This window comes from Ruditapes philippinarum, unplaced genomic scaffold (genome assembly GCF_026571515.1).
Source record: "Ruditapes philippinarum isolate M1 unplaced genomic scaffold, ASM2657151v2 ctg2169_1_1_1_1, whole genome shotgun sequence".
In the NCBI taxonomy this organism is placed as follows: domain Eukaryota; kingdom Metazoa; phylum Mollusca; class Bivalvia; order Venerida; family Veneridae; genus Ruditapes; species Ruditapes philippinarum.
Genome location: NW_026863053.1, coordinates 5,183 through 77,271, shown reverse-complemented (window position 1 = coordinate 77,271; position 72,089 = coordinate 5,183). Strand labels below are relative to the sequence as shown.

The 72,089-nt window shown below is 32.6% G+C and overlaps 2 protein-coding genes and 2 pseudogenes across 2 annotated transcripts; 1 reads left to right on the top strand and 3 right to left on the bottom strand.

Annotated features, from left to right (window-relative positions):
• Nucleotides 1-3,945: 3,945 nt before the first annotated feature.
• LOC132720997 (kelch-like protein 10) lies at nucleotides 3,946-8,267 on the bottom strand. The gene is made up of 2 exons (XM_060705242.1): nucleotides 8,111-8,267; nucleotides 3,946-5,721 (listed from the first exon to the last, which is right to left on the bottom strand). Exon 2 carries the CDS (start codon nucleotides 5,696-5,698, stop codon nucleotides 3,977-3,979), a length of 1,722 nt encoding a protein of 573 aa, XP_060561225.1. The 5' UTR covers nucleotides 5,699-5,721; nucleotides 8,111-8,267; the 3' UTR covers nucleotides 3,946-3,976.
• A 4,124-nt stretch (nucleotides 8,268-12,391) lies between these two features.
• Nucleotides 12,392-26,253, bottom strand: LOC132720996 (uncharacterized; annotated as a pseudogene).
• A 10,678-nt stretch (nucleotides 26,254-36,931) lies between these two features.
• On the top strand, nucleotides 36,932-56,493 carry LOC132720995 (uncharacterized). Its single transcript, XM_060705240.1, has 2 exons — nucleotides 36,932-37,069; nucleotides 55,880-56,493. The coding sequence occupies exon 2, from the start codon at nucleotides 55,882-55,884 to the stop codon at nucleotides 56,491-56,493; it is 612 nt and encodes a 203-aa protein (XP_060561223.1). The 5' UTR covers nucleotides 36,932-37,069; nucleotides 55,880-55,881.
• Nucleotides 56,494-59,299: 2,806 nt separating this feature from the next.
• LOC132720994 (uncharacterized) lies at nucleotides 59,300-70,992 on the bottom strand (annotated as a pseudogene).
• Nucleotides 70,993-72,089: the final 1,097 nt, after the last annotated feature.

Genomic DNA, 72,089 nt, shown 5'->3' with positions numbered 1-72,089 from the left:
TAAGATGATAACTAGCCCTATTCCGACTGTTCATTTTAAATGAAAAAAAATTAGAGTAGCGACAAAAAAAGAGTGTTTTGTCATTAATTTTTTAACCTATTCACAATATAAAATCTAAACCAGTCAAACAGAAAACTAGAAGTTGGACGGACGTGTATTTTAAATTGTTTGATGTGAGATACATTATGCTTATGTTAAATATGAAATACATTTATTTCAGGTGTGTAATAACAGCGTTCTGTGTGAGGTTTCGATTGCGACGAGATAATTGGTTTGCCGCCCTAAATTTATTTCGTATTAGAAATGAAAAAAAATCTTCTCATAAAGTATCTGATGGTTACAGCCACTAAGAGTGTTACAATAGAATTTAATCACGTTCGATGGTCGCTGATCAATTATTGACCTCTCTTTATTTTCATTAAAATTGCTCAACTTCATTCCAGGGTAATGACAACTCACTGATCATCAAACACATTTTGTTTTTATCATGGAATGTTAAAGAAGAATATTAAATAAGTTAAGGTGTCTCTATCACAATAAACGACATTTACTCTCACTGTATTACTTTACTACTTTTCATTTATTATCATAAATCTAAAAAAAATGTAAACTGAGTCTTTTGTGCTACAACGTTTGTTCATGTACCATGACATTGTACGTTTTGTATATTAAATTTGCTTTACAAATGTCTGTTGAAACGTCTATGCCCTAAATATATACGTCAATAAATTGTCTATCATTTATTATAATACCAAACTGTCATTTAAACCCTTATAATGTTAATCGTCGTCATCAGAATCATTATCATCAATGAATACATTATTCTTTTTTAACACATCATTACTGTCATTATATTAATGATATCATCACAATTGTCTTCATTGATATCAGCATCTACATCACCAAAGGTGAATAACTTATTTAGCATAACTTTTTTTAAAAACACACCTTATTATCGTCATTATCTTAGTAATTTGTTATTCTAGTAATTATTATTTTTGGAGATGCGTTCCATGTTGAATCGTTATCATTACAATAATGTCATTATCCTCTGCTTTTAGTCATCTACGGTTCCATAGTTTTTCGTCAATTCAGAGTCGTCATAAACATCATCCACATTATTGCTAGTCTTATTTAAGATATCGTTATTATCATCTGGTTGTTTGAAATCGTCATCAGTAATATTATTCCATCTTTTAAGAAAGAGATCCCGTGAATTACATCGAACCCTGTCCACCTTGTTGTTGTTGCTGATAATGATTTTGATGAAGATGATGATGAAGATGATGATAAGGATGATGATGATGACAATGATTATTTTAGTGCAGAGAACAAGACAGTTTTCATATCTTAATGAAATGTTTTAGACTTATGTAAACCGTTCATTTAAGACATACACAGATACAGTATGCCTGTTTATTTTTATGCCTATAATTATATGGGCTCTATCAGTCCAGAAAAGAACCACATGATAGCAAACTAGGATAGATTTGGCGGGAGCTGTATACGGCGTGACATACCTCCTTATAATTTTCTCATTTGGTAAATGAGAAATATATAGGTTATTGGTCAGTTTAAGAGGTATATATTACTTTAATCTTCTTTTTGATCTGTTACACTCTTAGAAATCCAGTATAAAGTGAATACTCTAAATAGATAATATTTTACTCTTCTATAATCATAATCCGACGGTTTTCATTTCTTTATTAACGAAATGTTAAAAAAAGTTGACGCATATAACTGGCAGTTATCCTATTGAGGTCAATACCACTTAAAGTATCAGCAAGACGTCTTAAAAACCTTGTTATTTATGTAAAGCTTGTTCATTTATATAAATATTATATCGACATTTTAAAGCAATTTATTTTATACTCTGAGATAAAGTATTTTCTCTCTCTCTAAAATTAGTCATAATTACGAGTATATATGTTGCCATCCATGAATTATGGTGGACACAGAAAATGACCAGTTTACCAAATACTTAACCATAGTGACCCTACAGACTGTAGTTTCCTTGACCAGTATTTTAGAAAATATTTTTTTCCAAATATTTCAGATTGAATTTTTGTCTTAACTTTGATTCGTGTCATCTATGTCATCTTCTACAGATGTATAGAGAAAATAATAAGGTGCTTCTTTGGACGAGTGGTTACGAATACCGACGTCGAGTGGTTACGAATACCGACGGCGAATGGTTACGAATACCGACGTCGAATGGTTAATACCGACGTCGAGTGGTTACGAATACCGACGTCGAATGGTTACGAATACCGACGTCAAGTGGTTACGAATACCGACGTCGAGTGGTTACAAATACCGACGTCGCGTGGTTACGAATTCCGACATCGAGTGGTTACGAATACCGACGTTGAGTGGTTACGAATTCCGACATCGAGTGGTTACGAATACCGACGTCGAGTGGTTACGAATTCCGACGTCGAGTGGTTACGAATTCCGACATCGAGTGGTTACGAATACCGACGTCGAGTGGTTACGAATTCCGACATCGAGTGGTTACGAATACCGACGTCGAGTGGTTACGAATACCGACGTGGTCTAATTGAAATGCCACTTTCACCCCACTATGTAAGCATATGCAATTTCTATCGCCTAAAAATGCAATAAATACTTGAGGCCCCCAAAAAACTAACCAGACGGTCATTGAAAAGAAAAGAAGAAAACAAGTAGAAAAATATCATATAGATCTTAGTTTAGGTAGAGTGGTATAGTTCAAGGACACAACGATAACATTTAATGAACTTTGTACTTTATTGGTTTTATGAGATGTTTACAATTTGAATTTGAAATATTTATCAATACACGTACACCGTTTCCAAATTTATAGAAAGTTAAGGATAAGGCACTAAATTCAATGTCAAAGTGTTAGAGTATTATTACTGGAAATGTTCTGATTTTATGTGACTAGATATTGACCCAATCATGGTGATAATATCAAAAGTGTGCGAGTGTTACGGTGGGTAACACTTTTTGAACCAGCGGTCATGAGTTCAATTTGTGCTAATCCTACTTTAATATCAAGAGATTTTCATATAAGACGCTACTTTAAAAGTACACATTAAACAATCATATAATCTATCAGTAGTATAGAATAGAACAAAAAGAAGAAAGACATGATGGCGACACGTGAATAGTCACGTGGTTAGACTACGAGTAACCGGCGGCGAGAGTAATTTAAGTCAAAACTTAAATTTAAGTCAAAACTTATTTCCTCACATCTAGCCAAAATCCTGCTCATCATAATACTTCACTTTTATGGATTGAATTTCAACAATTTGAGATCCGAATCTCTTTCTTACAAGGCTTTTTCATTCCACTATAACAAAAATTTAACAACACCAAATGTTTACTGTTGTCGTACAACATTACAAAACGACGCATAAATAAAGATCATGTGAATGTTTATTTCTTTTCAGATATACATGTAATTTCTAAAAAAAAGACCACTTTAAACAACATATACAATTATACAAACGTATGCTAATTTATACATTCATACAATTACATACCAAATAGATAGAAAATACCAAATGTTAAAACTAAGGAACACATTCAATAATGCTAAAACATACCGGTATATTAAAAAATCAACAACACATAATACATGTTGTTAAAAATAAATAAAAAATCTGAGGTAATATTATTTAAATTACTTTTTATATAAAATAAATCACAGATATCAATGGATTTAAAGAGTCATTGCCCTACACTACATGGTAAAAAAACACAGTATGTAAGATTTATACAAAAACACAAAACTAAAAATATACAATGATCGTGTTTGCCATGTACAATAAACAAGTTCAACAACTATATTTGTATACATATCATATGTCAGTGTTTTACAACAAATACTCAATGGGGCTTAACATACCAACACTCTTGACTGCTTTCTGTGCTTTGTAGTTAAACTTTTATGCACTGAGCATCAATGTCACGTGGTCTGCACAAACTTCGTTTAGAATTTTTCATTAAAGGGGATCACGCAGCACTTCTTTTCGTAGTTTATTATACAGCTTGCAAGTACTGAGAAGCTGATATTTAGTTTATTTTTCTCGATCCAGACGTCTTTGTCAGCGTTATATCTGTATTGTGGTATACGTGTTGTTGTTGTTGTTGTTTCACTATCATCATCGCATAATACCCCACCCACCACATATATCCTGTCTTGTTTGACAAACATTCCAAATCTTTTTCTCTTGACAGGTTGTTGTGTACAAAGCCTACCGTATCCCTTACTCGGATTAAAGCGGATCATGTGACCTTGATCGGTTGCTATATAGATTCGATCATTTAAGACCACTGATTGACCTCCTTCAAACGCTGTTGGCAAATCTTCTAGACGCTTGATCTCGTGGGTGTTGATGTCATAACACTGGGCAGTCGCCACGGGCCCGGCCGGTGTTGTCCCGCCGAAAATATATATTTTATTTTGGTAAACTTGACATACTGCAGACGTAACCTGTGTAACAAGCGACGCTCGTTCAGTCCATTTGTTTGTTTTTATACAATACTCCTCAATACAGGACACTTCACGCCCTCCGAGTGCAAATACAGAATTTGACCCAGTGGTGACCATCATGTGATGTGACCTGCCATGTATAAGCTTTGCACACTTTTCCCAACGTCCCAGTATTATGTCATATTTCATCACTAACTGCTCATTTTTCATCACTCCTCCGCTTACGATAATAAATGGTGTCCCTTTCACATCAAAACTAGTGCAAGCAAAACCTTCACCGAAATTTTGCAATTTATTAACGTCACGGTGGTAAACGTTACGTTTTTGAGACGTGTCTATTACAAGTACCTTTATTTTCTGTGTGTCTGTTTTCCCACTAACGACAGTGTCCGTAAAAACAATGTAGTATTGAGGAGGGTCGGAATCATCAGGGTTTGACACGACACTCTGAGACCTTTGGTATCCTGTTGCCGACTCCATTTTCACTTCATTTTCACAATTACAGCCTTCGAAACATGATATTATTTTTGTCTGATTGTTCACACGACAAAATGTTATGCAATGATCTCGTAGTTGTTTGAGATGTAACAATGAAGATACATGGTAAAAATGATGAATATTTTCCATTGTTAATTGGGCATGCGCGAGATTACCGGAAGATAAATACGTTGCTATTTCCGTCTTGGCATCTGGAGAAATATCTTGAACGTACGCGAGGACTCCGCACATATCTGCCTTGAGATGAGGTTCTGCATTTGGTTCTTCATCCACACTTAAAATTGTTCTTGATATTTGTTTCAACAACTTACATCTTGAAGAGCAATGATCCCCGGTTTCACCTCGGTAACAGGCACCCTCGTCAAACATATCATGGTCACCTGGCTGTGATGCCATTTCTACAGTCTCCGAAACTGGTTGAGATTCGTTACCCTTAATAACTTCATCCTCAACATCATCAAACGCTTGAATATCTAATGCCATATCGCTTTTCGAGCTTTCAATCGATGCACATCGACTGAAAGATTGCAATTCTAAAGAAGTCGTACTACTGAAAGATTGCATCTCTACAGATGTTGATCTGCTGATAGACTCAATACTGTCAATGTATTTAAAACTGTCTCCAAGTTCTTCTACTGACTTTAAACGTTTTGTAATAAAATCATGTTTTGCCTCTTCTCCACATGATGACAGCCGTCGCTTTCCTTCGTAACTTTCCATTTTGTAAACAGTGTCACTATCTCCTATAAATGTAACAAATAAAACAGTTTAATATATTTAAACCACTCTTAAAATCACACGCCTAACCAAAATCTTGTTTCAAACTGCGTATAAATTGTCCGCATGAGTATGTATAAATCGATGTTACTTGATCAACGGATAGTTAATTTATGAGATAAAAGAGATGATGTGTCAATATATAGATCTACCATATATCATCATTCAATATTTAAATATCTATTTTGAAATAACAGCTCCACTATTTTAAAAACATAGTCATAAATCTGAAAATTTCCGTATCTTTTTATGCGTTTTAGATGTTTTTATAAACTGATGGAAACTATTGAAGAGTACAAGCTTAAAAAAATGTTATCAGTATTTTGAAATGTACAAACCTTGATAGAAAATAGATAAATCAATTTTATAATACTAATATTTGATTACGAATTAGGTTAGAAGTGACACGTATATCATTTTAATAAATCTCACAGTCAAAAATTACACCAATTTAAGTTGATTTAAAGTTTCGTTTACTTAAAACATTTATATGATATATGAACAGCAGATATCATAAGAGAGTTAGTATGTACCCAGTCTAGCACAATAAATGAGGAACATATTTATTAAGATATTATTTTACGTGACTAGAGTGCTTCTTAACCTTTTACACGAATAAACATTTTGATTGAAATACTTACGATTCTATAGTTAAAAAACAACAGTAAACTTATATATTCTGATGTACTAGTATACATTTCACAACCACCAATAAAGCCACTCATATACACAAATGCAAACCCACCCAAAATCCCGAAAAAAAAACCAGACAAAAAATGAACAAACAGACGTGCTCGTGAAAAAAGACTTGATATAAACTTATGTATGTCAAGTTTGCTTTAAAATCGATATCTGAACACGTATAAACTAATACAGTATTTGAAATATTAAATATTTTATTGCTAATACCTTTTATATCTTATACCGGATTAGTGGTTATTAAGTTAATGTAATATTTGTATTTTGGTAATGGTACTAACATAAAACAGTTGCAGACAATGTATAACATACTTTTGTCTGCATTAAGACATAGAGGATATTTGTTTGTTTGTGTGTAAGATGAAATTTTATTTCATCGAGTGGGCTTTAAACAGTATTCTCACGAGTGGCGTAGCCACGAGTGAGAATACTGTTTTTAAAGTTCACGAGATGAAATAAAATTACATCTTACACAACAAACAGACAAATTTTCTTTTTATTTTATGCTTAAAAACAAGTTAAAACGAAATTTCCGTAATTTTAACGTTAATATTAAAATCTGTTTCCCCCATTGAGAGCCCCATTTAGACGGAATTTCTCATTTAAAACAAGAAGTCTTGAGCTGAAAAAAAAGTCCGCCAATCAAGGTTAAATGACGGTGATATTTATTCATTTTATCAAAAAATATGAATGATCGCTTGTTTTAATAATAAAAAGAAACAAATCTTGTAGGAGAAAAAGTCCAACCATCCATCCATATTTCTGTTACTTACTGCGAATTTATATTAGACCTGGCTTTGTAAAATGTAAGCGGCAGCCATTTTTTAAAGTTGTGTATTTCATGGGAGGAAAATAATTGTGTAAGATTCAGAAGGATATGTTTTGGATTTGTTAGTCATACACCATTTTAAAAGAAAGAAAACTTATTTGAGGATTGTAACAGACAAAAAATAACTGTTGACAGAAGTGAAAACATTCAGAAAAGGAGCTAGGAAATTGGAAAACTTGGAAGCTTGTTAAGGAACGCTGGGTATTTTTTACTTATTTTACGAGTGATGGCTGTCAATGCTTTTCAATTTTTCATAAAGCATACGGCAGTTATTGCTCGTAGGATACTTTAATATGCCCAAATGTCATCAAGAGCAGTTTTGCATGGGGAAGGAATGTATTTTTCAGACTGTAAAAACGAAACAAAAAACATTTAGAGACGAAATTTTGTGATAGGAATAGAAGTAAGTTTTCTCTCTTTACTACTTTTGACATTTAAGTTATTTATCTATTTCAGCTTTGCTATTTCTTTAAATAGCCTGACATTGTCAGAATTGTCAGTAAAAATAAAATTGAGGTACTACATGGGGAAAATCTGAAAAAAAGTAGTTTCGTCATTGAAAAAAGTGAAATTATATTTTGATAATTTTCACTGTGAAATTATCAAATATAATTTTCACGGATAAATCAGTAATCCACTGAAAAGCATAAAATAAAAGAAGTTTACTATATCTACAGGTATTATTAATCTGAACACTATACATATTGTGTAAAGTCAGATGCAACTTAAAATTTTGTAAAACTTTAAAGCTTTGAATGAGCAACTTAAATATTAACTGTAAATCGGTTATGTACATGTTAAATCCATAAAATTTATAGTATACATACATTTGTAAAACAAAGCTATAGTCCTGTAATCTCCGAAAGTTTCCTTTGTTGCTACACAATACTAAATTAACAAAATCACAATATTTGTTATGATTTTTCTCTACGAACGGTGTACGTGTATTTATACGCAGTTAAAAGCGTCCGTCAACTTTCCACTTCACGTCACATGAATATTTTTAGATATGTAAAGTTTTATCTATAGTGCACGAAAAAAGTTTTTTTTTTCAAAATTTCAAAATATATTATGTATAAATTTTATAGAATAGATTTTTATAGGCTTGATTTATTTGGTGAAAAATTTAGTTTAAAGTAAACAATGGACGACGGGTAGCCACTAACCAACAACTTTGAAAAAAATGACCAAAAGTTGACACTTGACAAATGGTAACTTATAGTTCATTTATTTGACGAATGTATCCAATAATATAACGAAGATAGACCAACACTTGTGAACAATGGTTTAAGTGAATGTTGTATCATAGTTTGGGGACCTTTCTGTTGAAAAAGTGTCAGAGTTAAATCGTATGCATATACATGCACAGTGCGGTAACTGGAGTGCAGGTATCAGTTACCCGCACTCCAGATCATGCCCGTTGATTGGCTCATTGTTGCAGGGGTTTACATATTGTAACGGCAGAGAAAGGGAAAGCGGCAGAAATATCATATTCAGATGCTCGATCATTGGTTACTTTTTCCCGGGGTTTAAAATTGTGACAACAGGGAAAGTGTTTTTATGTTTGACTATGATACAAAAGAGAAAGAACACCAAAACACTCGGCATTCTGATTTATACTCGGGGGCTACGCCCCCTCGTACAAATCAGATAGCCTCGTGTTTCGGTGCTCTTTCTATTACAAGACTCATAATTTGACAATAAGGTGTTCAAAAATTATGATTCTACGATTATACAATATAGCTTGAATTGTTCAATTTGTAATATCCGAATATTTTATTCTGGTTAGTATAGCTAAAAATGTTTATACATCTATAATGAGTAAACAGGCTTTCCCAAATTTGATGAATCTTTAAATTTCCCCAGATTAAAAATAGAATAAGATGCTTTTGTTAGATATTTAAATCATTTGTAAGCGACACTCCCGAGGAAATATTGTTTGTTCGTGCATGAAATTATTGTTTTCTATGCATTTAAGGTCACTCACCTGGTTAACAGCCGCACAAATATTTGAAAACATTTTAGATATTACATATTAAGGTGATCAAGTGTTATGTTTACATATCTGTCAGGTCAATCAAGCAAATATTTTTAAAAGAATATTAACAATGTATGCAGCCAAAGGCAGAGTGGGGTTCTATGTACCTACAGAACATTTCCCTACAATATTACTTTCGAAGGGAAGTAAACGATCCGATACGATTTATAAACTGGTTGTATATTACTTCCCTTGATTTTTCACTTTTTCCAATTCTCCACGACCGGCCATGGTTGATAATGAGTAATCCATTACAAGTAGCTCAACAACAGTATATGGCATCCCTGTCTGGTCCGCTGCAGGGACATTTGTTGGTCGTACTTGCTTAGACATTTAAAAAATACTTGTTTTATGCAAATTTTGCATTAAGCGGTCAGTCAGATAGAGAAAGTTCCAAGTACCACACAAGGTTCGAACTTAGAATTGTTGGTATATAAATCCAATACCCTATCACAACTATGACTAATACATATGTGACATGTCTGGCATCAACACGATCCCATAGATATTCTGACAGCACCTGGGGTGTAATCATGTCAGCTTTTTTTATACAAAATGTATACCTATAATTACATACCTGTAATTGCATGAAAAGGGAGTATGTGACTAGTGATAAGTAAAAACTTTGTAAAATGTACATTTTATTTTATTAATTTACATTTATATAATTTTGTATATGGCACAAATAATGTAATATAGTTTAATTATTTATATTTATTGCTGTTAGCACCAGACATTTACATGAATACCGATTGACACCATGTGTTTCTTCCATATTGGTAACAAAAATTAGTAAATAAATATGAGCTGCGTCATGACAAAACTAACATAGTGCGTTTGCGACCAGCATGGATCCAGACCTGCGCATCCGCGCAGTCTGATCAGGATCATGCTGTTCGCTATCAGTTTCTCTATTTGCTATAGGGTTTGGAGGCGAACAGCATGGATCCTGATCAGACTGCGCGGATGCGCAGGCTGGTCTGATCCATGCTGGTCGCAAACACACTATGTTGGTTTTGCCATGACGCGGCTCATAAAGTATATATAGTATGTATAAAACACAACGAACCAACTGCTCGTAAGTTATACACATTCTAGGCCATGAACTTCCAAATTTTCATTTTTACACATTGTTTTCCATCAAAAATGATAAAGGTGATATTTTTCAACACACATAAATTAAGTGTATACACTATATTAAGTTTATAATTATTTATAATATACAATACTACCTATTTTAAAACTCGATAAGCAATATTTTTCACAAATGGAATGATTCTAAACAATATGTCTATTCTCAAAGTTGAGCTAAACAGATAGTTTATTAAACTTTTATACTTTTTAAAGGTTTTAATATGTAAATAGCAAAATGTAATTGATGTCAAAATCTGTCTTTTTAATTGAAGAAAAACAACAACCGAAAATGCTAGCAAATAATGCCTTTCTTGATCTTTAGAATAACAAAAACAATATACAAGTACGAAAAATATAAACAATAAAAATAGTGTGATATAAAAAGTGACAAAAAAGTTATGCTCTTCTTAGTATCATATTTCACAAACTATCTAGATATATTACCCTTTAATTTTAACCAGACAAAATATATCTAAATGTCATAATAATTTACCCCAAATATCACTTCTCTTAAATGACTAGAATACTCAATATTTTATTCAATTTCTTCTCGTCGACATTGAAATATAAAAGCACCGACTAAATATTCAATCAAATAAAAAAAGTATAGTAACATGAGAAACAATCGTATATATACAGCACAAAACCGACTTATTTTGTAAATAATTTCTAGAGTTTAACATTTAACACGAAACGTGCATATTTTAGTTAATTTTAAATGATTACTTAGTTTACTGAATAAGGAAACATGCTTCTCGAAGTTACGTTATGCAAAACAGATGTCTACTTTAATGGATATTGTGGATTTAAGTTAGCATAATAATGATAAAGCAATACCATCTTGATGTTAAATATAGAAAAAATAGTCCTGATAGAAACTTTATAAGATTGTCCGACATGACAAAACTGAAAATGTCGCATGTCCGGTTTGATTGAGCCTGTTCATAAACTGTTACAATGTGCCTATAAAAATCAAATATGTTGTTAGTCCCTTTGCCTGGCAGCTCGAAGATACATCGTACATGATGGTGTATCTTATACTAGAGTGGCAGATTAAAAACGTACCTATTTTTTTAATCAAGGTTTTACTGATGTTTGGGATTTTCCAGACTCCGTAAATACTAAAAATAATTATGTGTATCGATATTTAAGCAAAGGGTAAATGACTTTTTTTTTTTTACAAAGTTGGCCTCATGTTAAAGAGAACAGTTCTGTTTTGTATCTGTAACATCATGTTAAAGATTTACATAATTATGAAAATTATCTCGATACAATACTAGTACCCAATACTTTAAGAAAATATCTTACAAGAATTAGAATATCTTCGCATTCATTGCATGTGCAAACTGGTAGATATATGAATAGAACTGGTAGAAATGAAATAATATTAAATTGTTTATATTGTAATGTACATGACGTAGAAGATGAATACCATTTTATTTTAATTTCTCCTTGTTATTTTGATAAAAGAAAAAATATAAAAAGATACTAGTACACTAGACCTAGCATGTTTAAATTCATTGACATACCAAATATGACAATATAATTATACTTGGTTGTAAGAGATGAAACTTCCTATATAGTAGATACAACTTAAATATATTTAAAATACATCCTCTATATGATTTAAAAAGGAAATGTTTAGATTTGATCTTGTGATTTATGTTAGTATGTACTGTAAAATTGTTTATATTTGTATGACAATGTATAATTATACAAGTCAAAAATACAGTATATGTTCTGTTCAATAAGTAACGAAATATAAAATTTTAACTTTTAATATCTTATTTTAAATTGTTGCTATGTTTAACTTGCTTTTTCCCAGAGACATAGTACTTTTCGAAAGCGTTTTTTATTAATACTATTTTGTTTTAAATTTTTTATACTATTTAGTAAAAATATTTAAGTCTCTTTTTTTTACCAATTAAAAAAAAGAAATATGTAAGAAAAATATCAATATAAAATACCGAAATAAACACGGTTTTAGTCAAAGTAAAATATAAGAACAACATACATATACATTGTATATATAACAATCAAGCCGAGTATTATAAGAAAGAGTGCTGTTACATACATTCTGGCATCATGCCAAATTTCTGTTTGTTTATTTACAGCTACACATGTTAACAACGATAATGAAAGTCATTTTTACAAATATTAGATTAAAAAATAGCAAAGAACTAGTGTTGAACAATTAAAGTATAAATATTAAATAACTTGCCAATAAAACATTTTGACTTTACATTCTATTAAATTTTCCATGTCAGAAATATGCAGTAAAAGAAATTGATATTACAGTATATGCCAACGTTTTATTTCATATACTATAATAATTGTAGAGTATAAGTGCGAAAATACGTTATGATAATAGTGTTATACTTTAGACGCTCGTGACAGAGTTTCTACATTGGTCTGTAGTTGTGAATCACTCCACGGCTCTGCGTATTTTAAAGATGTATTTTCATGGTCCTTTATTTCTTCATAAATGTTACTTTGCTGTGAATCAGCGGCGTAATGGTATGTCTGTGATGTAGATGAGTATTCCCCGACCGTCGGCAATGGTCGGTTGGCTAAAGTGGAACCAGAAAATGGTTCCTCGTATGCCTGATTGTCCCTCACGGTGGACGAAAGTCTTGAAATATCAGTACAAGCGTACGGATGAACCTCAGCTCGTGCATTGTCTCTTTCAACTTTACCAGGCTCTGGGAGGCAGAATTTTAATTTCTGCCAAAAGAACCTTTCACCGAAATGGATAGATTTCCCCTTTTTGATAATTGTTTGTACGACTGGATCGAGTTTTGTTTTGGCGTTTTTAACCCCAACACACACGATGTTTTTTAAACAAATCTATTTTAAAACAGATTCAAATAAAATTTTTAAAGGAATGCTGCCCGGGCCCTAAATTTTTTAAACCAGTAAATAACCTGTTCTATGACTTTGATTTGACATCTGGTCTATATTTTTGGTACCGATGTTCCAGACGGACAATCACGGTGTTGTAGTTGCAGAAGATATTTTGGTTGTCCGCGTTCAAGTCTTAGCGCCAAATCTCTTATGACATAAAGCTCATCACGTGGATGATAAGCAATAAATGCATCATAGAAACGCATCTTATCATATAATAGTTCAATGTCGCCTGCTTTATATTTAAATTTTGTAATCAACCAACATTTCAAAAACTCTCGTCTGCACAGAACAATCAGTACAGCAATGAAAAGAAGAGTCGCGCCAATAATGGCTGGAATGAATATTTTCATAGTATCTTTCCAAATCTTACCGTTTATATTTTCAAGAACGACCCCATTTTCTTTACTATTTTCCGACATTTTGTCTCGTGTCGTATCAGAACTAGGTTTTACAAAGCTTATGTCAGGCGACTCCAAATCATTCGCGGATGCGACTGTCATTTTCACCGTTGTTGTCTGAAGCTCACAATTCCCCCTATAATCTTGCAAATCTGTATTTTGATTAAGCCCATTTAACGAATACTGAGAACACTTAATTTTAGAGAAGTCGCTGTTGATCCAGGCTGTCGTACTGATAAACGCTCTCGGCTGCTCACGCGCGGAGAAAAACAAAATGCAGTTACAGATCCACGGGTTTGAATAAAGCTCTATGTCTTCAACACTAAATACAAGAGACGAGACATAATCTGTCATATACTGCAGAAAATTGTCATGAAGACTTAACTTTGTTAATGTTGAAATATGATTAAATACACCATCTTGGATGACAGATATATAATTATTATCCAAGTATATCTTTTCTAAATTATCTAGCCCAACAAACATTCCTTCCCAAAATTCTTGATATTAAATTTTCTTAGTTTCAGTGTTTTCAAATTTTTGGCCGTCCAAAAGAAAATTCCCTTTGATATTTTAAAATTTTTATTTTGTTGTTTTAAAAAAAAAATTTTTTTTAAGTTTGGGGCATGCCGATAAAAATGTGGCTTTCCAGATGGGCTAATCAATACCGTATAGTCAAGTTTGTTTTCGATTTTTTTGGGAAAGAATTTATAATTGTAGTTGATTTTTTTTTATTTTGAAATTTTTTGTAATTTTGTCTTTAAAAAATCGGGCCCCCTTTTTAAAAACTCACAATTATCCGGACTCGATTAATTAAATCACAAGGCCCCTAAAATTTAAAAACATTTTCTGCTGAATACAAACATTTTATTTTTTACACAAAAAATCGGTCTTTTGGTTTCAGATTTTCAGGGGATTTTGGGGAAAACCTAAGCGCCCCTGCACCGCGTTGGGGTTTTTTAAAAACACAATATTTGGGCCCCTAGTTCTGGTTTCCCCTTTTTTTTTAAACCCAAAAAGATTAAAAGTCACAAAACAAATGGATTTTTTATTTTTCCGGGAAAACCCGTCTGTGCGTAAAGGGGCCTGTTTAAAAATTTCAACGATTCTTTTTGGAAAATGTTGAAATGTGATTTTTACCCTAGATCAATTTATCCGGAAAGTTTTTAAAAACCAAAAAATGATAAGGTTGATATTTTTTATTCTTTATTTCCCATAGATCTAAAATAACAAGGTTTTTTTGGAAATGTAGTTCCCTTTTAATTGGGCCCCAAATTTTATTGCTATGGGTTCAAATTTTGTAATTTTTTAGATTTTTAGAAAAATTGTTCCGACATCTTTAAGGGGCCCGTTTTGGAATATAATTTTCTTTTAAAATTTTAAGCCAAAAAATAAGGAAGGATGAAAGAACCTAATGAAATTGTTCGATAAATCAAGAATTTCCAATGATTTACATGACAAGAAAAGAGAATCTGGAAGTTTCGTGATATGATTATCTGACAGGTTTATTATTCGGATATTGTTTTGAGCTTTGAACATTTTCTCCGGAATTTGATCGATGCTATTATGACTCGCGTCAAGGACTTGTAACGACCACAGTTTGTCCAAGGCAGGTAATTCCAGCAAATTATTGTATGAAATATTCAAATGAACTAACTGAATCACTGGAATAAGTACATTTTGATTTATACTGTAAATATTGTTATTTTGAAGTTCGAGTGTTGTAAGAGAAAGTAGTCCGTAAAGAGTGTCGTCATCGAGCGTATGAATATTATTGCCGTCAAGTTTTAGAGTTCTCAGACTTTGCTGGTTTTCGAAAACCTTTACCGGAAATGATGTAATCCGATTCCTCGCAAGATTTAAGTAGTTTAGTCTTGGTAATTCCGTTATAGTTGTTTGATTGAGGAATGTAAGTTTGTTGTCACTAATATCCAAGTACAGCAGAGTTTTGACGTCTGCTAGTTCCAGCCACACGGAATCATCAAGTAGATTATCTTGAACTTCAAGTTGAAGCAGACGACTTGATTGCTTAAAGAGACCGGGTGGAATTTGTTTAATAACATTAGAGAACAACTGAATTTCTTGAATATTGATGTTCGACTCAAATAAGGTATCCGGAAGTACAGATATTTTGTTGTTGGATAAAGATAAAATCCGTAAATTTTCAAAGTTCACAAATGGATTATCACCAGATGACATTTTGATGTCGTTATCAGAAGCAGCAAAGATTTCAACGTCTGGGAAACGTTTCCCAATATATTCCATTTCTTTCAGTTTTTGAAAATAGTTATTGGATATATCGATAACTTGCAGATTTTTTAGTTGTTCATCACCGTTACAAGTAATTCCTGCGTTTTCAAAAGTAACTAGAGAATTAGCAGATAAGTTCAATACTCGTAGTTCACTTAAGAAACAAAGATTTGGTACTTTTAGAATATGACTTCCGGTTAGGACTAAAGTGTTTAATTTTGTCACTTTCTCGAACGCATCTTGGTGAAAATGTAGATGATAACTGGATGCGGAGTTGATGATAACGGCTTGCAGATCAGGAAGGCCAGTAAATGCATGTCGATGAACATAGGAGATTTGACATTTGTTGAATAGTATAGACCTCATGAACGGCAGGTAAGAAAACATGTTTTTATCCAGTTCATCCGGTATCGTCGAATCACATGCTAAATTTAACTTAAAGTTCTCTTGCACCACTGACAATGAATGTGGAGTGACGTCATTCATGGCCCAAACGAAACATTTTATGTCCAGAATTCTATCGTCTGCTTTCTGCACGTGGTTACAGTCACATGACCTCGGACACGGAATACTGAGCGTTGTAGCAGACGACACTATGTTGAAGCTGACAACTACCAAAAACAGGCGAATCATCATCAACCACCTGAAAGTACAAAGAGATATAAGAATGAAAGAAAAAAATACAAATGGTGTACTTGTTAATTTTATTTTGAATATTCTTCCTTACATGTTGGTATAATAAATGATACATGTGTTATAACTTATATGCACGGTTTTCACGTATATAAGTACATGTATTTTCCTTTATCAAAATATTCCCTTTTTCACTTTATTATCTAATGATGATAGAAAATACAAATTTATAAATGGAATGCTGTTTATGTTCATTAAAAAGTTATACATGCCATATATTTGTTTCGTAAAATTCAATGCATTTATTAGCATTTTAATTAACTATAACAGTTCAAACATTATGTTTTTCAATATTTCAAAATCAATATATGCATATTACTTACAATCGTTAAAATGTGCATATTAAACAGTCTAGAGTTTATAACCAGATGTTACATTACTTTAATTTCAAAAAAGGTCATGTCGGTTAATAGCCCTCATCATTGACAATAGATCATATAGAAAAAAATCTTTTGTAAATTATGAGGTACTATTAATTGTTGAGTTCAGTATTGAATTCTATTTTACGGAGTACACAGCTGTATTGGACTAGGCGCTAGCCACGTCTAATATAAGTTTGCAGCTGTGTACGAGTCCAATAGAATCAGTATTGTTCTCAACCACGTTTAATGATAATCTTTATTTCACATCATCATTTTTTGACAGTTTGACTTAAATTACAATACGGATTTGATATTGATATAATGGACTCTCAAAAAATGAGAACGAAAACAAATGGGGTGCAATATGGATATAGTATGAATCTTTTGGACATTAGAGAGGAAACGAGGCTATATAGGGTGTGATATGGATTCTGAAATTTGAAAACGAGGCTAAATTGGTAAGATTGAATCCAATTATGATTTCTATCGGAACATCACGTGGTACAAAATTAATGCTGAAAGCGCATCGGTAATATTCTATAAGGTGTGAAATAAAAGTTTTTATTGAATTTTGCAGTTCAATACAAAAAGTGGACTTTCCCCTGTCGTAGTTAACGTGCAAGTTTTAACACTTAATACTGAAAATAAGTAAGCCGCAAAGGCATATAGAGCTAAAATTCTTATAATATTGCCGGAAATTATCGTACATTATGTGTAATAAAGGGTATTACATGCACTATAACGTGTGAGACAATAGGCTATCATTATAGCCAAGATAACATTTCTGTCGGTAATTTACAACCGTGATGAGATGGTGTTAACATTTATAATAATTATATTATTAAAACTTGTCTAACATTTTGTATCACAATAGTTTGGCTTGAAAGTAGAGAATAACACTGAATAAATGATGATATGTCTAGGTGATGCATTTATTATGCAATTATAATCTCGTATGTTTTCAATGTGAAAGCCTAAACTTCTGAAGCTAATGTTTTATATTACAAAAGTTGTTTCAACATCTTGTTGGAAAACAGAATAGGGCGAATAAAAACACATTATAACTAATAAACCAGAACAGAATGGAACAGAGCAAGACAGAACAGAACAGAGAAGAACAGAGCAAATCAGAAAAGAAAAGAAAAGAGCAAAACAGGAAATCAGAGCAAACAGAAAAGAAAAGAGCAAAACAGAAAAACAGAGCAAACAGAAAAAAAGAGCAAAACAGAAAAACAAAGCAAGACAGAAAAGAACAAAGCAAAACAGAAAAACAGAGCAAACAGAAAAGAACATAAGAAACATAGGAAAACAAAACAGAATAGAACAGTACAAGACAGAATATATTAGTGCAGCAATAACAGAACAGAATATAACAGAACAGAATATAACATAATAGAATAATATAATATAACAGAAGACAATATTACAGAATAAAATAGAATACAATATTTCGTTTTATTCAATCAATATATCACAACCGTTAAAACTTTTATTTTGCAAATATGATAATTTACATATTGTATAAACTATGTACCATTTCCCAACTAGAAAAACGTATGTTACTGTTTGTCATTAGACTCGGAACACATGTGCTCTCTTTGATGCACGATATATGCATTGTATTCCAAAAGTGTGATATTAGATAGATTTTACGCTATCTTTTATATTTTTATCGACATCTTTGATAAATATATCCTCTACAATCGTATAAATTCCTGCCGGAGCTCGTATTATGACACTGTCGTAGAAACAATGGCGCCGCTGTCACCAAGCGCGTGAATTTTGCTTTGTAAATTTAATAAAGACAAATCGGAGAGACAAAAAGCAGACGACAGACCCTAGAGTGTTTGCATTAATCCCACAACATGATGCGAAGTTTTGGTAAAAATACAAAACAGCTTTCTGTGTGTGCCAACGTTTATACCACATATTTAGTTTTTTTTTTAAAATCCACTTGCACTTACTTTATTTTCTTATTTATATAGTTCTTTGTACGATACTTCAGGTAAAGAAAATAGAATAAAAAACAATGGGAATAAAAAAGTATTCTGTAAATGTCCTCATATTTGACAGAAAAGAAGTTAACATGAATATTTTCCGAATTTTTCGAAGTTGATCATATATGAAAAAGGCTTAAAACAGAACAAATAGTTTCTGCTCAGACTTTAATACCGTTCGTTTAAGCACTAGTGTGTGTGACCATTAAGTTTTAACACTTAACATGCTAAATTTCTAAAATGGACTTGTCCATCTTACAATTTTAAAACTATACATTGTCAATTTAGGGTGGCGAGGCTATAAGATTATACAGGCTGGTCTGGGCAAAGGCATGCTACATTTTGACCCAGCAGAGTAAGGGTTAAAATGAATTTGTATTGACTTGAATTTGAAACATTAAATGAAATTCATTCAGCAGGGAATTTTAATGGCTTGTTTGTTTTACCGCACCACACAGTAAAGATCATATGGCACCGAAACAGAAAAGATGATTTTGGCTAACCTCGAGTGTTACATATTTCAAAGCAACACCAGGGGTCAAAATCATCCCGCTTGCTGGAGCTTCAAGATGCATAGACTCCAGTTATTCGAACCCATTTAGTCGCCTCTTACGATCACGCAGGAATAAAGATGGCTGCAATGCTTATGCCTCTAGCATTAAAGGCAACCCCTCAGTCACAAGGGGGTCTGGGCATTTTAATGACAAAATAATACACGTGAGCAACCATTGGTACAACGCTGTGTCAGATGATTATCTGATGAGTTTATTTGGTATGTGCAAGTTCACAATGGTCAATTGTTTATAATGCGTGGCTGTGTCTGAAAAAACTAGACCGCTTCACTTAACTAAAAGAATGTGAAACAATTTAAGGAGACATTATTTAAACAGGATTCATATTTTTTTGATATAGTATAACGAGGATCGGAAAGATATTTCCTGTTCAGCCTCTAGTAGATACAATGTCTGCTTTGAAGTACATACTTAATAAAGGCGTAATGCGACAAAATTCTCAATATTATATATACAATTATAGATATCTTAACATATTTCTATTGTCTATAAATATCTGATTTTTTTACGAAAACATGGGAACTTAAACACATTGTATAACAAATTTTCACACCAACAAGTGAAACTTACTATATTTACATTTATCAAAAACTTATTTACTTTGCAACGAATAATAATTAAAGAAAAATAGCAGAATATATTGGACTTCTTATCATAAATGCTGTAAATAGACGCTATTCAGCAAGAGAGAAGGAAGATATGTACACATATAAATTGATAAAAAACACTTCTATTTAGTCTATCTCTGTCCCTGGAGATTGTCTATTTTGTTTGGATACGGAATCAATGGAGGATTCTCGTGTATGTAATAAATCAAACTTGTATCAAAAATATTAGTTTAGATCAGAACAAACTCCCCAATGCAGTTAATATTCATGAAAATAATTGAACAGTTTTGTGGAACACGAAAATTGCCTGGTTACAGAGAGGAGAGTATGTGTTTTATTTTCCCCGGAAAGGAGATACTATCAACAACAGAGTCATAAAAACACAGAAACGTTTAAAGTTAGGATAATTATCTTCATTTCCAGTTGATATTTGTAATAAAATGGCGTATTAAGTTAGGCCAGATCTTTTCGACGCCTTTTTTTTAAAATGCCCTTAATGCCACAGAAATGCTTTCATTTATATTTCTTAAATGCTTTTTATTTCTGGTGTTCTTTTATAGTTTAATATTTAAATGTACTAAAACTCATGTTTGCCCATTCTAAAGAAATGAAAAAAATGTTCGTTTCTGAGACATAATGTGCCTTAAAGTATTCGATGCTTTTTATTTCACAATTTGCTAGCATATGGTACATGGTATTTAACGTTTTCTTGCTTAAATAATTTTAGCACTTTCTGAACAATATTTCTGGTAAAAAAACGTTTTGATTACACTACATGTTTAAAATATTGTTTTAGAATTACATTTTTTACTAAATATCTAACAAGAATTATGCGATCCATATTGCTCTCCAAATATTTTGAAGTAGAATCCATTTAAAGTAAAATTGTGCCTATTTGTCTTGATCTTACAAGAGTATATTACGTCCATTTGGACATAGATTACGTCAATTATTTCCTCAAAGAAATTTCAAATCTAATTTAGAATAAAAGTTTTATTGATTTAATATCAGAAAAATCTCATAAGTGTATGCTATATGCGGCTGAAAGTGGCCATTATGTCTGAAGAAATTCCTGGAAGTCCTCCCAAAGACGTCTATTAACGTTCTCTTTCAATAACATTTAAATGAGATATCGAGAGAGAAGCCATTCATTTGTTTGTTTTGATATTGTATCAATCACTTTATCTCGTGCAATACTTGGCACGGCGAGCACGTTACTCCACGTGCGCGATTTTCCCTCCTATAACTATGTAACATTTAGAGCGTACAGTCACACCTGTTTGCAGAGATTATTTTAGATATATCGTTATCATAATGTCGTAATAACGTCAATCAGATTGTATTAAAAAAGATAAATCATGAATCAAAACATTAGCATTTAGAGCTATTTCAGCTATATTATTTTATAACAAGAGCTGCCAGTAAGACAACACGCTCGACTATGATCAGTGCTTGATAGTATAAAAGTGGATCTGTGCCCGTCATATTAGGTAATCACAGTAAGGAAGTTTTAAAAGATTCCCTTAAGAAATCGCATGCAAAACGTTAACCAAAGTGTGATATCGACACAGACCCTGGGGTTGAGTACATTATAGTTCTCCTTATTCTAGTTTTTGTGATCTTATTTCGGTACTTAATTCATTGGTTGTATTATATCTCATCTGTATGCATTTTTTTTAATCTGTACTGACGATCAATGGCTAAAATATTTTAAAATTAGTATAGAAAAGTATAATTAAATGCCCTAAGATGTATGAATACAGTGATCATCGCTTATCTACCATAAATGTAAAATTTGACGAAAGAAGGTTTTCCAGTCGCGCTTTGCTACAATAATGCATAGTTAATATTAAAGTAAGTGCACTTTTAAAACTTAATATTTATCTTTTTTTTAGAAATATCTTATCTATCTAGGGGTATGTAGCTTTAACATGGGTTGTTGGCAGAACATTATCGTTCTTACATAATCTGTTAACATGTTAGGGCTAGCATTAATACAGTTTCCCAGAATCTTGCTCATTAACGTATAATTACGACCACATTCCTACCACTCTAGATATACGAGGAAACCAGTGGATTATGTAGTAAACTTCATCATAAATAATACATAAATGTTTAATATATACCATAATCAAACGAGACAGGCGTTAATCAAAAGAAACCGGCACCGGTTCATACTACTGATAAACCTCTGGCTTTGTGATAGTTCTAACTACACCAGGTTCAAGAGGTACTTGAATTTTTTTACAGAGAAAAACAAAGTAAACAAAATGAAAGAAATTGCCAACAAATTGAATAATGTTACTGCTGCGTGACTACATGAAGCCGAGACTGTTTTCCTCTAGTTCAGTATTAACACACTCCCATCATGTTATAAATTTAAGTTTTTTTTAATGTTATGTATTTGTGTATATTGTTGATTGTTTGAAGTTAATACGATGAACATGGGACATTTAATTCAGAAAAGTTATTTCTCTTTTACCATCTTTATTTTCAAATGCAACATTTTTACGCGAGAATGTACCCCGTGACTGTATGTAGTCAGAAAGTAATTATTCTTGGTATATTTTAATTAGACATATCAAACCCCACCAATCAGTCCTTTATTTATAAGATAGAAGCCTTCCGCTGCACCTGGTCTTTTTTCTCTTTATTTTCATGTTCACAGAAACGCGGTCAATGCCATAATAAAAATATTACACATAATGAGGTTACAAGATATAAGATAATCATAGGTATACTAAGATAATGGTAGTAATCACAAGATCTGTGTGTTATGTCTTCTACATGACTTACATTGTATAGCTGCCAAGAAATGCACAGGCTTCTCGTGTTTTAGATCATAACCGGATACAAACAGACACCCTGAGGCAATTGTTTCTTACAATTTAAAGTTCATATATTTTTCCTCTTTCATCTTCGTTAAGAAAGAAACTGATTTTATTATCGAAGTTTATAAAAGAAGATTTTAAATTGCGTAAAAATACCCTTGAAACTGTAACTGTTTCATAAATGAATTTGTATTGTTATTACTATTTTGTATTGTATGTCTTTGCCATACTTCATTTGTTTTCTTTGTAAATGGCCGAAGGCACTTGAAACTTGAAACAATTATACTGATTTTTACCTATTTGCACTTAATAAGTTATATATATAAGAAAGTACTAGAATAAAAATAAATTTGAAATTAAAGTTGAGGTTGAGGATATAAACAAAGGTGTCGTGCTCTAAACTTTTGTTGTAGGAAATATATTTTAAGTGAAAATTAACGCATCTGTAAAACATAATACAATATTAAATGAACATATTTCATTTGTAGAATAAACTATATTATTACGGAGTGCAATGATTGTGTTAATTAACAATAAAAGAGGTATGATAAGATCGGTATATTTTGATATATGACACAGCTGATTTTGTTGTTTGTGTCGGCAAGATGTCGTGTAACACCTGAAACAGCTGTCAAACTCCGACACGCATGACAACTTCGCTATTAACGGTACATTTTATAAAATGTGAAAATCAATTTTGCATTAATGATTGAGGTTTTACTGTTTGTGAATTGGATCAAATTAAACATCAATAAGATATTTTCTATACAAGATGATTGTAATGTCAGACCTTTGTGGCCGAGTGGTTACGGATTCAGACTTGAAATCTCTTGAGCACGAATCTTGTCAGGGTTTTTGAAGGTCATTTATACGGGGACTTGTAAAGTTTTATTCAGGTGCTGAAACATCTCCGCATCCCAGTCCCTTCTTATGATGATAATAATGTTGCCTTAAGATGCAGTTGTTACTTCTAAAACAGGATTTAAAACCAAACAAGAATAATAAAAAAAACCTAAAAATATACAAAAAAATGAAGAAAAAAAAACCCAACAAAAACAACGGCGCACACTAACACTTTCGTCCTTAACATTTATTTCATTATTCCGTTTTACAGGGTAGTTCCCGACAAGTTTGTGTGCATGTATATACATGAATATTAAATGTAAATACCATGGACAAAGAACTTTCAGTCTTTAAGGTTGACATTGTTCCACATATTGAATCATAAATGTCAACACTAATAACATGGTATTTTCCATGAGTATTATTTAAATAAAAGACTATTACCGCATTTTATCCATAATATATTACATGTGCTAATTACCTCTTTCAGTTCCGTATTTTATAATTGGAAATTATGTTTTAAGTGAAAAGTAAATGTTGACAGAATGTGAGGACATTCAAGCATGAGTCACTAGTAAATCAAATACATTTCAGCGAGCTCATCAACAGAAAAAAATTGATTTAGTGTAACTTTTCCTCGTGAATCAACCTGTAAAGTTTTGTATTACATTACTGTATAAGTTTCAGAAGACTTTTTTCCTTCATTTTTAACTTAACTTTTTTCACTAAAAGTTTGCAATTTTAATATAATAAATTATATATCTTATAGCACATGCTGGAGGTAACACCTGATGGGTGGTATGTTTTAAGATAAAAATCTTAAACAGAAATTATTAACGTATTAACGTGTGTTTTGCTGGCTTACCTGCTATATAATGATGTTGTCACTTCCATTTTGCTCCAAACTTGCCAGATATCATCAAGAACATGAGTTATCTTTGCATCGTTGGAAACATATATCCGTTCAAAATAATGCACTTTAGAAACTGATCATTATTTCATTATTATTTCCAAGCAAACTTTCACTGTTTTTCATCAATTTCATTTATCGTCTGCTTCAACTAACAAAGTTCGTCTGCTGTGAGTTACTGTTTTGTAGCGATAGCGCGTGCAACGTTTTCAATACAGTTGCAAGCGTCTTTGAGTTTGCGCGTGACTCAATAACAGCGTCTCATGCCTCTATGATGATTTTCAATTCGCGGATCAAAGGAGTTGAAACGTTCATTAATCAATTCAATCTGAACGACTTGTTTCAAATGAAACTTTCTTTATGTTTAATGGTTAAATCCATAATGATATTCCAACCCAACTTCTGTCGTAAAATACGTCCAGAAACGATCATGAGCTATTCTCTTGTTTGAAAAAACATAAAATATCAATAAAAATGAAACACATTGCTTTTAACTTTGTGAGTTACACTGTTTCAAATTAACAGCTCCTTTACTTTGTTTTCAGAACGTTTTCTCCTAAACTATTATGTACATAGAGCATTCTGTTTCAAAAGCACTTTAGTTCCACAAAAAGACAGCGAGTCGTCTGCTAATATTTACCTAGTCTACAGACCTGGGCTGAGGAAAAACGATTTTATCCCAAATCTACTCACTTGACGCTGTTGACGTGCGTCTTCGCCCAAAATGAACACTTTGAACGTAGTATCTATCAATGTGTCACTTCTCAAGAGGCTGTTCATTTAATGACCTGAAAATGTCGGAAAACATTGAAGACATAATTATTTTGTATTATCAAGAAACTCATACAACATAAAAAGTAAAAACACTTAAACCTATTATTAAGTATAAAAAGTTGAAGATAATACACAAGATAATGTTTATCTAAAATGGTAACATTTTAATCACAACAAAAACTTTTCAAAGCGGAAAAGAAAATATCTTTGCAGTGACAATAGAATTCAAGGGATTGTCTGTAACATTTTGCAAAATAAAAGAAACAGAGACAGTTCAATATTTTGCCGCAGGTTTAATTCTTCAAAAGTATCTTGTAAGATTTCGTAAGTCTTCTTCTAATATTACCCGTACATAATGTCATTGTTCTAAATATCGCAGACGACAGAAAAAACTAACGCAATTTAAACGAGTGATAAACCGATTTTCCACGCGATGAAACTCTGCAAAAAGAGCTTTTTAATGTTAAAGATCCATCAACATTATTGCCATATTTGATACTAAAATCACATTTCACGCTATAATTTCAGCCATTATCTTTTTTAATATTTTCCCACAATCCAGTTCATGCTGAGCACTTCCTGTCATTTTCGAAGCAGACGACATTTTTTCTTCTTTACTGACAGCATCATCACGAAATATTCAAGAAATCAGGAGTGATACTTTGCAAGAACTTAAGCCGTGGCATTTTATCGATTTGAAAGAATATTTGAATTGATGAAACAAAAGGTTTCACATCTCAATTTCGCCAAGTTAGTCAATTACACATAATGAGAAAGATTATGGCGTTAGATGACGGTATTGGTTGAACATATTTAGTTAAAGGTTAAGCGCAGCTAGTCATTTACAAGAGGCAAGTTTTAGACCACTTTTGTTGTGTGAAAACTGGAAATATCTGTGGCAAGGGCTGGCAAATGCACGTGTGAACTTTCGATGCACGTGTGGTCTTTTTCGAAGAACTAAAATGCACGTTTTAGCAACGTTAAACATATACATGTATAACTGACATTTTACAATCTGATGTAACTAATATAATAAGCTATATATCTAATAATCATGATAATGCTATATTATCTTACAGATATGACATATACACTTATGTCTTGCTGTTGGTCAATTTCGATGCAATAATGTTCTAATATGGTGTTGAATTTGGCACTAAATTTAATCTATTTCTACGGTCAAACTTTAATATATTGATAAAATAAATGACGAAATTAATATTAAATTACCTAACGGTCAACTCTTTACAATGGGTATAATGGCCGTTTAAACAGCTTAATAGTTTTCAAAGGCACGTGCGCCTTAACATCGGTCAAGAGTTTAATTAAATATCACTACAGACATTTACAATTCTAACGTCGTAAATAAAGAAAACTGTGTACCCTTTTCTGTGTGAAAGACCTTTTTTTTGGATATATTATACAAAATCGCAATAAATACCAAAATGCCATGCATCAAAATAGAAACTATGATACAAGTGAATATATCATATATAAAAAACAACACTGTTCGAAAATATGTGTGTACAATGTAACATGTAGTGTTTCCTGACTTCCATAATCATTTTTGTTGGTTTTATTTGCATTCATATTTAGGAAAACTTGATAGTTTTTGTTTTGTTACATGGAATCAATAAGAAAGATAGAAAAAAACTCTGACAGGTTGGTGGAGGTAAAGATAAAGTAATAAGAAAAGTGGCTGAGGTAAAGATAAAGTCAAGATAAAGTTACATTATAAAGTGTGATGTTTGTCAAAAAAAGTGGACGTGTATTTAGAAAAGTGGCTGAGGGCAGAGGTCATGATGAAGTAATAAGTAGAGTGACTCGGGTAAAGATAAAGTAACGAGAAGGGTAATTGAGGTAAAGATGAAATAATCAGATGAGCAGTGGAGGTCAAAATAAAATAATAATTAAATCGTTGAGATCAAAATAAGGTTATAAGAAGGTTGAGTCATGTGAAGGTAATAAGAAGACGATGTAGGTCAAGATGGGGAGGGGGAAAGATGGTGGGGATCAAGATAAAGAATAAGTGATTACTTCTCTATAATGACCCTATAGATAATATACTTGTGTGACCCTAACCATTAGATACAAAATATAAGTACATCCTAGACTAGATAAACACTTATAGCTTTTCCTGAATAACAGATTATATTGAGGCAAACACAAAACAAAACCGCTTTATCTAACGATATTTTTTATGAAAAGTTATTATTCGTACATGTAACATTGCATTTTTCATAATGCATTTCCGTCATATCACGCCTGTAATTTGCATAAATCCCCCTTAGTTACCACTACCGGTCATGCTAGATCAATACACATTTCCGGAGATTTTAGAATCAAATGTGACAGATTAGAACTGTTGTGAACATTTTTATGTAACAAAGAAACCGATCGATGCTGATGTTTAAATTAATTATCCTCCCGACCCTTGAACAAAGAATGGTTTTTATGACTGGTAACTGTACTCGAATAATCCGATCAAAACAGAATAACAAATCAAGTTATTTAAATCTCCCATGTGCTATCATATTTAAAATTGAAAATGTCACATCTTTTATTTATTATATTATATTTATGGTGAATTTCCAGTTTTTCAATATGATTACCAGATTTTTTTATGAAAGATATACTATGCTTAATTTGATATTAGAAAATATTGATAACTCTTAATAAAAGTAAACATGTTGTTGACTTCACAAAAAGTAGATATGTTAGGTTTAAAAAACGCTTCACGTGGTAACAATATGAATATAAAGTGTCATTTAAAAAAAACTGGCAGTTTTTTAAAAGAAAGGGTCAACTTTACTTGACCTGAAATAGGGAACGCAGCTTCGCATACATAGTTTATTCATTCTTTTATTCTAATTAGACATATGCGGTAAAAGTTTTATAGATTACTGTAATTAAAATATTTTACCAAGGATGAGCATAGTATATCTTTAATAGAATATATTCATATTATGAACCCATATATCAAAAATATTGAACAGTATATGTATCATCTTTTCATTTTTTCCCACAACCTGGAATTGAAGTAACCGTTTTTGAATATTTTCCAACTTCAATGATAAAATAATCGACTTACCAGAATAAAAACAAGTAACTTGGCAACGAACTGAATGTCAGATGAGCAAAATGTAAATTCACATGGTCCAAAAAAACACAAAGAGTCCGAGTATAATCTAAACATATGCACATTGGAGGAGTAATCCGAAGATATTTCTTGTCTTATATCTCAGTGAAACGTCCGAAAGTTTCATGTTGGAATATAATCACGAGCGTCTGTGTTGTATCACGTGATACACGAGAAAACCTTGACATGATCAGATACCTACACTTGTCTTACATTATACTCGTTCTACTTCACTTTACTATCTGTACCATCTCATACTGTGGTTACTATTTCCGAAATATTATTAACTTATATGTTATACTAAAGGTTTGGTTGTCAGCTACACAAAAGATGCGTTTGTCTCGTTATAAAATGTAGGGGGTTCTTTAAGTGTTTTTTCTTTCTCATACTAATTTATTACTCTCTTGTACTAGATATGATTTTGATAAAACATCATCAAGTGTATTTTTTATTGCAGACATTTATCCAATTACCATAGACAGGTGACCTGAAAATAATAAAGGAAGGGGGGATGTAAACAGTTAATCATAATGCACTGTTTTCACTCTAAAAACGGGATAAACGTAATTTTTTTAAAGTACATGTGTAAATAGATTAATGATGTATATATTTGATATTAACTCAAATTCTGGTTTGATATGAAACATGGTTACATTTTGTGTCTATTATGTCTATTTTATATGATTAAAGTTTAAGAAGGTAATTATAAGAGTATCTTTACATATAACGGGTACTTGGTTCTTGGTTCGAGTGTATTTTGAAAGTGTCGGACAGGACGAAGTCCAGGCGCATCAAGTTTGGTCTAGTAAAATTAATAAAAGCTAAAAACCTACATGAATATATTCTTATAATCGCGCTTTTATTATAAAGTATCTTATATATTAATTCTTAATTGTCTATATAATGATGACTTAATGGTATGGATCGCACATGTAGTTACTGGACCGTTTTACTCGCAAGGTTTCCATCACTTTCATATAATATTACAATCCGTTTTTATAGTATTTCACTTTTAAACAGAATATGTTGCAATTTTGCATTTTACAGCAACTGTGCGGGTTTAACGGGAGGCGCATCTTTACAGTGCGATTGATTATTACAACATCAACGTCATTCCGTGTTACATCTGTATGTAATACGTTTTTAAGGCCGAGTCGTATTTATCAATATTATACATGTTGTATTATGTTGCAGATGTAAAACAATTATATTATCTATAATACATTTCTATTTATGAAATCTGGAAGTTTTTTTGTGATAATCAAAACTTTCCTTGCATTTTTCAAAACCGTAATGAAACATAAGTAATGTATGTTGTATAAAAATGTATAATCGAGTAACTGAATAGACAAAGTTATTTGAGTCTAGTTACTTGACATTTAACCAGGGGAATGTAGGAAGAAATATTTAACAGTAGAACTTTTACTTGACACTTATTATTTATACATGTCAGCATTATACTTATATAGACTTCAAACGTTTGGGATTGTGTCGTATAACGAATCACAAAGAAACTACTACTGTTCAATTTACCGCAATACTAACTTTGATGACATTTACATTTGTATTACATAAAACCCTCTCATCTTGAATAAGAAATGTACATGCCACACAATATCAGCAAAGAATAAGTACAGCTTTATGATACATCCGGAATACTCCGATAACCTAGAAGCATTTTCTGAAGTTTGGCATAAATAAGGTTGGCCAATCCATGCGACTTTTTAGTATAGTCACACACAGAGCCCGATACAATTAAGATTTTCATCGAGAATTTTGCTGTTACCTGTATTTACAGCACAGGGTAATGATTGGCTTAATTAGATGGTGTTGTCGTTTTTTTTTTATTTTGGTCAATGAAACATTGTAGATTTTCCTGAAAACGAGACATAATTTCGGAAACATTAAACTGTTTTGGTATGGGAAAAAAAAAAAAGAAAACAACCAAATTTTTTAAAATTTTTTGGTCATGTAAAAAAAGTTTAGAAATAAAAAATTTTTTGGAATCATGATAAAATTTAAAGTTTTTAAAAGGGGAAAAAAGATTGTTTAAAAAATTTTAAGATCTAAACCATATTTTACAATTGCTTTAAAAAAAAAAACATTTTTCAGATAAAAATGAGATCTTTCATACATGCATTTTTGTCCAAAAAATAATATTTTTTTTGCTTAAAAATGCCCAAAAATTTGATATTTTTGGCATTGTGTTTTACGAACAAAAAAGGCTTGAAATTTTCCCAAACTAAAAAATTTTTTTCAGGAAAAAAAAAAAAAAACGTTTAAAAAATTTTTTTCATCTGAATAAGGTCTCTTAATAACAAGTCCTTTCGATGAAAAACTTTCTTGAATGGTGAAATCCTGTTTGTTGTAATATAAACCCAGAAATTTACTGGTTTACCCCAAAAAAAAGATGTGACTACATAAGTTAAGTAACCTTCCCACAAAAAACCGGGGTTTTTTAGTTGCAAACCTTAATATTTTTTTCTGATGCTACCCTTTTTTACAAGTTTGTCTGTAAATTATTACTAATTTAATAACCAAGATTATCAAATAATAACGAACTTTAAAAAGATATATTACAACAAGACCAGTTTCTCTCTTTTCACGAATCCTGCCTTATCATGCAAACAGAAAGGTTCAAGAAAACAACATGTATCTGAATCATACAATAAGAAAAAAACATTATGACTAAGAGTTTTGGCAGTAAAAATAAAAGTACATGCGTACGACAGCTCGTATATATTCTTGTTTTTCGGCGGTTTTTGACACGAAATTGCACATTTAAATACCGCACCTCTCTTTATAAAGTGCTCGTTTATACTGTTTATTTTTACATGTTCAAGATTTTTAACGTAGATTGTGAGAAAGTACCTACATCAGGTGCTTTTCAAATTTATGTTGTTTGTGTATTTTATTTTTTATCTATTCGTACTCAAATTATCTGTTTTAAAACGTGTTCCTGTAGATAACGAATTATGCAAGCTATTTTTTTTTCAGTATTTTTTTTTTGCTTCTTAAAATATTCTGTAAATTATCATTGGTAATTTATTCTACTCTTAAAATGGAGAAAAGTTTGAAACTTCTATTCCAATCGATTCCATACCAGCTTTTCTAATTATCAGTGTTTAGGTTGCCATGGAAACAAAATTGTTATTCACGTGAATTAAAGATAAATGATATCAGAATGCGTTTTAAAATAAGGCAAACATGTATTTAATAAGTATCTAGGGACGAATTTCGGCTGATTTAAGGTCTAAATATTATCAATAATAAATGTATATTTCCAAACAACAATTTTACAATGGTTCTCACGTAAATGTATATGATTTATTCAATCATTCGTTTCAACAGTAAACGCCCAAATAATTTTCATTTCTGTTTCTAATGAAACTTTCAGTGTGCGCAGATTCACGTGTGAAAAATGGACATGAAATATTTATCTACAATTTGTTATGAGCGAAAAAATATCAACCAGATTAAAGTGAGCATATGTGAGCTTTGTAAAATAATTACAAAATAAGTATATATGTATATGTACAAAATGTTCAGATCTTATAACTATGGTGGGTGATTGGTGCCATGTCGTATTTTTGCTGCGCGGGGAGCCGGACGAAAACACGAAAATATGACAGTCTCATTTTGTTGTACTTTCACTCCTCTTGGCGCAAGGCGAAAACACGATAATACGACAAAGTGTTGTCTTTTATTTTCGTGTTTTTGTCTGACACCCACGGATCGAAAAAAAAAAACAACGACAAAATCACTAAGTTATAAGACGGGTTGACGGACAGAATAGAAATAAGTATGAGTCAGACATTTGTTCGAAACAAAAGAGGAAACATTCAAAATATTGCAAACTGTTTTCGCAACCGTCTGAAATATATTTTTGTTTTAGAAATGCCTGAAATATGATTTCATTGGAACACAATTCAATTTCATTCCTTTGTTACACCAATAAATCATTGATAATTGCTCAAGGGTTCGGGAAAAAATCTGTAAATGTCATTTAGGGTGTCCATCATTAATAGCGGGTCCCTATTCTGTAGGGATTCTGCTTTGTTTGCCGAGAACAAAAGGCCGGGGGAAAAATTGCGCGCAAAGAGGATAATATTTAAAAATTTTAGAAGACTCGCTTTCTTTATATGCCAGGGATTCAATGGGCGTTTAAAAAAAAAATATTTTAAAAAAGGGGAAAAAATATTTTCATTAAAAAACAAAAAGACTCACAAATGCTTCACGGGAGAAACGCAAACCCTTCTTATACCAGTGAAATTTTTTTTTTCAAAAAAAAGGGCAAATAGATTTTTTTATATATTTGCAAAAGCGTAAAATTTAAATTTTCTTCCGGGTTTTTGGCTGGAAAAACTAGAGAAAATAGCCAGGGCGAGATCTACATTTACCCGGAAATTTTTTAAAATACGATTTACATTAAAAAAAAAATTTTAGGCTTTAAAGCATGTTTCCCTGATCAAAATTTTTTTTGTCTTTCATAATGAATATTTTAGGAGATTAACATATGCTAATAAATATTTGTAAGGCAGAAAATAAATATTTGTAGGGCAGCATAATGAAATTTATTTAATCATACGGGTATAGCAAGAAAATAATGGTAATAATAATAATAATAATGTAATCATATTTTAGACACCAAAAAGGCAGTCAACAACTTTAAAATGACATTCGTCACTTAATTTATTAATCAGCCAATGCAATGTATATTCTTAAATTCTATTTCAATATATTATAGAGTAAAGCTACGGTTATTGATTCCTGAACTAACTAGAGTGTAACGCTTGGGTAGGATATGTGAAACTGGTGGATGTGTGTGTGTGTATTTGCGTTTATTTATACTCGCCACCGGTTGCCCATATGGGCGAGCCCTCCAGAAGAGTATTAGTCATTTTATTTTTCGGAGGATAGTGCAATTACAGATACAGAAAGATGCCCCAATTCCAGAAGCTTCTCCTGGTTCTTTAGCGTGCCAAGTGTTTAAGCACCCATACACGGGACCTCGATTTAAAGTCTCATCCGAAAGACTGATTAGTAATTTTAGTTGGCCAGCCCGGGAATCGAACCCACAATGTCGAGATTACAAGTCTTGCGCTCTAACCGATTGAGCTATGCGGGCTGGCACTGGTGGATGCTGTACATTTCCATCAATTACAATAAAAAGCAGCACTCACCACGGTCTGTCAGTCAGCCGTGACGTCTCCAAGCGTGTTGACGCTCAATATTCATAATTCATCTGGTCCCATAACTATTACAAGTAAGGCGATCAATAATTGATGAACAGTTCGATAAAACACAAATAAATATCAAAACACTTTCTAAATTGTCTTTGTTACCAGTCATTACAATGCCACTTCAATCTGTCATTTTATGTTAATTGACGGAAGATAATTGAAATCTATAAAAAAAAGAACAAAATCCTGGGTGACATTTATAGACATTTACAGACATTTCAAGATAATCGATAAACTGTTCCCTGGGATTCAATTCCAACAGACAAATACAAATATCGCAAAATATCAGGGGATTTTATGTTATGCATAAAATGCAAAATTATTGCAATATGATAGATAAAGAAAAATGATTTATTGAGGAGAAATTATCTCTGAAAAGTCTACTGTTTAAGTTTGAAATAATTCCAGAATTTCAGACGAATTGGAAAAGTTTGATAAATAGATTGTATAAGAAAATCGAAAGTTTTCATGTTCTCCCAAGAACGGAGGAATTAGATGATTAACTATCTAACTATATCAAATATGGAGTCGAAGACAAAATAACACGTACAGTAAACAATGATGATTGCTTATACTTATTTATGATAGGTCAAGGTCAGTGAATTTATAAGGCAATGTCTGGAAAAGTTCGCGTAAAACGGCTTTGCTACATTAATCAAAATTGATGAATTAAATAAGAAAAGATGACAATAAGATATTCCGTCCGTGATATATGGGATGTTACATAGAATTTACTGTCTAAAGGTTCGTGATCATTCAACCACTGAACTCAGTGATTTCTGGAAGAATCATGAGGCAAATACGGAGAATCACTAAAAGACACCGAAACATTAGACTGACGACAGTATATTTCCTTGAAACTGCCAGAAAACAAACATGAAAACATACAGCAGCGAACTCAACATTCATTATTTACCCATTGTTAACCAGTATTTTCATTCCACACAAAAAATTCACTGATATGACAAACAAAAGATCATATAAGAAGCAAAAAGTCAGGCGTGCATTAGCATGGAAATCAAACGCATCACATTTCAATTAAGAAAAGGAAGTTTGCTTGATTAGTTTATCCCCGAAATTGATGAGAAATTCCAGGGCAGACATGGATGACAAGTTAACAAGCAAAACTACAATCGTTATTTCTGTTGTCTTCATTAATTTACTTTAGCTCGGAGCAAATTTGATGGAACTGTCATTGTGTATTGACTTTTTAGTCTGGAGGGTGTACATAATGAATGTCTCCGTGTTACTTTCGGCAGACAAAGATCAACTTGTTTCTCCGAGTTTCTCTATAGTAGATATAAAATGGAACGTCTTTATACGGGTCTATCAATAAAGAAATATCCATTCTGTGAGACGTTTCCAGTAAATCATTGTCAATTTGGGAGTTAGGCAATGTCTAGTCTGTCTTGCGGGCTTCAAATAATTGTTCTTATAGAAAAAAAAATCCCATTCCATTCCATTCCATTCTAAAATCAGCTGCTATCATGTTTAGAACAGTATACTTGAATTATTGTGTTAAATGCATATATTTCAGCTTTTAACAATATTTTAATATTGTTTTAAATGTTTTTTTATTTATGATCATTTCTTAGTCTCTCATAACTCTTTAAGAGTACACGTATTTCTTTTATAACTTTGTAATATATTGTTAATGTGGGTGTGCACAATTGAGACTTAAATAAACAAATTATCTTGTCTTGCACTTTCAAAACATTTTAAGCAATGTATAATTATTTCCTTGTGTATTATAAAAGTATCAAACATCACGCGTTTCAGTCACATGATTTGCTATGCCAAGATGTCTTGCGAGGTGTTTCAAATAATGAAGAAAAGATACATTTAAAATTTGTCTATGACAACTAATGAAAGCTGAAATAACATATCTCACATATAAAAGAAATGTAAACTTGAATCAATTCTACAAAAAGATGTTGAAAAGGGCTAAAATGAAAAGAATTTAATCCAGAACGTATCATATTGAGACTTTCATCAGTTTATGTATAGTTTTGTTTAAGAGAAAGCTTAATTAAATCTATGATAATTCTGTATGTACGGCATGATGGAAGGAATTTATTTATACAATGTTCAACCTCCATTTAACATTCATGGAGCGATAATATCAATATTTTGTATCTTTTTTAATTTTTTAAATTTTCTTTTATATTTCCAAACTTCTACTTTTACGTATACATGTATGTCAATGTAATTTGTATGATGATGATCTGTAACTGGTCAAATCAATAAAATGTATTGTTGTTGTTGTTTTTTATTATTATTAAATATGCACACAAAGCACTTATTGTTTGAGGAACATGTGGATGCAATGTCTATATTCATTTTTTATTCACAAAAGTCAAACTAAGAATTCGTTTAATATATACATGTGCAAGACATGGTCTGTAACACATGTGAAACGTCAAAATGCTTCTAATTGCTACCAGTTCTTTCAACGTCAGCAGGCGGGTTCTTAGGAAAGGGGAGGCAGGTGGGGGTCGGGTGGGGGTAACATACACCATAGTGACAAAAAGTTGACAACAAAATCAATTCATAGAACTAGATTAACTTAATTATCTTTTTTAAACATTAAACTTATATTGTTCCTATGTCTTAAATCTATTACTTCTGATTAAACATAAATTATATTTTGAAAAAAATAATTAATATTTTTTGTATATAAAAGATGAAAAAAATTTTAAAAAGTATGAATTTTTCAATAACGCAAGATGAAAAATTTTCCCCTTTGTTTAGTTGTTAAAATAAAAAAATCTTTTTAATTACATTATATTTCATGTAATTAAGGATTAATCCCTTAATTGAACCCTAATTTTAATGTGTTTTAAGGTATTTGTGAAAAAAAAACGGTTTTTTAAAAATTTCACTGTTTAAAGTTGAAAAAAACGGTGCATTGTTTGGTGTTTTTTTTAATTCTTGCATTTCTGAAAGAATTTTACTTATACCAAACGTTTCATAACAATATCTTGCTACATGTGTAAAGTTTCTAGGGATATATTATAGTTATTCAGTGATATTACATTGAAAATCACCAGTGTTCATATAGACAGTGGATACATTGTTCTGGTGAAGGTAATTACATAGTATTTCTTTTTTTTTATATCTTTGGACTTTAAACACATAGTGTGCTCGTCTCATAAAGTGAAAACAGTTGTAACAAAACAGTTAAAATAAACCCTGTCAGATGATTATCGATATTATAATTCTATCATGACTGTATTGTTATAACTGTTTTATTTGTATGGACTAACCAGATAACGGTTGTAACAAAACAGAAACGGTAGAATTATATCAGCTGTCACTTTTTACAATAGAAGTTCACACTATGGACATATGGATATATGCTGGCATGTCATGAATTTTAGTTCCGCGTTGATTGCTATTACTTTATATTACTTTTACCCTCCTAGGTTCAAACCAGGGTCTTGGTATTTGAGAGACCCTGTGCAAACGTAGCTAAAATAACCTAATAAATTTCGATGACCGCTGCACTATAACAATATGTCTATTTTCTTGAAACCAAATGTGATCAGATTTAACCCTTTTTGTTACTTAAGGGTCTTTATAACAAGGGGCATATATTTCCATTTTCGACCTGTATTTTGAAAATGGAAAGTTAGATGGTTATGAAACTCAGCTGAATATATAAAATATAGAAATGGTGGGCATTAAAAAGCTTATAGGATGTGTTATTGAGTTATGGCTCTTTGTAGTTTTTTTATATTGATGTGCTAAATTTAAATAAATATTGACGTTAATGTGTAACAATGATTCACATTAAATGTCATTTAAATTCATTTGTGTGGGTTGAGTTATGATTCTTAACAATTTTCCGAGCCAGCGCCAAATATTGAAATATTAAATAATAAGCATTTTTGGTTTGATTTGATTCAATAATTTTAGCATTTTTTTGCATACCACAATCATTTGTTGATGTCATGATAATCTTAAAATGATGACTTTTTATCCATTAGAGCTGTTTAACTTGACATTGCTCAATTTCATGGACTTTGTGTCGTATTATCAATCTAACCCACAGGCACCAAATTTTTTTAAAGACTACAATTCATTTAAAACACCAAATTCATTTCATTTAAAGACACCACATTTATTTCATTTAAAGACTACACAATATTTTTCTTAAATATTCATAGTTACTTATACTAAGTCTTATTTGCATAATACGACGGTGGATATGAAGTTTCTAATAAATTGAAATATTTATGTTGTTTATTTATTTGTAAATTAATGCATTAATAAAGTAAAAATAAGTTTATTTTAATATATTGAAATATGTATTTTCCCTTTAGTTTAAACATATTTATTTCCCGAATATACAATACAAATCAACATTTTTTATAATCAAGAAAAGGATAAGAACGGAAGACTAAGTTACATAAAAGTCTTCTCCCTTTTGGTGTATTTTTTTAACGTATCGCTTCCGTTTGCCATATTTTATATTTGAAAATACATGTATATATGAACAAATCGTAGGTTATTTTGTACTTCTAAATATGAAATGTGTGTGAATTATAAATATATTCACTCTTAGATTTTACGGTTGATTTGGGGTACACCTTTAACACCGTCGCTGCTTCACTTCAAATAAGGTGTGCGATTTCTGGTACTACTGTTCTACGCCAAATCTTAGAAAGTTAGATGTATGTGGTTCTCTTTTCTTATAATCTAGATCTTTTTATTAAATGTATTAAAAACGAACACCGTAGTTCGACATTGTTACTTTTATAACGTGCGTATTACGTTTTTTAACCTATTAGAATATATTTGAGAAATTCTACGACTCGTTTTGCTAAAAACAGTGTGCATCTTGATTAAAATGTCTCAAGGCTTAGAGCTTTGATATTTGGTATATGATATCATCTATAGGACTGGTCCTCTACGATGGTTGTTCAAATTTTGCCTCTAGTTTCAAAATTTGCCCCGACGGTGGGGGGGGGGGGGGCATAGGTGGTTTTCCATAAATGTATATAATACAATCTTAAAAAATCGTTTCTCTGAATTGACAAAGAGTAGAGGTTAGATATTTGGCATGGATCATTGTGTCGTGGACCTCTACCAAGATTATTCATATCAAAGCCCTTAGATCAAATCATACTTTGATTATTGTTGACTACCGCCAGCTTTAAGAAAAGTAAGAGTGTCAAGGGGTTAATACTATTTATTTATCAGTGTTTATTTATTATAATTTCTGTCCAATGCTGCTGATGTGCGCATGGTGCTACAGGTACATGGTGCTAAATGATTGCATCTTAATTCAATTACGTTAGTACGTTGCAATCCGTTTTGTCATCTATCAGCATAAAGCAGAGCATGTTTTAGAAATGTAATTGACAATAGATCGTCTTATATCATTTAACATAGTCTATCAAAAATGAAAAGTGCATACGATGCCGTCCGCAGAACACTCCTCCTTAACTTTCAAGACTTCAGCATAAACCTTCATAAACTTCTCTATGGTGACCCATCTCTTACATATCAGGACAACGTTATTATATTTACAAATGTACAAAATTATATAGAAAAAACGAAAAGGTTTACTTAGATCCATTCTTATTGAGACTATAATCCTCTCCCACCCTTTTTCTTCTCTTTCCCACTATTTTGTTTTATTCTTTTATATTTATTCTTACATTTTAGACTTCTACTTGTAGTTAATCTATTCTATATAAGATTATATAAATAGATATATATTTATATGTTTGTATATCTAAAACTTATTCCCTTGTCTAGTATATACTAACTATTAACTTATTTAAGACAAATTATATAGTTCGCCAAAGGAGAAGAATTCTATAAGACTTGTCTTTCATTCTCATCCTTTTCCATTGTGTAAAAATATTTTGTTTGTTAAGTATTTGCATGAACATTATATATACTTTCGGGAATAAATATGTTTAAACCAAAAATGAAAAGTCGAAATGTTTGGCAGTCCAATGAAACCTACTGGATACATGTCCATGATCACGGGTCGCTATGCCACCAACTTCACGCTGCTGGGACGCTAAGTCGCCACACTAGCTAAATGCATATACATGTACATTCAGGTATGAAAACGTTCGAATCTCTGAAAAATAACGGGAACTCGCGAATTATTCTGATTTCATATAAACGATTTATTTCCTTATATAAGTAGCGTCTAACATATTTTAGCGAAATCAAGAAGGAAAATACCTTCTAAAGTCGGACATTCATTGAAATGCAACCACCAGACATACACCTGCAGCACTAATCGCATACCCGCAGCACCACTCAATATATGTCCCTGTACTTCGTCTTTGTGGTAGTCATGACAAATTTTTATCAAACTTCATTTTCGACTTTGATATGTTTTGATGAAAAATGTGTGCAATGCTATACTCTGTTTTCAACCACATAAGAGGAATAGTTTTGTACTTTACTTTATCCAAGTACATTCTATCCAGATAAGAAAATAAACACACAAACTATAATAAAAGGCTGTACTACGGTTTTAATTTTGGAAAAAAACGTTTTACAGAAAATAATTATAGAAATCACCATAAACAACGCCATCTGCCTTGATTTTTTCCAAGTTTGCGTGCACAATGGTAACACCGGAAATTGCACACCGGTTTTGAGCGACGCACCAATGTGTTAAAGGTGTGCGTTTAGCAGGCGTTGGAAAACTAGAAACCTGTTGACTCAATGGTCTAACGTGTTACGAAGAAAACAACATCTTCTCATAGGTTTTATATAAACAATGTTTGTGGTAAATTTGTAGATTAATTTAACATGAGTCATGGAGAGGCTATCACTTTATTTGTACGATTTTTTTAACAAAATTTTTGATTCGGGAATACTACCTGATTGTTGGCTAATCGGTACTATCGTCCCGTTATATAAAAAGAAAGGTTCGTCACGTGACCCTATGAATTATAGGCCAATAACTTTACTTAGTTGCTTAGGTAAAATTTTTACGGCGGTATTAAATGAAAGAATAAATAAGTATTTAACCAGCAATAACATTTTAAACGAGAACCAAGCCGGATTTAGGCAAAAGTATTCAACAACCGATCATGTGTTCACCTTAAAATTTCTCATTGATAAACTTAAAGCAAAAAAGAAAAAACTGTTTTGTTCATTTATTGATTTTTCAGCCGCTTTTGATAAAATATGGCGTATAGGCCTCTGGGGAAAATTGCTTAAAACGGGTATTAATGGCAAACTATTACAAATTATATATAATATGTACCAGGACATTAAATCTTGTGTATCTATTAACAATAGTATTTCTCCATTTTTCAAGAGTTACTGTGGGGTCCGTCAAGGGGAAAATTTGTCCCCAATTTTATTTTCTATATACCTTAATGACCTAGAAGAACATTTGTCTCGCAATAATCAAGGCATTGATATTGAAAACATTGACGACAATGTCCTTACATATTTAAAATTGTTTGTATTATTATATGCCGACGACACTGTCATTATAAGTGAAAACGAATCTGTTTTTCAAAATTTACTTAATGATTTTAATCTGTACTGTTTAGAATGGAAAATGACCGTGAATATTTCTAAAACTAAGATTATTGTGTTTGGAACTAATAAACCAGAAAACTTTAAATTTTATTTAGGAGGTTTAAATATTGAAATAGTTAAAGATTATAAGTATTTAGGTATTCTCTTTTCTTCATCGGGTAGTTTTCTAAATGCCCGTAAACTGATTGCAAGTCAGGCAAATAAAGCAATGCACCTTCTGTATACGCGAATCTTCAATTTGGATTTGCCACTTGATATTCAATTAAAACTATTCGATCAAACGATTCTTCCAATATTGACATATAATTGCGAGGTCTGGGGTCACGAAAATCTAGACATGATTGAAAGAATACATACCGATTTCCTTAGAAAAATTACTAAAAGTAAAAAGAGCACCCCACTTTACATGTTATATGGTGAACTTGGACGATATCCACTTGAAATTGTAATCAAATCGAGAATGATTCATTTTTGGAGTAAACTATTATCAAGTAATACAACGAAAATATCTCACATCTGTTATAATCATATGCTGAACTCTACTGTTAACTTCAAGTGGTTAAACCACATAAAAAACATATTAAACCAAACGGGCCATACATATATTTGGACATATCAAAACTCGCTCTTATTAACCAATACTTATAAGCATGTAAAAAGGGTATTAATTGATCAATTCGTACAAAAATGGCACAGTCAGCTTGAAAATTCATCTAAAGGTATAAACTATAGGCTATTTAAAAATGATATATCATTTGAAGCATATCTAAATATACTACCAAATAATCTAAGGTTCACTCTTTTCCATTTTAGAACAGGAAATCATAAATTACCTGTTGAAATAGGAAGGTGGCGCAACTCACATCTTCCATATGAAGCGCGTAAATGCAATCTTTGTATGTTAAATGAAGTCGGTGATGAATTTCACTATATGCTAGTGTGTCCTTTTTTCTGTTTGCAAAGAAAGCGATACATCCCAACTTACTTTTTCAGTAGACCAAACGTGTTGAAATTTAAGGAATTATTATCAACAGAAAATTTTGACCTTCTTAAAAATATTGTATTTTTAGCACGTTCTATTATTGAACACTTTAAGACTAATAGCTAAACAAGACAGGCCTAACGATTTTCTAAGTTAAATCCAAATGAATTCAAGTTCTTCCTCATTTTCATATATTGCTCCCTGACTATCTTAGTAACGAACGATTTAATATTTATAGCCTTTCTTAGCGGTTGTAAATATTTGCAATATCGTAGTATTGTCTATGTACGTGAAAAGCGTGCACCTGTAGTGACGTATTAGTATTTTCTCACGCCACCTGATATTCCTTTGCATTAGTTTTCATTAGTATGTATGATAATTTGATAAATAACTATACAATTTATAGAAGAAATAATAACAAAATGTGTTAATTATTATTTTTTTTTTAGTATCATAATGCTCTACTACTCTTTTGTTACACCTTTTCTAGAAGTAAACATATATATTGTATTACATACATGTATGTACATGTACTAACTATTTATCAGTTAATCATAAATGTATATTTGGAAACATAAACAACATTTCAGCAGTTTTGACAATATAATTACTGTCCCCATGTGATGAAAAAAGTTTAAAGTAGAATTTGTATTATGTATCATGTTACCCACTCTTTATTTTATGTTAATCAGTCATATTGTTACTATTGTGACGTGGCTTCTAATAAAAGTGATTGTTGTTGTTGTTGTTGTAAACATTTAATTTAAATCAGAATAAACTCCGAAACAACAATATTACCATTGACCGGCTATGAATGGAAAAAAACTGTATATGATTTTTTCCGCTTAAAATGTTTCTGTTATCATATTCTAACAACATGCCAAGTTCAAAGAAATTCTAGTTTAATTTTGCCTATATGTCTGTATGAAAACTCCCGAAAACGCCATTATGCCGTATTTTGACTCGTGGGGATTATCGATCCGAGTTTACCAAAACAAATGTTTGACATTAATTTTTATTGTTGCTGACAACAACTACAATTTTGAACTTATACCAAATTTGTCTGCGATAACACTATTTATAGAGAAACTTTCATCTAAATATATCATTTCATGAGAATTATATATAACTTGCAAACATGTTATATACATTTTGTTAACCTGTTTGCTAGAACCCTTACCACCAGTATGAGACCAGACTAGCCAGCTTCTTTACTGGTGGCTCACAAACTTATCATCTTCATCTTGACATCCCCGAAATTGATAATGGATAGTTCCAAAACAGGAATTCGGACAATTCCATTTAAGAAATTCAGCAAGGTATGGGATAAACACGCTAATATATCACAAGTATTTTAAACAGTTTTATCAAAGTTTAGATCTGTAAAACAGATTGTATAAATACGTGAAGAGAAAGGATGTATTCTGTTCTCTATAACGCCGTTATATGTTTAATTATTATTTTTATGTTATTTTTTGTAGATATTTAATATCCGCGAAGATAATATTATACAATTCTACAAACTTTCCTGAGGTAATTAACCTTAACTCATTAACCTTAGACAAAATTATAATGACGAAAATACCCCATACCATTTCAAACTTTCGTAAAAAATTGGCCGTTTAACAAAACACAGAACTTCACATATTTCTTTAAAACGCATGTCAAAACTACTTACGTATTTATCTTTAACAAATTTGATAATCTTACATTCTTGTATATTTATGTAATGCAACAATTGTAGAATGAAAATTTCTCCATAAATATTCTTTGCAAACTTCTGTCAAGGAGATGTAAAGAGCGACTGAAATATTAATGATTAGTAATACTAATGATTAACTGTAGTATATTTTTTTGGAGTAACTGTTTATTTGAATGTTCGTGTACATTACTGTTCAAATCACTAATGATTAACTGTAGTATATTTTTTTGGAGTAACTGTTTATTTGAATGTTCGTGTACATTACTGTTCAAATCTAGAATAGCACATTGATGTTACGAAAGGGAGAATACTGCGGCATATAAACTAAGTGTGCGTTTATTCCCCTTGAAAATACTAACATTGGTATTTAAAAACAACATGCATACATATTCATGCTAATTTTTATGAACATTTTTATAAGTGTTTTTGTGAAGTGAACCAAAAAAAGTAATTACAAACTGCAAAATATTGTACGATGATTTATTTACAATCCGCGTAAATTGCCAAAAAGAGGTAAAAAATGCAACAATAATTTTAGAGCGTTAGTCACGCGGTAAAAATATAGTACATGTAATGAATACTGCCAAATCTGTCATTAATCGCATATGAATTGTAATTTCTTATTTGATTTTTAATCTTTTTACTTTTCTTTTAATTGTAATACATTTCCTAAGTTTGATTTTCTTGAAATATTTTGGCTCACAAAGAGGCATGTTTAAAGGCTTTATATTATTTTCTGAAATTTATTATAACATTTACTTAATGAAAACCATAAGAGGGAAATAAAAGTTGAGAAGTTTTGGGAAAATATCACAAGTTTTACAGTGTCAGTATTGTAAAAAAAAGCTATTTATTTCTCGATCTTTTTCTTAAACCGGTTTTTATGCACAGAAACTACTAAACTATACATAAAGTTAGCATAGTGTTACATTCTCCTTGCTTTAACCTACCATGTATACAATACAATGTTCACTTGTGATAAATTATACATTTTTATGCAATTTGACACAACTGCACAGGGCACAATGTTATAAAGTACAACACTTTTAAATCGGAAGTATATCTTCTAAATATTGCAGAAGCTGCACTTGAAAAAAAAGTAAGCTCGTGAAAATTGTTTCTTTGAAGATGTAATTATGGCAGGCACTTGAACATTTTTGTTGCGTAAGTAGTGTCTGTAATATAAATATAACTTTACTTTTGTGAAAATATGGAAATTTAAACTACAATAGCAACAGTAACAACAAACTTTGTACATGTACATGTATTTGAAAGTTTGCGTTCTAATTTTTCTTAATGGCACCGGACTATATTGCTGCACGCGCAAATTTTGATTTAATACATGTAATAATAATGAAAAGAAAGAAATATTCCAGGTAATTCTGATTTTTAAATAAAGTTGAAAGATTGTATTATCAAAAAATAATACTTGAAGTAAGAATGTTTCCTTAGTAATTGAGATCACTATATAGCAATTTACAAATTTAAAAGGGACTCAAAATCTAGTCAAAATCAAAATTAAGTTCAAAAGCGATTTTCCTTGAAATATAAATGCCATATAGTAAGACGTCATATGTTATATGAATGGCAAAAAGTAACAGCTCTCAGAAATAAATGTCTAAAATAACCGAAGTAATTGATAAAAAATCACGAAAAAAGAACAGCAACAAAAAAAACAAACAGAAACAACACAAAAAAGCATAACGTTATTATTTTATTATTATTATTATTATTATTATTATTATATTATTATTATTATTATTATTATTATTATTATTATTATTATTATTATTATTATTATTATTATTATTATTATGGGGACGTCAGCAAGTAAACCTTTTAAATTAATAAAGGTGGAATTTTATTCATTTTGTATTTCATGACATTATGATTACTGTAGTCAGTTTACACACATGTTTCTTTTAATTATTATTTATTTAATTTTTATTCCCATCTATAGATTTCATGTACAACACAAAAACGAGAACACAAAGCAGACACGAATAACTTTTCTATAGACTGCTAATGGGGGACAACTCCACAGTCCATATAACAACAACTTCTGTGTATATGTACTGCAGATCTATACCTCTTTGACAAATAATGCAACCTTTTTTCACTGGATAGCACAACAATAAGATTATCAATTTATTTCTGAGGATATTATTACTTTTTGCATATCATTATGTGCCTCAGCTGAATTATGTTACAAACTCATATTCTATGTTTTAGGGCTTTTTAAACATAAGTGGAGTTCCTTTGACATAAGTTAATGCTGTTAAAATGTAAAAGTCAAAACTTAAACTGTCACTATAAAGGGAATGAGAAAAAAATCATTAGTTCGTTATTAGTTCTTCTATTTAAAATTGGTTTCTATACTGATCATAATTAGGAATCATTTCACAAGAGTAATAACTTCGACATGGAATAAACTGAATTGAACCTATCTATGCAGTTAGATTTCACATGCAGTGTTTTTGTCAATAATAAATGATGACTTTCCATTGTAAGTTTTTAATATGTCCTCAGGAACAGTTGTATGTATTTGTAAAAGACCCATAATTCTAAAATGGTTTGACAGTTTTGTACCTATTTGTATTCTTAGAAACATTGTTGGTTAAGATTTGTGTTCTATCTTCCTAATACCAGGAGGTATTTACTTGAACATTTTAACTTGTCTTTGAGGATTATATTCTAAAGTCAGTGACTAAGAAACAGAACTTTGTAAGGATTTATGTGAATTTGTTTTATGAACTTTCCCGTTAGACACTCGATTTACTATCAGGCAATGACCTTCATGACACTGTATCAGTCTGAAAACGTGATTATTAATTTTGTAATTATGCATTTCATGACGCACTTGTTCCCGTATCTGAGCGTATTTTCCCCTGTTGACAATAACATGTCAACTCCATTTTGCTTGTCCTGTTACACCGGAAATAGCTCTCGATGAAAATAGTTCTCCGGAGAGCTTTAACCGTTATGTCGTAACGCTTACAGCTATAATGTTCTTTAAACATGTCTGAAAAGCATGCATCGATTAAAAAAGTGATGTCTCTCTTCTGCGAATTAAACTCCGCGTAATGAAAAAGTTAAATAAAACGTAGTCGTCATCATCATCATCATCATTATTATCATCATAGTCATCAGTATCATCATCAAAAACATCCAACATCATCATTAAATCGATGTCACATCCATTATCATTACCACCATCAGCAATTTCATATTTATCATCACCTCCATAAAAACATCATCCTTCAAATTATCATCACGCCAATCATTATTCAAATCGTAATATTAATCATAATTATTAAAATCTGATTATGATCATCATCATCATCGTTGTCGTCGTCATTATCATCAACATCATCAACAACAACAACATCCTTATCACCAATCATCATCAACAATAAGATCCTCATCATCATCCTCATCACATCATCATCGTCATCATCATCATCATGAAAAAATTATCTTCACCAGCATCACTGTTATCAAAATTACAAGAATAATCACATGTTTCTACTACCTGTAACATCATTATCACCACCACCACCACCACCATACACATCACAATCATCATTGTCGCCATAAAAAAAAACATTATAAACTTCATCATCATAAAGATCATATTATCGCCGCTTTATTTTATGCTTTTCAGTGGATTACTGATTTATCCGTGAAAATTATATTTGATAATTTCACAGTGAAAATTATCAAAATATAATTTCATACTTTTCAATGACGAAACAGTCGAAACTACTTTTTTAAGATTTTCCCCATGTGGTACCTCAATTTTTGCTGGCAATTCTGACAATGTCAGGCTGTTTAAAGAAAAGCAAAGCTGAAATTGATGAATAACTTAAATGTCAAAAGTAATAAAAAGAAGGAAACTTACTTAGACCTATTAATTCAAATTCCAATCACCAAATTTCGTCTCTTAATTTTTTTGTTTCATTTTTACAGTCTGAAAAATACATTCCTTCCACATGCAAAACTGCTCTTGATGACATTTGGGCATATTCAAGTATCCTACGAGCAATAACTGCCGTATGCTTTATGAAAACTTGAAAAGCAAAGACAGCCATCCCGTAGAATAAGTAAACAACCCAGCGCTTTGAAGTTTTCCATTTCACTTGCTGCTTTTTTGAATGATTTCACATCTGTCAGCACTTGTCTGTTACATCAATCCTCAAATAAAAAGGTGTATGACTAACAAATCCAAATGATATCCCAACACAATTATTTTCCTCCCGTGAAGTACACAACTTTTAAAAATGGCTGCCGCTTACATTTAACAAAGCCAGGTCTAATATAAATTCGCAGTAAGTAACGGAAATATGGATGGATGGTTGGACTTTTTCTCCTACAATAATTGTTTGTTTTTATTATTTAAACAAGCGATCATTCATATTTTTTTAAAATAAAATGAATAATATCACCGTCATTTAATGTTGATTGTCTTCTTGTATTTAATGAGAAATTCCGACTAAATGGGGCTGTCAATGAGGAAAACAGATTTTAATATTAACGTTAATATTATGGAATAATAATATCTGTCATATTTTGCCCATTGGGCGGTAACGAGGCTTGCCGAGTTACCGCCCATGGGCGGGTGACCGAGGGACGGATATTCCTATCCCAACTGCAAACATATGTCAGATATTTTTTCTTGCATATTCTACCATATTCCATGATATTTTAAATTCTTTATCTTTATTTTCAATGAAAATTTATATCATTACAACCGTAACTACTTTCATTCAACAGCGTATGAATTACAAAATCATTCATAACGGTAAAATGACGTCATCTTTATCGTGCCATTGTACAGCACGCGACTCATCTGCAACCCCCCATGCCAGATGAAATTTCCGGCATGGGTAAAACTAACGGAAACGCCAGTCTTGATATGCAAGAAATTTCGTTTTAACTTGTTTTTAAGCATACAATAAAAAGAAAATTTGTTTGTTTGTTGTGTAAGATGTAATTTTATTTCATCTCGTGAACTTTAAAAACAGTATTCTCACTCGTGGCTACGCCACTCGTGAGAATACTGTTTTTAAAGCCCACTCGATGAAATAAAATTTCATCTTACACACAAACAAACAAATATCCTCTATATTATCATCAGCACTTCTATCATCGAAATTCATCATACCCATCATCTAAATCATCATGGTGATAAAAATTATATTAACTTTCAACTCTATCATCATCATCATAGTCATCGCGTTATTACAACACATCCTATATCTGTTACAGTGTTACAGAAATGCTTTTCATTATTTGGAATTGATGATGATAATGCACCGTGATGATGATGTATAGATGATAACGATGGTGGTGTACTAATGAATATAATGATAAGGGTAAAGATAATAATGATGATCGTGGTGGTGATGGTGATGATGATGATGACCAGTTTTTGAATGACTTAACCTGTGTGCTATGTATAAAACACAAACATGCCATAATATAAATTGAATGCTTTATCCGCAGAAATGTGGCACTTTGACGTATACAGCTCTGTAAGGCCACATGTGTCACAAATCACATTCGTCACAATTGTGAAGAATGAGATCACATTCGTCACAAATTTTGTGATGCATGTGATCCAATGTTTTAGACAATCACATTCGTCACGAGTTTAAAATCACAAATGTCACAAATTTGAGATAAATATTGTTTTCTTCAATGCTTTTCACTGAGTCACAAACGTCACAAATTTTTAGGACTGAAATCAATTATTGGAACTAAAACTACAGACATTTTTATCCCCTCCCCCGCTGATGAAATCGGGAGTGATGGGACTGTTTTAGCGTGTTCGTCCGCCTGTCAGTCCAGATTTAGTTTCCGCACTATCCGGCCATTGATTAGTTATTATACACTGTATATGGAATCATTTCGTTTCCACGCTATTTTTCAGCAACTTCTGGATGGATATCGATGCTGCAACTTTGTAGGAACCTTCATTCACAAACCAGTTGCACATATAACCAGCATATCTCCATTTCTTTTTAAAAAACAGACTTATTGCCCCTTGTTGTTGTTGTTATTTATAAAACACTGTATATAGAACTATTGCTTTTCTGCGCTCTAGGAATTTCAACGAAATTTAGTTTAATATAAAGAGGAGATGCGCATCTCGAAAAATCTCGACGGGACACTAAAGGATTTGGTCCGACTTGAGGGTACGGTCGCTTATATGGGCTTTCCGGCGGCGACTTTAGATAAACACATAAACAAACAAACAAGATGTGCATATCATCATCATCATCATCATCATCACCAGTATTTCCCGTTTGGCCGTTTAATACAGAGTTATGATCCATAATTTATTATCATTTATTGTTCATAGAAAAGCATTAATTCAACCCTATTCTTCAACAAATCTGCTGAATAATTTAAACAAAACTATGTGGGTACATCTAATACCAAGCGGAGATGTGTATATTGACGGCACTTACCCGAAGTTAAGACCCCTGGTTGCTTAATATTCAGTCAGATAACTTAAGTATTTCATGTCTTCAAATGTTAAATATATCTAATTTTAATTGTGTGGGAACCTTCAATACAAAAAGGCATGTGCATTATCGCCGTGACCTTGAGTGATATGGGCCCTGATAATTTATGCTTTAACCGACTATTTCCCCGGAGTCTTTATTCGAAATGTATCCTGCAATTGTTTAATTTTCAATCAGTATATGATGCTGTCGGCGGTAAACATTAATTCAGCGAATTTGCTTGCAAGATATTTGAATGACCTCGTGTAATTATAGCTTCGCAAGACCAATCATATTCTACAAGAAATGTTAAGTTTTCTTTAAGTTTATTTATTCAACTTCCTTCATGATTCTCATTTAACCCTTTCCTTTATAGATATTACTGGTAAAATAACTATATGAACCGCGCCATATTGAACCCTAGATGAGCCGTCAGTACTAAAGAACTCTGATATAATATAGGAATAACGCATGTTTCTTTTTTCGTGTTAAAATATCTGTAGAAACCCAAGGGATTAGTTGGTACCCGACCCAACGTATCCGAGGGTTTCAGCAGTTGTTATGACACGGAACAATCCTTCGTTAACGCTATTCTAGCATAAAGCATGCATAAATCTAACACAATCCATACACAATCAAGCAACATCACTGATTTTCCTCGGATTGCACGGGAACGTCAGCGTTGTATGTGACCGTGACGTCATTTCCGTTTTAGTTAAGCAGCGTCCGGGCCACAATGTATTGACGCTGTGCCACGGAAAACGTATATCAAAAAGGTGTTTTAACAGCGCATGAGCGCTAGAATCTCCTTGTTAAAAGACCTTTTTGGTCCTGTTAAAACACCCCGAAATCATGGTTATAACGGCAGTTTTATGCTAGAATATAAAGTAATGAATAACAACATGGATTCCAAGAAGACTAAAAGCAAACTCACATTGCACAATACTAGCCGCAATTATAATACTGCTAATAAAGTTCACGAATTTTCATTGGTTTAGAGGCGGGATATATTTATAGGTTATTACAGAGGTCTGATGTGCCTTTATTCGATTTTGGCCCACTAAAAGAGCCCGAGGGCTAATACCGATCTTGTAGACCCATATCGCATTAAGGCACACCAGACCTGTTCTATAACCTTTTTATTGCATGTGCTCATTTATGTTTTGGTTTTCATTATAGAATTAAAAAAATCGTTTGAAAACATTGTTCAGCGACAATGTATAATTTATTTTAAAAAGCGAGGGACTTTTGACGTCGTCTAATGACGTTGACGTCATTTCCTCACAAACATTTGTTTTTAATATATTTTGGCGTTATTTAACTGTTTGGAGATTGTTTTTCAAGTGTTTCTTCAATTTTGCTTTTTTATCAAGATATATTTCAGTTAAACGTATTTTTTCTTATAAAATTGTCAATCTTTCCGCGTTTTTTTAGCAACCCGAAGTGGGAAATCGATATCGGCCCAACCGGAAGTCGGACCGATATCGATATTTGGCGCATCACGTCACCTGACCACAGTCATATTACATGGACAAAACTCATATACGTTTAAATTCACATTTTTTTTCTATTTATAGTGTTTGCCGTTGCGTATTTATAGGTTATTACACAGGTCTAGTGTGTCTGAATGCAATATTGGCCAAGAAGAGGTATTGGCCCGAGGGCTTTAGCGGTCTCGTAGGCCAATATAGAGGATATTACATGAGTGTCTTTTCATATTGAATTTATTAAACGAGTTGGATAAAATAATAAATTGCGAGGCTCTGCCGAGCATTTTATTATTTTATTCATATCACAGGTTAAATTTTGGAGCCGATAAACCGAAAAATTGTTGTTATTTTGTAGTTGATGTGCGTATGCGCTTGTAAAACCGGGACACGAAGAACTGAATTAAAAAACAACAAAGAAACGTAAAATCGAATACGTAGAAGCGAAAAAAAAACCGAATATACGACAGCTTAAAGGCTAAAACACGACACATTTTATCTGCCGCATTGTTGCATTTATTCTATCGTGTGTTCGTTTCTTCGCTGCAAAGATTAGAAAAAACGAAAATGCGAAGATAAGACAAACTGTGATTTTGTCGTGCCTTCGTCTTTTCCTGATCTGCCTGGCAAGGACAACGAAACATCAAAGATACGACAGATTTAGGGCGGAAACACGGCACATTTTATATCTGTATTGTCGCATTTATTCTGACGTATTTCATTTCTTCGCTGCAAGAAATAGAAAAAAAAGAAGCGAAGATACGACAAACTGTGGATTTGTCGTGTCTTCGGTTTTTCGTTTTTTTCTAATCTTCGCGGCGAAGAAACGAAACAAAAAAGACACGGCGTAAATCAGCAACAAAGTGTTTTATTGAAACCGTGTGGACATATAACACAATTCGTAATGTTTGATTATGCGTCCTTTTCAATATTTTGAATTGCTACACGATAATATTACATTATATTACAACTTACATGCTATCCTACTTGATATGTTTAATAACGTTCTGTACTATACAGTCGCGCAACAACATTCTGTATTACACAACACTTTTCAGCATTTAACTACAAAATAATTATTTATCACGTTTGAAGTCGCGGGAGTGGAATAAAGCCATTACATATTTTCCATATTACACTAGTGTAATATCGTTTTGACGTGCTCTTCATGTATACTGAAGGAAATAAAATATCTATCTACGTTAGCGGACGTTGCTTAATTTTACCGCGCTTATAAGGGAAAATAACGACAAGTTTTCGCTTTTTCGGCGGCAAAAGTTTACCTGTGATAAAAAGAATATTACATTCGTGTCTTTTTAACATTGAATTTATTAAACTCGTTGAATAAAATAATAAAATGCTCGGCAGAGCCTCGCAATTTATTATTTTATCAAACTCGTTTAATAAATTCAATATGAAAAGACACTCATGTAATATCCTATATTTATTTGATGCTAACTAATGAAATACTGTTCTATCAATGAAATATATTCATATTATATCAGTCACAGTGTGGTGATATAGATTTGGGTGATATAAGCCACGCCCACTCTGCGTACGTATTTATAAGTCTGGATTCCCTAAACATGCATTAAAAATAACTGTTTAATTTCATTCTAAATGACATATTTCTCGATTCAAATGTCCGTAATTTTGTAAGATTGTTGACAATGAGACCGCAAAAAGAAATATAAATAAATAAGGATTATTTTGCTTGCAGCGTTAACGTTTGCCGTCATATTGTTTTACGCGCGCGTAGTCTCCGCGCTTCAGTAGTAAACGGTCTAAAAGCACTTTTCAAAAGGCACATAAAATAAAAAGAAAATGTGTTTGCTTTTCGTGAATATGAACTATATCTCACATCGAAGTGAGAAAATGTTCATATTTTCACTCGCGCTACGCGCTCGTGATACATATTTCATTTTTTTTCTCACTTCTCAGTGAAATATATTTCATATTCACTCAAAACAAACAAATATCCTCTATAAAATTCACTAAACACCGTCGTTTGAAACTATCTAATCATAAAAGGCGAAAAAAGCTAAGACGCGTCGAAACGATAAAGCGGCCCCGCCACAAAAGACACGATCTGTTTAAACGAATTAACTATATTATTATTACTAGTGGAATAGATATGGAAAGTTCCATAGAGCGTCTGCAAGCAATTGGCACAGACTTGCAAAATCGTCTCAGGAAAGAAGGTTCCTAGATGTCAAAATGTCATACTCTTTAATTGAACCAAGATTCCTGAAAGTCTGCGGAAGTCAAAAGTCTGTCAGACCAAAAAAGGTTCATTGATGTCAAAAGGTCCTAATCTCTAATTAGATATCCTGAAAGTCAACGGGGGTCTCAGCTACTTCCCAAACAATCATATATGGTCTCATTGGTGTAAATATGGTCATAATTTGTACTGAAACTAAGATTAAGTCTGTGAGATTCCTTTAGACTGTCGCTGTATGGTGGGAAGAAATTTGAGGGTTCACAGAGGTAAAAGATCACTTCCAGTTGAAGTCTGATACTATGCCGTGCATTGTCACCAAAATTTTTTGAAGGTTTCGAGAACGTAAGACGACTTGATAGCAATACCATTACGACAATGCGACAGTTCTATGAAGACAATACAATGCCGACGATACGATATTGCAACAAGTTAGTACGATGGCGATAATGCAATGGTGGTGAAAAGATATTGGTATCGTGATGTCGACATCACAATATCGATTTATTGCATTGTCGCCCTTGTACTATCGCACTGATATAACCACGATTGTCCTTATGATATTCCGTGTATCACATATTGAAAAATAAACTTGTGACATTTGTGATTCGCCTGTTTAAAAATTCTCAATTTTGCTTGTGACGTTTGTGATTGGCATTTTTACCCGATTTTGGTCAATCACATTCGTCACAAAAGTCATTTGTGACGAATGTGATCACATTCGTCACAAATTCATAAAAACTTGTGACGAATGTGATTTGTGACACATGTGGCCTAACACAGCTCCCTTTAGTTGGGAGCTTTATTCGTTGCAGTAGTAGTTATGTTTCGAACGGGGAGCTATATTCGTTCATAACTATCTGGGGCGTAATAGTGCCCAGTCAAATCGGATTTTAAAAGACACATCCTCAGAAACGAATAAAGTTTTCATTCTTAAGAAAGGGCAAACGTAAATTTTTAACACAATGAGTTTTTCAGCATGTAAGTCGCTCCTTACCTGAAAAAGTGGCGCTGATTGTGGAAGGTTTTTGTGTGATTAAAGTAGCAAAATGTTAACAAAAATATATTAACTCGCCATAAGTGTAGTAATTACAAAACAAAAGCACAATAAGCAAAATATAGTTTAGGTAATTGGTCGATGAGTCATGTGCTGGAAATTTAAAACTGTACACTAACAAAAACTACTTTGAGAAATAAATCTGTCTGGTACATAATGGGCCTTTAACGATTACCCCGTTTTCTTTGCAGATCTGATAAATGTAGATGTAAGTGTAGTTATTGACAGGAAATTACAATAAAAATTACTGTTTTGTCAGATTGAAACAAAAATAGTAAATCTGTTCAGAAACGTTTCTTCAGGTGGTTTTTTTTGCAGATTTTGTTTTCAATGAAACAATCATCAATCTTATCTCGTTAAAATAAAGACACGAACTATTTAGCTAAATAACCCTTTTTTTTTTTTATTTCAGAGATGATGGCTGATTTGATACGAACGTCTATGTTCTGTGACGTCAATAACGTCATTATAGAGGGTGACCAACAGTATTCTGGTGATGACTTGTATGATACCTGTTCTGTCAATTTCATGGAATTCATGACAAGGACATCTGACAATTTTGATGATGTTTCTATGGATACAGACGTGTTCGTCGAGCAGGAACAACAACAATTATGCCAGCAGACGACACCTCAGAATGACGTCACAGACAATACGTGTAAAGTTTCGGTTGCTACGCCTGAGATTTGCCAGAACTTTCTGTCACGTATCGCCGAAGCGTCAAAAGTTGATTATAGCACGTTCAATAATGAAGCCCCGAGTGATGTATTTTGTAACAATTATTTGCTTCCTGTAGTAGCGCAGAAGCAGACGATACTTGAACAGATACCAACTTGTGAGTCTAAACCGGAAGCAAGCGCCAAATTCGCACGGCCTCCATATTCATACGCGGCATGTGCAGTTGCCGCCATGTACTTGATAGGAAATAGTTCCGCATGTGCTAATGATATCTTAGATAAAATTTGCTCAGTGTTTGATGATATGAAAGCTTGCAAACAGACAACAATTCAGAAAACAACTTTGTAAAACCCTGAGAACTAACAAAATGTTTGAACAAGTCAAACAAGGCATTTTCCGTGTAGTGCCGGGGTGTGTTGACAAGAACGTGTTTCATCGACAACCATGTGTAGATTCGAAACGAAAAGATAAATACGCAGACACAATCCAAGAACACTTGAAAATCCCCTTCATGTTGGAACATTTTGGTATCGAACAAGTCCGAAAGGAGAAAGCGCCCCGTAAAAGGCGCAGGATTGTTGTTAGTGAATTATTGAAGTATCGTTCATCAAATGGAAAATCTCAGGTGCAATCAGTAAATATTGAAGATGAACTTACCAAAGACCTCAGAATGCCACATCGTCCGTGTTTCAATGACGACTCTGACAATGAAAATAATGAATTATTTACACCAGTGCCACGACATAACATTTCTCCAGTGTCAGAAGTCTTTGTACACACAAGTGTTAATATCTGTAGTGACGATTCAAAATATAATTCTGAGCAGACGATGAACAATGTACAAATGCCCCTATGTGCTTCCAACACTGCTGTACAGCAAACTCCGCCCGTCGTTGTTCCAGTTCCAAGATACGCTGTACCAAATCCCTCATCTTGTGTTCCGCTCCGCTGTCAAGAGTATCATGTGCCTTTCGTAGGTACATTTCATCTGGTTGACATGTACTATAACGGACAGATTATCCATCAATTGTACCCATAAATCAATAAAATGTGATAGTGAATACAAAATGATGCATTGAAATGACTGGATATTATATAGTAAAAGGGATACATTGTGTTGTATGTTTTGCTGGAAAAATTAGGTCTATTGTGATATTTTCACTGATTTGCTCTACCCATTAAGAAAAACATAATATTATGTTTTTATAAGTGAGATTCTATATGTGTGACTCACTATTTTGTTGACTGTAAATGTTACGCTAGCATATAAACACAATGTAAGAGGAATAAAATAGTATTTTTTTCCACGAAAGCTAAAAATATTCCATATTCACTCAAGGCAAATGAATAAACTACGGTTTACATTTTTCCATGTCATACCTTGACAAAAACATATTTATATGATATTCTTTCAGTGTAAATTATTCGTTGTAATTTTAAACTTTTATAAAAAATTTCAGAAAACTCTTTTTCAAATTCAGATTATGTATTGTTGAGTGTTTTGTTATATCAAATACACGCACAAGTGTTTTGTCTTTATGCAAGATTAAAAGAATATGCTATTTATATATCCCTTTCAAGAAATGCATATACTTAGATCAAATGCAAAATTAATTTAGCAGATTTCATATTTAATGAAAATTAATTGTTCCGGACAGGGCCTTATATTCAAAATTTATCAAAAGATAAATTGATATTTTAACACATTTCACATGTATATTTTTGTAAATACAAAGTAGTGACTGTGTTTTTGTTTGCGTAATTCATTTGCAAAATAAAGACAAATGTAATGTGTTAAGTTTGAGAGCCTTTGACTTAAACAGACTGATACAATTATCAGTAGTTAATTGATATTTTAAATATTGTAGTTAAGTTTCATAGCTGATTAAAATGGAATCAAAAACTTTATGTCATGACCACTCATCATTTTTGATGTCTAAATATGGTAACTACAGCACCATTTCATATACAATAATTTCTCAATTAAGAAAATGTATAAATTATTCTGATTTAAACTCACGGTTATTGTTTTTATTTGATTTTGCAATCTAGCTTATCTTTTAATCAAGAATGATTAGGAAACTATATATTAAGTACTATTATTTATGTATAAATTTAAATAGAATTTAAATCAGTTATGCTATTTGCAGTTGTTGATCAAATGTGCATTTTTAATTTACTGTTATTCTATGTAGTAATTGTTTAATGAAATGTGCACATTGATCTGAGATTAAACCACATGATCTTGTGTGTCAAAAAGTTGTCAATCAGATTTTTAGATTAATCCTATTGTATTTTTGTATGTTAAACATTCCAAAAAAAAAATTGTTAATAAAATGTGCATATTAAATCGTTAAACTTGTTTTATTGTTGCATGTATCAAATGTGCTTATTACATTGCAATTAACCTGTTGTGCTCTTGTATGTAAAACATTCCATTATATATCTGTTATTCAAATGTGCATATTAAATCGTTGAATTAAACCTGTTGTGTTTTTGTATAATACTTAATCCTAATAAATATCAAATGTATCATAATATTTCTTATTTCATTAAGAAAATAATTAAATTTGTAGCACACGTTAAAGTTTGCTACGGATTCTTTTTCCAAGGCTGACATGTTATTACTGTTAATACGATACGAATATCTTCATAACAATTTGAGAAATGAACTTGTTTTTATAATGATAGATAAACTCGATATTTTGATAAACGTGAGATTATATACACAAGTCATTATCTTCGAAACATCACTGACAATATTAATATAAAACATTATCGTTCACACTATTGGTAGCAAGTTACTGGTTTAAACCTACATCAAACGGAACATTAATCTTGGTCTCGCCATGTCAAAAAACCTCAGTGGAGTCCCTTTAATATTAGATATCAATACGTACAGCATAAAATGTATAATTTAGACAGCAGGTAAAACAATGCGTATAATAAAACATCATCATTTTTATTACAGTGTAAATATATATAAAAATGTTAAAAATTTGGAACAATATTAATAGGTCAACAAATTATATAAAAATAAGTATCTGTAACAAACTAAAAGAACACTACCATCAAAATAATTAAAAAGAAACAAGTGCAACAATGTTATTACCTGATATGTTAAAATTAATATTTGAAACCACATCAAATATGCCACCATTTCTGTTTTTTTTATTATTGTTGTTGACATTTCTCCTAAATTTGAAGCGTCCGGCAATGATAAAAACAACAACAGCGACAGAAAATCGTAACACACACTGTCATTAACGCGTAATTCCATAAAAATTGTTGATCTGAGATTCATTATAACCCAAATCGAACATTTTCTGAGCATATTATACATGTATACTTGCGTCAAACTTATGGTGATGTGTGACACAACCTGCATGCAAACGTTTTTACCATAAAATCAGACATTATTTACTGTGTTGATTCTTTAATGTTGTGATCTATCTCAATCTGAGGCAAAAATACTCGTTTTGACCAAACCTTTAACAGACCCACTGTCCCCAACCCTACTCTCGATATATCCTGGATATGCTATAGAAGATAGACGTTCAATCAACGTAATATAGAAATATTACCCGAACTTCAAAAAAAATATAAAAAATGCACGTATATGTTTTCTTGAGTATTGATACAATTATGGTGAAAAAACATCCAAATAGTGTTGATTTTAGTAAATCGTACAAACTTGCGTATGTCGCCATGGTATTTTTCTCTGAATAAACACATCAGTACTTAGTTATTAGTATAAGAAAACTTGTAAAATCTTGACAACACTGACAGATAAAATAATCAAAACCGAAAATGCCGGTGACATATAAGAAGACGCTGCGCTGACACAATACTTTTCCTCTTCCTCTACCTCGTATCCGCTGAATTTCCAATTTCCACATTTTGGGAAATTCTTTGGAACTTTAGGCATATCGTTTGGATTTCCAACTTGTATAAGAAGACCCATTCCAATATTCATGTGAAATTCGATATGACAGTGGAAAAACCAGAATCCTAAAATAAATGGAGTTGAGAAGTTAGTAGTATATACACCAAATAAAACAATTTTCATAATCATTTTTCAGACTTAATATAAGATTGGCTTTGCAATTAATCATATGTTTGTAATTGTTGGTTCTAACGTCGACAAATATAATTAAAGAAGATGAAATGAATAATTTGTAGCATGTTAGCAGTTACCGCCGTCGGTTATTCTCAACAATCAACTGATTTGGTTACAAATCAATTTTAGAGACTTTCACTAAAATACTTTTTTTGACACCATTTAATTAAAAAAAATAACGTTGAAATTTAAAATGAATCATTTCTGTTGAACGTTATCTGTTAAGGCTATATAAAAACAAACTTTTTTGACAATGAAAAACATATAACATATCGATTATTCACATATAAGTTTACCTGGATTGTCTGCATAAAAACGTAATATCACATATCCACCATCAGGAACAGTGACTGAATCTTTGCCCACGGCATCAACAAGATTTCTAGTAAGGTTTCCCTGCTCATCTAGGCGTTTAACTTCCTCTATTGAAGTAGACTGTCCAAGCTTAAAACATAAAAAAAGATTAACGTCAATCTTTTGACTTTCGAGAACCCACGGACTAAAGATTAACAAATTGAAATAAACCTTTCAGGACTGATAAAATAATAGAACATTTGTGCGTTTATGATAATGTTTTAGGTCATAAGAAGTTTGCTTTATGTTATGTTTTAATGTTGCTAATTTTCCTCACATTTTGTATGGTATAGCTAAAACGTTTCCAAATTGATGTTTAAGTCACACCGACACAGTAATGGTCATATGGCGACCTTCAAGCTTTTCTGTTAGAAGAATACCTCAAGTGCCTCTCCGTGTATAGTTTAAGACACTGTCTGGTTACTGACTGGAACCACCGACGCTCCTTAAGCTAGCTGGATAGCTCCCCGGCAAGGGGAGGTTGGTGGAAGTTAACGATCTTGACCACTAATGTCCCAAATTTTGACCTTCATTTTGTTCATTGAAAAAAGCCAACTTAAGTTAGTTATTTTTGTTCTATTTGCCTTCAGTATTTGTAACTGAATATAACATAAATCAAAATTCTAGCATCTTTATCTATATTTCACATGCTATATTTCTTCCGTTTTTATATTTACATACCCTGTCCATGCCAACGACGTAGAACTTGTGACCATGTAGATGCATAGGGTGGTTGGCATTAAATGTGACCCCTTCGTCAATGACAATTATCTCAACCGTATCATTTAACTGAACGTGGAGACGGTGAACACACTCACAAAATTCTTCTGTACAATTCTTCCCGATGCTGTCACTGTCACAAAACTCACTCTGGGAGAGTAAATTAATAAATACAAAGTTTTTTTACTTAAAACGTGTAAATTATTAGCGATTTTATAGCGATTATGATAAACTCAATTTACAAAGAGACAACACTGCAAAATCACATGTTGTAATCTTGGAAATCATTCAATGAACACACTTAAAATAAACAACCAGGTGGTGTTTCTGACATAACACATTTTAAAACAAATTAAAGCTAATTCATGACAAAAATCATATTGTAAGCACCATTATCAAAACTATATAGTTTGTATAATCATTTTGAATGGAAGCATGGGAATGTAGACAATGAATACGGATCATACATGACACATATTTTCTGCTACATGATTGTTTAGATTGCAGTTTCATTACCTTATCTATATCGGAATGTTGTGAGAGGGGAGGTGATGAGGGTACCCTCATGGACACGTGGTTAATCTGAGGCATGTATAAATGTTGAGGTCTATCAACAGCTGAGATAGGGTAGAACGACACGTCATGGAAATGATAGTTATCTATCTTATTGAAGTCCATGCCAAGGTAAAATTTCTTGTCGGCTACGTCTTTTAACCCAGCGATATTTCCACTCTGGCGTGACTTTAAGTCACTGACTTGAATGTTTGTCTCGTCGCCTTTCTTGTTCCATGGATTTAATATCTATATATTTGTAGAATTAATCTTATATATATCAGGTATAAATGTAAACTGTATGAGATTGTTGTATAATAGAAATCTTAATCATATTATCTTATGGTTCTTTTTATTGTCGTGTTTTTTTATTGAACTGGTTATATTTGTATGATTAAACATGATCTTACATAATTTATGTCACACAATTTTAACTTAAATGTACAGGGTAATTCAGAAACAAAATTTTATATCATCGCAAAGAAATATAACAAAAAAAATATCATAAAAGCTTACTTATCATAAAATTTTACTAACACAATACAAAAATATCTTTCAACAAGTGCATAGAAAATCGTATATCTTATTATATACGCTTAATAAATATTTTCGTTCGTTTGATTTAAAGAGTGTAAAAGTAAACAGTTAGTGACTTTAGAATTAAATTAGTTCAATGATATACACTGTATTACCTTCCCAGTTCTATCGGCGTCTTCCCATGTAGTACTTCCGGCAGGGTCTTCATCCGGGGCACCATTGTATCTTAATATAGCAACCTGTATTTGGAAATATATATAATATCAATGTAAATCTTCTATGGCACATTCAGTATTCTAATTTGTACATATATAAACAGATAACTGTTATGTACTATTAATGAGGTATCTTAAAATTTCAGCAATCAGCCATAACCGCTCAGGATTCGAATCCCACCTTCTTTGATTATTTTATGTTCGGACGAAAGACGATGACACTCACATTGGTCCATGAACAGACTTAAAATAATCCAAGTATGCCGCGCTTTCATTTTTGCTGTGTTGTGCCATTTTTTTCTACTTTTCTCTTTTTTTACGTTAAATAGCTTTTATAAATTTTTATGCAACAGTGAATACTTTTGTAATTTTAATTTACATCAAACCTTTGATAAAGATGAGTACATCCGTCTTCTTAAATATAAAACACTTCTATCGTGTTGACACGTGTCAGTTTTTAAAATCGTATCATTCCAATCTGACTAATGTTCAGATCTACTAATTTCCTACATGATGCGTAGCGTTATTTAGGAGCAGATTTTAATCAGATTGGGTATCATTCATATATAGATAATAAAATATTATAGCTCAAGTTTTCTCCCCTAGCCAAGTCTCTAACCTGTTTAGCCTGTTTAACACCGCAATCAGCAAGACCCCGTACTCTGACCCAGTAATTTCCCACAGCCTGTGACGCATTCAGTACGAAATCAAACCTTTCTCCGGCGAAAATGTTGAAGGAATCCACATCTATTTTATCGAACGGATTCCCGTCTGTTGCTATCATGGTAAGTGTGTGTCCATCAATAGAAACCTGCACATAATATTTTATGTCATTTATCTTTGTAAAAATTGTATGCATAGAAATGAAAATTATTTAAATTTGGTATGTTTTTTTCAATACTGTTGAAATATAAGATAATCATTGAATAGTTAAAAATAAAGACACCAAGTTAATCTTTTCAATGCTTATAGAATAAGGTTGCTCTGAAATAAATAACAAAATATCTCAATGCTTTTCACAATTTTTCTTTCTTAACGGAACCAACAGCATTAAGCCTTTGCCACCAGTATAGAGCCAGGCCAGCCTGCACATCCGCGCAGTGTGACCAGGCTCTATACTGTTGGCTGTCAAACTTTAAATATTCAAATTGATATCCCTAAAATTGATAATGGACAGTCCCAAAAATGGAAGTGGGACAAGTCCATTTAAAATATTCAGCATGTTAAGGGTTAATTACGAAAGCCTAATAGTGTCAAATGAAATAAAAAATAAAAATGCAAAGGCGTTATAACGCGAATAAAGGCGTAGTAACGCGAATCAAAAGGCGTAATAACGCGAATCAAAAGGCGTAATTACGCGAAAAAAGGCGTAGCAACGCGAATAAAGGCATTATAACGCGAAACAAAGGCGTTATAACGCGAATAAAGGCGTAATTACGCGAATCAAAAGGCGTAATAACGCGAATCAAAAGGCGTAATTACGCGAATCAAAAGGCGTAATTACGCGAAACAAAGGCGTTTTAACGCGAATAAAGGCGTAGTTACGCGAACCAAAAGGCGTAGCAACGCGAATCAAAAGGCGTAGCAACGCGAAAAAAGGCGTAACAACGCGAATAAAGGCGTTATTACGCAAATCAAAAGGCGTAATTACGCGAAAAAAGGCGTAGCAACGCGAATAAAGGCGTAATAACGCGAATCAAAAGGCGTAATTACGCGAATCAAAAGGCGTAATTACGCGAAAAAAAGGCGTAGGAACGCGAATAAAGGCGTTATAACGCGAAACAAAGGCGTTATAACGCGAATAAAGGCGTAGTAACGCGAACCAAAAGGCGTAGCAACGCGAATCGAAAGGCGTAGCAACGCGAAAAAAGGCGTAACAACGCGAATAAAGGCGTTATTACGCGAATCGAAAGGCGTAGCAACGCGAAAAAAGGCGTAGCAACGCGAATAAAGGCGTTATCACGCGAATCAAAAGGCGTAATAACGCGAATCAAAAGGCGTTATAACGCGAATCAAAAGGCGTAATTACGCGAAAAAAGGCGTAGCAACGCGAATAAAGGCGTTATAACGCGAAACAAAGGCGTTATAACGCGAATAAAGGCGTAGTAACGCGAACCAAAAGGCGTAATAACGCGAATTGAAAAGCGTAATAACGCCTTTATTCGCGTAATAACGCGAAACAAAAGGCGTAATTACGCGAATCAAAAGGCGTACTAACGCGAATAAATGCGTTATAACGCGAATCAAAAGGCGTAATAACGCGAACCAAAAGGCGTAATAACGCAAAACAAAAGGCGTTATGACGCTAATTTAATACCACATAAATGCCAAACAGTGGCCTATTAATGTATGGAAGGAAGAACAATGTTGATTTAAATGAATTGATCTAGATGTACGTTTTATTATATGCCCGAAAGAATTTCGGGCATATTATTTTATACCCCTGGCGTCCGTACGTCCGAGCAAACATTTTGGGTTTAGGGGCTATATAACAGTAACGAGAACAAAAGAGAACAATAGGTTCAATCCGTGATCAAAGGGTTTATGGGCTAGTAGCCCTTAAGAGAACAAAGAAAATAACAAAGAAATAGCCCTAAACCAAAATGTTGGAACGTGCGTCCGTCCGTCTGTCTGTCTGTCCGTCCCCCCCGTAAGCAATTTGGTTTCGGGAGCATAACTTAAGTTCCATTTGCCCACAATATTCAAACTTCGTAAGGAGGATTGTTATTTGAAGGAGGTAATACTTTATAACCTATAAGTCACCAAGTCATCTTATATTGGCAAATATTAAAAGAGTCTTTATTAGTTTATGACAAATAGTTTGCATAATTACTGTGCAAATGGAATGAAAGTTATTGTAAATGTAGATTGTATTATTGTATACGAGTTTATATCTTGAGCAATAAATTCAGATCAATATTGTTCTTCCTTTCACACGTTACAAGGTTCACACGTTACTAGGCCATTTGATTTGTATAAATTTGGTATTAAATTGGCGCTATTAAGCGTTTTAATTTGCGTTATTACGCCTTTTGTTTCGCGTTACCTCGCCTTTATTCGAGTTTCTAAGCCTTTATTCGCGTTACATCGCCATTTGTTTCGCGCAGTTACGCCTTTATTCGCGTTATTACGCCTTTTGATTCGCGTTATTACGCCTTTATTCGCGTTATTACGCCTTTTTATTCGCGTTAAAACGCCTTTATTCGCGTTACTACGCCTTTTGATTCGCGTTATAACGCCTTTATTCGCGTTATTACGCATTTTGATTCGCGTTATAACGCCTTTATTCGCGTTACTACGCCTTTATTCGCGTTATTACGCCTTTTGATTCGCGTTGCTACGCCTTTATTCGCGTTCTTACGCCTTTTGATTCGCGTTGCTACGCCTTTATTTGCGTTCTTACGCCTTTTGATTCGCGTAATAATGCCTTTATTCGCGTTATAACGCCTTTGCATTTTTATTTTTTATTTCATTTGACACTATTAGGCTTTCGTAGTTAATCAATAAAAAACTATTTATACATTACAACATCAGTCAGCCAAATTACGCATTAATGATCGATGCTGGCTTAAGTTATTAGACGCCATTACCTGTATTTGGACAGTTGAGAATTCCATTGCTGATAGTTCTAAATCTGTATCTCGTACCACGTGTCACGTTGGAATATTTTCAACTGGTGTATAACTAGTGCTGTTTGCAGTAGAATTGAAAAATTCTTGCAATACTCCTTTTCCTGCAATTTGAAAGTTGTAAAATATTTTTTCTGAACATTAAAGGTGAAATTGTTTGCCAGATTTTACTAAGTATTTTCAATAGTCTTTTACTCTAATATATTGAATAAACCTCAGGCGCGGATCTATGATTTTTTATCAGAGATGGTCGCAAAAAAATAGCAAGGTTTAAAGCATATTCCGAAGAGGGGTTAAAAATTTACTAGTTTTCCAGGGGGGTCATGAGTTAAAATATTACTGACAAAATATGTGCGTGAATTTCGCTAAAAAAGTATACTTATTTAATATATTTATTTAAGCTCGATTGCAAAACAAGTTCTTGCGACGTATATTTATCACTTGCATGCCCGCTTCCTGGGACCATCCAGTACTGGTGTCATATGAAGAAACAAAGTCGTGACCAGATCTGGGCTCGATCCCTGGGTTGAGAGGCAGACACCTTTACCACTAGGCCACCGCTAACTTACCGTTAATGAGCATTGATCTTGGTTTATTATCACCTCCAGCTTGATGATGATGAGCAAATCTATTCATACTCATTTCAACTAGCCAATCAGATACCTGCATAGTATGCTCAGGTAGGTCCTCTTCGTAAAGACCCAAATGAGACTCGAACTCGATTGCTTGGCGGACAACGAAAAGCACCATGAATGCCATCTGACCGTTGTAGTCCGGAATGAGCATGCCAGAAATGTGTTCCAGGATTGTCGGCTTTGAACCTAATGTTATAATGTACTTCTTTGTACAAACACAACGCAATAATAAACATTATAGCACAAACTCAATTTACTATATTAACATCATGTATCTTGTATAAAGATAATTGCTAGTATATGTTAATCATTCCACTATGCACTAGTATGTTTATCATTTCCTTAAACCCTAGTGTCTATTTATCATTCCATTAGGCCCCAGTATATGTTTACCACTTCATTAGGCAGTAGTATATGTTTATCATTCCATCAGGCCATAGTATATTTTTATTTCATTGGGTCCTAGTATATGTTTATCATTTCATTAGGTCCTATTATATGCTTATCATTTTATTAGACCCTAGTATATGTTTATTATTCCATTAGGCCCTAGTATATGTTTATTGTTCCATTAGGCCCTAGTATATGTTTATTATTCCATTAGGCCCTAGTATATGTTTATTATTCCATTAGGCCCTAGTATATGTTTATTGTTCCATTAGGTCATGTCGAATAATCACAGATAAGATAATACCTGCCGTTACATAACTAATAAAGTTGTCAGTAGAAAAATCATACGTGTCAAAACTGTAAAACTGTAAACTGTATAAATTTTCAAAATTCCGGTAATTGAATAAACTGATTTTTATAATCACATGTATCACATATTTCAATCTAAAATATATATAATTATGTCTATTTATTACTATACTACAGTTTCATTATGTAAATATACACAAACGTAGTAATGCATTTCTCTATTTAAAGTACTTACTTGTATTGAAATGATGCTCCTTCCGGTATTGGACATTGTGTTACCATAGCAACACCATCCATATGCTGGGAACCATTCTGCAAAATACCATGCCAATGGATGCTGGTTTCCAGACCCCCTGCTAAGTGGTTTTTGACATTCACAATTACAGTGTCTCCTTCACATACCTGGATAAAATAAGTCACCATGTTTTATCTTAGGTATAAAACATTTAGGTAAACGACTTTTTATGACAGTTTTGGACAGTTTAAATAAGGACACTGTAAATCGTTGCCTATCAAGCTTGAATAAATGTACAATAATATAAAATATGATGTTCTTACATGTATTGCAGGTCCTGGCATCATTCTATTTACAACATTGATACCACGTGGCACGCCATCAGCTGGGATACAGTGAGGGCGGGAAAACAATCTGCCCTATTATATGGGGCAGTCCCCCGTAGCAGCCCCCTACCCCCCTTTTGAGAGGGGTGAAGTTACAACTCCAATGTAAAATCGTAACGTACACGTCATCGGGCCGATTCACTTGACATGATCGTATACAAGGATGAGATGTGTATGTCTCTAAATCTGTAAACAATCCTAGCAAAGTCATCAGAAAGGTGAATGTTTCAGTAAAGCAATAAATATCCCTACATCAGTCTAATTAAAATCAGTGTAAACGTTAGGTTTCAAGACAATAAAATTCTTTGACCCAGTAGCTCTGAACACACGTATGCTTTTATCTTCACAGACATCTTGGTTGTTGAAATTATACATCATTCTTTATATTTTCAATTACTAGTAATTGTTTTGCGTCATATTTGTCATAGGAATACCTCCGTGGTCGAGGGGTTAGAGTCGATGACTTCTAATCCAGTTACCTCTCTGGCGTGGGTTTCGATCCCCGGGAGATGCTTTGGTAGTTTAGCGCGGAGGAAGGTAGTCTAGTACTGGTGTAACTCTCCAGGAACGATGGTTAGGAAAACTACCCGCCCTATATGACTGAAAATACTGTTGGAAAAGGCGTAAAAATGAAACAAACAACAAACAAACAAAATCATAGGAATACTAGTTTGTATTAATGTTATGATATTTTAGTATATACACTGTATTTACTTCTGAATTTCACACAAATGTTCATAGAATTGAGGATGTTCATGGTAAGACAGTTTGTTTGCACATTTATTCTATTAAAAGTAACAATTGTCAGCAGTTATGTTATAACGTTTTAGTTTGTATTTTCACTTCTGTATTTCACAAAACTGTTACCCCTGCGAGCATTGCTTTGATGATTAAAAAGAGATTTCTGGTTTGCTACCACAATTGTTGCGCATTATTTACTAAAAAAAACAGGAATTATGAGGCAATATACGTGTTGTCTAATTTTTAGTTATTTCGTTGTTAAACAGTTTGGAAAATATAAGTTTGGGCACATATTGTTTCTATGAAGTTCAAAGTTTTTCAATTAGTACCTCGTGTTTGTTGACTTGATACAATATATGAAGGCAGCACTCAACACTAAAACCAACATGTCTAGATGGGTCATTTTATATCACCAGTCCTGTTTAACCAATGCCTGCTTTCTAGTGGTTTACCGGTCACCTTTTACAGTTCTTCAAGCATTCGATTTATCTGCAATATTGAAATATAACGGAAGAAATGTAACGACAAAAATCAGCAAAAAATTGGTTTGGACCCCGCAGCTTTACGTTGCAAGCATACCCTCCAAATTAATAATTTTCCAAGCAATAGTAATAACCATCGCCGTGTTCCAGCAAATACTAATAACCATCGCCGTGTTCCAAGCAAATACTAATAACCATCGCCGGGTTCCAGCGATACTCATAACCATCGCCGTGTTCCAGCGATACTCATAACCATCGCCGTGTTCCAGCGATACTCATAACCATCGCCGTGTTCCAGCGATACTCATAACATCGCATAACCATCGCCGTGTTCCAGCAATACTCATAACCATCGCCGGTTCCAGCGATACTCATAACCATCGCCGGGGTTCCAGCAATACTCATAACCATCGGCCGTATTCCAACAATACTTCATAACCATCGCCGGGTTCCAGCGAAACTCATAACCATCGCCGTGTTCCAGCAATACTCATAACCATCGCCGGGTTCCAGCGATACTCATAACCATCGCCGTGTTCAAGCAATACTCATAACCATCGGCCCGTGTTTCCAAGCAAATACTCATAACCATTGCCGGTTCCAGCAATACTAATAACCATCGCCGGTTCCCAGCAATACTCATAACCATCGCCGTGTTCCAGCGATACTCATAACTATCGCCGTGTTCCAGCAATACTCATAACCATCGCTGTGTTCCAGCGATTACTCATAACCATCGCCGTGTTCCAGCTAACTCATAACCATCGCCGGGTTCCAGCAATACTCATCAACAATCGCCGTGTTCCAGCGATACTCATAACCATCGCCGTGTTCCAGCGATACTCATAACCATCGCCGTATTCCAGCGATACTCATAACCATCGCCGTGGTTCCAGCAATTCTCATAACCATCGCCGTGTTCCAGCGATACTCATAACCATCGCCGTGTTCCAGCAATACTCATAACCATCGCCGGGTTTCCAGCGATACTCATAACCATCGCCGTGTGTTCCAGCGATACTCATAACCATCGCCGTGTTCCCTAGCGATACTCATAACCATCGCCGTGTTCCAGCGATACTCATAACCATCGCCGTGTTCCAGCGATACTCATAACCATCGCCGTGTTCCAGCGATACTCATAACCATCGCCGTGTTCCAGCGATACTCATAACCATCGCCCGTGTTCCAGCAATAATTCAATAACCATCGCCGTGTTCCAGCGATACTCATAACCATCGCCGTGTTCCAGCCATACTCATAACCATCGCCGGGTTCCAGCCTAATACTCATAACTATCCGCCGTGTTCCAGCAATACTCATAACCTCCGCCGTGTTCCAATGCTATACTCATAAACCATCGCCCGTGTTCCAGCAATACTCATAACCATCGCCCGTTTTCCAGCGATACTCATAAACCATCGCCGTGTTCCAGCGATACTCATAACCAACTCGCCGTGTTCCAGCAATACTCCTAACCATCGCCGTGTTCCAGCGATACTCATAACCATCGGCCGTGTTAATGCTTTCTTTCTTGGTCATAACGAAAAGAGATCTTTTAAAACAGTGCTTGATTTATAGTCATAAAGCAAATATCAAATTTGTTATTATTTTTCTTCAAAAATGTACATTTGGTTATTATGGTTGCATATTGTGTATCGCATTTTTACATACATTTTGTCTTATGTTTTTTTTTGTGATTGAATTCGATAAACTGGTCAACAAACCATTATTTATTCGATTTGATTAGGGTAATAATCATTTCTTTTTCTTTTCAAAGATTGTTACAATGCTACAAAAACATACACTTATAACGTTGTACTTTTTAACCTAAGAATAAATCCTATGATACATTAATTTGGTTTTGAATGTTAAGGTAGTTTTCTGTTCTTCTTCTCTTGAGATATCAACAAAGACAAGATTCGGTCCACGCAATATTCACCCACTTTCATAATTTTTGTATCAAATCTTTGCAGCTCAAAAATACTTTTCTTTAAACTACATACACTTTGGTTACCCATTCGTATTTTATTGCTTGACTGTACGGAACAACATACAACTTCTGTCTGCTTGTTTTAACTTAAACATTTTATTAAATTCAGATTGCTTAAAAAGAAATATATATGTGCTCGTTTTTTCATACAGATATTTTACTGGTTTCTCATTTTATCTTTAATTGATCTAAATTTCTTTTTTCACACATCAATTTCATACTTTAGTTGAATCACTTGAATAACTCTTTTTTTATCTAATGATATAATCGAAAATGAAATTTTATTCAAAAACATTATTTACTGGTATAATTATGAATTTAAGTTGAAAGGATTTTGTTAACTCATACTTTTAAATTAGTTTTCAATTATTGACTCGGTTTGACTAATTTACCTTTATTTAAGTATTAGAATTCAAACTTACATCATGTCAATATTTTGCTCTTATCATCCAAAAAACACCATACTAATCATTTGAAAGAAAACAAAATGCAGGCACTAAGATTATTTGTATTCTAAAACATTCAAAAGCAAATGAAATGCTCAAAATTAAGACCTCTTTATGCAAACAATTATGTAATTCACCATTGGCGTAAAATTGTGAAAGTTAAAAAATAAATTATTGCATTAACATACACAGGTTATATA

What these genes read in the sequence shown, in the direction of transcription:
- LOC132720997 (XM_060705242.1), bottom strand. Translation starts at nt 5,698, where the DNA reads ATGGAAAGTTACGAAGGAAAGCGACGGCTGTCATCATGTGGAGAAGAG.
- LOC132720995 (XM_060705240.1), top strand. Translation starts at nt 55,882, where the DNA reads ATGATGGCTGATTTGATACGAACGTCTATGTTCTGTGACGTCAATAAC.